At 47.9% G+C, this 52,476-nt stretch overlaps 2 protein-coding genes across 6 annotated transcripts; one reads left to right on the top strand and one right to left on the bottom strand.

Annotated features, from left to right (window-relative positions):
• Positions 1 to 1,676: 1,676 nt before the first annotated feature.
• On the bottom strand, positions 1,677 to 31,862 carry LOC309537131 (B-cell receptor CD22-like). 5 transcript variants are annotated; one of them, XM_082231679.1, is made up of 9 exons: positions 31,790 to 31,862; positions 9,851 to 10,012; positions 9,286 to 9,666; positions 8,110 to 8,403; positions 7,196 to 7,468; positions 6,181 to 6,471; positions 4,802 to 4,901; positions 4,277 to 4,460; positions 1,677 to 2,453 (listed from the first exon to the last, which is right to left on the bottom strand). In XM_082231679.1, the coding sequence occupies exons 2-9, from the start codon at positions 9,891 to 9,893 to the stop codon at positions 2,310 to 2,312; spliced, it is 1,710 nt and encodes a 569-aa protein (XP_082087805.1). In that variant the 5' UTR covers positions 9,894 to 10,012; positions 31,790 to 31,862; the 3' UTR covers positions 1,677 to 2,309. The 5 variants fall into 5 exon arrangements, with proteins under 5 accessions (XP_082087805.1, XP_082087804.1, XP_082087803.1 ...); XM_082231678.1 differs by lacking the exon at positions 31,790 to 31,862 and adding an exon at positions 23,785 to 23,854; XM_082231677.1 differs by lacking the exon at positions 31,790 to 31,862 and adding an exon at positions 22,354 to 22,467.
• Positions 31,863 to 36,972: 5,110 nt separating this feature from the next.
• On the top strand, positions 36,973 to 52,195 carry LOC309537648 (NACHT, LRR and PYD domains-containing protein 12-like). Its single transcript, XM_082232540.1, has 8 exons — positions 36,973 to 37,193; positions 41,705 to 42,136; positions 42,349 to 42,628; positions 44,560 to 44,616; positions 45,669 to 47,436; positions 48,138 to 48,224; positions 49,814 to 49,981; positions 51,257 to 52,195. Exons 1-8 carry the CDS (start codon positions 37,128 to 37,130, stop codon positions 51,582 to 51,584), a joined length of 3,186 nt encoding a protein of 1,061 aa, XP_082088666.1. The 5' UTR covers positions 36,973 to 37,127; the 3' UTR covers positions 51,585 to 52,195.
• The last annotated feature ends 281 nt before the right edge of the window (positions 52,196 to 52,476 follow it).

The following is a 52,476-nucleotide window of genomic DNA, read 5'->3' as shown; positions in this document are numbered from 1 at the left end:
AAGAATCCCTCCTCCAGGTGAAATGTTCTTGAGTCTTTCAAGCTAAGGTTTGGTCTCCTCATGAGGTTTTGGTCTCTGGTATTTCAGCTCAGGACGCACATGTGATGAAGGCTGGCGTTAAACTAATGTGAGATTTCTGTGCCTTTGGATAAAAATATTTATACAACTGGATTCTGCACATTACCCCAATTGCAGTGGACTAGAAGTCTGAACTTATGGGGGGGGGGGGTTGGGGGTTGCATACCCTCCAACATTTCTCCAATGAAAATAGGGACGTCCCATTCCATAACGAAATTTACCCAACATCTTACTGGGTTGTTTCAGCCACTCTGTGCAGCTTTCAACATATATAAAAAACAATAAAACATTAAACATTTAAAAAACACCCTTCTCTATACAGGATTGCCTTCAGACAGCTGGGGGGGGGCCTCCATACCCTCCAACATTTCTCCATTGAAAATAGGGGCATCCTGAGGAAAAGCGGGACATTCCAGGATCAAATCAGAAATTGGGATGGTTTTTCTAAATCAGGGACGTCCTTGGAAAATAGGGGCACTTGGATGGTCTGTGGTGGTATGCGTAGTGCTGCCTTTCTGTATATCCTAGTATTGCTTGTGAAAATGTTTCAACACATTAAAATTTATGAATAGAAGGGAAATGTAAGCATGAAAAACCAAAGTGTGGAAAAGGGGAATTTCATGCATAGAGGCCCAGAATAAGGTGTACTCAGACCAGTGGGGGTTCCAGACTTCCAAACCTAAGGTCACCCTGGAGGAGGTGCACAGAAAGAAGACTGAAGTGGGTGGGGGGTTTCCTGTGTGCTCCAAAGGTAACCATTTAGGAAAACGTTAAACACAAGGTGCTTCGGTCTCAAGAGAACGGTGTGCAACTTTTGTCATGTACATTGCCACTTCGTGGAAAAAACCACTTACCAAAACGTTTGCCCATGTGTACTTGCACAAAAAATAGGGGATCTTGCTGAAAGGCAAGACATGGAGATCTGCACTGATTGTTACAATGCATTCCTTGTTGTTGTTGTTGTTGTTGTATCATTATACAGTAGTACCTCGGGTTAAGAACTTAATTCGTTCTGGAGGTCTGTTCTTAAGCTGAAACTGTTCTTAACCTGAAGCACCTCTTTAGCTACTGGGGCCTCCTGCTGCTGCTGCGCCGCCGGTGCATGATTTCTGTTCTCATCCTGAAGCAAAGTTCTTAACCTGAGGTAATATTTCTGGGTTAGCGGAATCTGTAACCTGAAGCGTATGTAACCTGAAGTATATGTAACCCAAGGTACCACTGTAATATGATTGTATAATCTTAGAAGGGGCGTGGGGGTGATTATCAGAAAGAGACCCCGAACTTCTAAATTTTCCACTACGCTACTGCTGATGAAAGCAGTAGTTTTGGGAAAGTCCTGATGGCTGGTTCTAGAGGGGCCTGGAGGGTGACATTTGACCTGTGCTACGCAGTGGCAGATTTCTGACTGTCATGTAGCTGTTCAGACAGGAGCCTGGTTGGGAAAGGAAACACAGCAACCCCATATCTTCTGTGTGCTCGAAGAAGTCTTCTGTTTAAGGAAGCCTCCTGCCGCCACCCCTGCTGAGAGATCTCCATGGCACCCTCTCTGCCACCCCATTCCCAAATTAATCACAGTAATAAAAGCCACAGATTCATGCTGAAAGTACAAAAATAGAGACATATACTTTGAAAGTCTTGACAGTAAAATCCACTGACACAATGGGCTCAGCACAGCAGGAAAGACCTCAGCCATAGAAAGAAAGATGGGATTAGAACAGCGCAACCCTCCAAACACCCTTCAAATGGCCGTCTTGGAGTGGCTCAGTGCCATTAGCAATCCCTCTCGCAGCAAGAAATCCCAGGGGTGAGGATCAATAATACTTCCTCACAGAAAGGAGCCTCGGGGGGTAAGGTCATAAATATTCCCCCTCATGGACTGGGAACTGGGGTTCTAAACCCAAGAACATATCCCTGGACACACACACAAAGAGCAGGAAGTCCTGAGAGTTAATACTAGTATTTTGTTTTCCCTGCAGCAGGGAGTCCCGAGAGTTTATACTAACAATACTCCCCCAGGGAATTGTAGGAGGTAACCGTTGCATGGAGGGAGCCCCAGAAGATTTATTTGGGCGTACAAATTTGACACCATCCCTCCCTCCCCCCACGGCTCTCCTACTCAATCACCCCCATTGGTCTAGCTAGCATTACTTCTAGTTATTATACAAGCACTTGTTAAATAGAAAAAAAAGGAAAAGGAAAGCATTTGGACCAAAGTTCTCTCCTTCCTCGGGTCAGACGTTGGAGTAAATCTGGTCGGTTCCAGAGGTGGGCTGCCAGTTGCCCAGGTTTCCGTAAAGTCCAGTCAGCTCACCGGCTGATACATTTTCATAATCTTCAGCCACCGCCATGGATTCGTAGGCCTTGGTGCTCAGATCCTAAAAAGAAAAAAGAGAAAGGAAGTTTTAGTCCATTTGAAGCACGTGGCTTCCACTAAAGAAGACTAGGAACTGTGGTTTACCCTTCTCATGGGGCTACAATTCCCAGCACTCATAACAAACTACCTTATATGAACATACCCAGTCCCTTAGATCACCTTTGGAGGCCCTTCTCCAGTTCCCCCATCTGAGGGAGGCTCAGAGGGCGGTGACAAGGAAGAGGGGGCCTTTTTAGTTGTGGCTCCCCATTTGTGGAATGCGCTTTCCCCAGTGAGGGCCACCTGGTGCCTTTGTTGACATATGTTTTGACACCAGGTAAAAATTTATCTCCCCGCCTCCCTGTCCAGAAGAAGAAGAGTTTGGATTTGATATCCTGCCTTTCACTCCCTTTAAGGAGTCTCAAAGCGGCTCACATTCTCCTTTCCCTTCCTCCCCCACAACAATCACTCTGTGAGGTGAGTGGGGCTGAGAGACTTCAAAGAAGTGTGACTGGCCCAAGGTCACCCAGCAGCTGCATGTGGAGGAGTGGAGACGCGAACCCGGTTTCCTAGATTACGAGACTACCGCTCTTAACCACTACACCACACTGGCTCTCAGGCTTTCGATAGACTAAGATGGGCACTGTTTTGTTACTAGTGTGTTGCCCAAGCTTCCTGTGGTAGAGTTGATTTGATCTGTTTCCATGGTATGAGGGTCTCAAATGAAGAAGAAGAAGAAGAAGAAGAAGAAGAAGAAGAAGAAGAAGAAGAAGAAGACGACGACGATTGCTTTGGAGAAGCTGTATGTTGTCAGTGGCAGACCTACACTTGGGGGGCCCTGAACTGCCATGGGGGCCCCTTCGCAACCAGCAACAAAATCTGGGTAACCTCTATCATCACCATCAGTGGGGTTGTTCCACAAAATATCACCAAACCTTTACAACATCTGCACTACTGACTCTCAGACTTCAGGATTGTTGAAATATATACAACAAGTCTTCTCCTTTAACAAGTCTTCTCCTTTAACAAGACTCTTAATCTTAGGGTTGTGGGTTTGAACCCCACATCAGTCATTGCAGAGAGGTCAGACTAGACCCATTCCAACTCTAAAGGTAAGGTAAAGGACCCCTGGACAGTTACGTCCAGTCAAAGGCGACAATGGGGTTGCGGTACTCATCTCACTTTGAGGCTGAGGGATCCAGTGTTTGTCCACAGACAGCTTTCATGTGGCTAGCATGACTAAACAGCTTCTGGCACAACGGAACACCATGATCGAAACCAGAGCGCACGGAAATGTCGTTTACCTTCCCGCCGCAGCTGTACCTATTTATCTACTCGCGCTGGCATGCTTTCAAACTGCTAGGTTGGCAGGAGCTGGGACAGAGCAATGGGAGCTCACCCCATGGCAGGGATTCGAACTGCCAACCTTCCAATTGGCAAGCCCAAGAGACTCAGTGGTTTAGACCGCAGCGCCACCTGCATCCCTAACTCTACAGTTCTATGATTCTATCAAATAATAATAATCAATTTGAGTCATGCAACTCATATGGGGTCTCATAGTTTTTAAGCAACGTGGACGTGGACGAAAGCAAGTTCTGGGGTTCCTCCAGGATTAGGAGCACGAAGCTTAAGTTTCATTATAGAATTACAGAATTGGAAGGGACCCTGTGGATCATTTCATCCAATGCACTGCAATGAAGGAATATGCAGCTGTCCCACACAGGGAGCGAACCGGCAACCTTAGCATTATCAGCCCCACACTCTAACCAACTGAGCTATCAGGGCTGAGCTAGTTTCACAGTAGATCCGCCCCTGAGTATTGTACTGCCCTGAGCCTTCCCCTACATTGTCAGCAGCTGGGCTCCCTCCTCCCTTCGACTTGCTGTACATGTTGAACTGCTCCTCTTTCTTCTTGGACCTGGAGGGCTTCTCTACTTTGAGCGATGTCTTCTGCTCTCCATTTTCATCCGTGACATACAGCGTAGGGTCCTCCTGCTCCTCGTCTTCCTCTTTCTTCTGCCCCTTTTTTCTAGTGGCAGAAAGGGAGGAGGGAAAAGAAAAAACGTGATGTTATAAGTGGGATGTAGGGATAAGGTTGTCAACCGATAGCGGTGGGAGAATCTAGCACCGTTCATGGAAGATTGATGCAGGTGAAGCTTCCCCAGCTGTGGGGATCAACTGCTCATGTCTGCAGATCAGGCTTCTCTGAAAGGCGCAGGAGCGTCAGCCCATAAAAAAAGTTGGCAACCCTCCACAATATCAGAGACAGGGGAGAGGGTGGGGGAAGAGGGTACATAAGCCGGTTTTTGCTAAATAATGAAAGCTAGCATCTACTTGCTAACAGTGCTGTGGATGAAGCCAGCTGCTCACCTGCTTTTCGTCACCTTGTACATCACCGTTCCCAGCAGGGAGAAGAAGAGGAGGCCCCCAACGGCACCCCCAGAGGCCATGAGCAGGAGGGTGGTGTCCCCTGCAAAAAGAGACAGTGAAACCTGGTGGCTGTCCTTTGCAAAGAGGCCGTCCGCATGCAGATGAGATTTAAGGTCCCTTTTAGCAGTCAGCTGACTGGCAGAAATCCAGGTGGTACCTTCTCCATGACAGCTTCACCCGTTGGATGCTAAGCCTGCCAGAAAGGTCAGCATCAGCCCCTAGTATCCTTGGCCATCAGCCAAGCCCCCCCAAGTCACTAGTGGTGCCTGCCTTTGGTCCTCAATCCCTTTTTGGTCCAGAATTCCAAAACGTGTCCCATGGCTTGATTTAGCCATCCTTCTAATTTCCCACAATCCCTCTGGCTTGCTGCCACTCTGAGGCATCATGGGGAATAAAACAAATGTCTAGACCAGGGGCAGTCAACCTTTTTTTACCTACCACTCACTAATGCATCTTTCTTAATGGTCAAATTTCCTTACCGCTCACCAGTGGTCGATGGAAGGAGGATTCAGCTTGTGCCATAGAACCCCCTACCGCCCACCTAGAATCCTGAAACGCCCACTGGTGGACGGTAGGGACCAGGTTGACAACCTCTGGTCTAGACCTAGAGCACAGAGCACCGCCATTTCAGAAGTGCAGGGGTTGGGTGAGGGTGAGGAAAGGTCTAGATCTTGACCGTAGCATGGAGAAAGGGTTTTATAACCCTTCTCTGATATGGATTGTTCCCCACACCCCCAGCTCCTGCGTCTCCCGCTTAGTAAATCAAACAGCTAGCAAGCAAAGGCCCAAACCCATCACATGTAGTTCAGCCCTTACATGTGGTGAATCTACTTAATTCGCACATCTTGGAACCCTGTACTGCAACCCTTTCAAAATTTGCACTCTTCTGACTTTTGCAATGTAGTACTCCAAACAATTAATGCGAGTAAAACTGCATATACTAGTTAAGAGGGGGGAATGCATTGTATGAGGGGAATCTGCTTTCAAAAATGTGCACATTGGGAGAGATTCATACTAATTCACAGTGACGTATCCTCATACCAACTTTTTTTATACAATTGTGAACTGATGTGGAGAACTGAATATTGGAAAAATAAGAAACTGAGAGAGACCCAAAGTGACAGATTTGTCCCCATGTCTCATGGAGATAATTTGTGTTGCATGCAGAAGATGCTCAGCCGGCATCTCCATATAGTGCTGAGAGCTGCTGCCAGCCAGAGCTGACAATATTGAGCCAGATGGACCAATGGTCTCACTTGGTTTTAAGGCAGCTTCCTATGTTCCCAGATACCTCTTATTAGCGCTTAGACCTTACTTACCTGCCTGGATGGTGGGCAGTGTGATTTGGCTTGGCCCGTGTTGGTTGGTAGCTGTGCAAGACACGTTGGTGAGGCTGGAGGTGGGGCCTGTCAATATCCCAATGATGGCCTGTCCCCAGGAGACTGAGGCTGCCTGCAGCTCAGAGCTGTTGAACTCCCCAGGAACGGTACGGTTTGGTAGGCGCCACTCGATTTCGGGTAAGGGGTTTCCCTCGGCTATGCAGTAACATGTTACTATCTCTCCAGTCCTTGACAGGGTGCAGTTCCCTTGAGGCAGGATCACTGGCTTATCTGCAAGGATAGCAGAGGGATATTTTAAAAACTAGAACAACCACACGTCACAGTGTGTGTTCCCATGGTCCAAGCTGCTACACTTCCAAAAGCTTAAAAGGTTTTAAAATGTGCACTTAATGCAGCCTTGCAAATAAGTACTAGCCTGCAAGAGTTTTTTTTACCAGTTTACTCAGGCTAGTAGAGCAGGGAAGAAGACAGAGACGTAAAGGGCTGAAAAAGTGGGTGGGGAAATAGTTTCCCCCATTCCCCTGTCCCATCATTTAAATCTTTACACAATATACCACACACCACACATTTAACACACACAACTTTTCCCCAAAGAATCTTGGGAACTGCAGTTAGGGGTGCTGGGAACTGTAGCCCTGTGAGGGGTAAACTATAGTTCTCAGGATCATTGGGGGAAGTCACATGCTTTAAACTGGAGCCCCCCCCCCCAACGTTGGGTGCATCTCGGTGCCTCTGCTTAACATGCATTATTGGGTTGTGCCTGGTGGGCAGAAATTCATTCGGCAAAGCTTTCACAGGCATGGAGATGCCATAACAGCAGCAACAACAAAAATCACCCGTTGCGTTTTTACAAAGGCATAGGAGCTCCAGGCGAAGGAAAAGGTGGCAACGTGACATCGTAAACATGAACTTGGTGTGACTTTGCCACTAAGCCCCAAGTTGGCCACAGATAAATACAGTGCTAGTGAAACAAGAAATCAAAACCTCTCCTTACACTGCACATTGAGATAGGTGGGCGGCGAGTCTTCCCCCATCCCGACATCATTCTCTGCAACACAGTGGTATGGCCCCGAGTCCCTCCGCACATCTGCCAGGGTCACCTCTGGCCCAACACCTGCTGCCCGCAGTGGTGCTTTGCGAGGCCCGAAGAACCACCGGTAACTGACAGCCGGGGGGTTGCTCTGGCTGCTGCATCGGAGGGTGACGCTGTCTCCTTCTTTCAGGTTGGGGTTCCCCACTACGGAGACGACAGCATTTTTTGGAGAATCTGGAAGAGTCCGTCAGAGTGGGGCAGAGGTCAATGGAAACCCATTTTTGCTGCTAAGGCTGCACACTTCATCCTACGCCTCAGCTATTGATCCCAACGCCTCTGTCTGCACCTGCTGAATTTCTACCTGTTTTCTAGGAATTAAAGGTGCAGGGTCACACAAAAAGGGAGATAACACCATATGGTTGCAAAGGGTGACGGGGGCCACACCATGTATTGAAAGCACACAACTTCCCCCAAAGAATCATGGGCTGCTAGGAATTGTAGCACTGTGATGCTATAGTTCTCAGGATTGTTGGGGGGGGAGCCATCAGCTTTAAACGCACGGTGGGGGTGTGCTAAATTGTGCTATAAACACCTTGTTTCTATGCTTCAAGTGGATTTAGAAAATTATTGTTCAAACCCCCTCCACCCTTTCCCAGACTTTCCTAAACAGCAGGAATCTTTTCACCTTAGATTAAAAAACATGCCCACGTTCATTTATAAAGCTAGCAAGTAACTAGTCCTCATGGTAGCTAGAAGAAACTGTCTTAACAATTTAAAATGAGAGCCGACTTTCAAGGGCAGAGCATCCATTGCTTTGTAGTGAAGGGGGCCTTCTGACCACGTCTCCACCCACAGTACTGTGTCCAGGCACTCACATTTAACCTGCAGGTAGATTCCATTGCTAGACTGTTGCTGGTTTGGGAAGGTGGCTGTGCACTGCAGGTATTTGCCATGATCCTTGTGAGAAGGAACGTAGCTGAGCCCCGATTCCGTCCGCCAGGAACCCCCAGCAAGACGTTCCTGGACTGTGGCAGCCTTGCCTCCCACAAGGTTCCAGGTCAGAGTAGGTGGAGCCAAGGGGCAGGTGTGCAGGGTTGAACAGGTGATCAGGGTGCGGTCGCCTTCAGTCAGTAAGCCTGGGTCACTCATCTCCAGTTGCGACGGAGTGTCTGCAAGCAAAAAGGCTACAAATCTGCCCGAGGACCACATTCCATTGTGAGAAATCTTTCAGGGGGCACGTGCCAGCGGTGGGCGGGGCCAGGCCAGAGGCAAAAGTGGGCGGAGCATTCCTCTCCCACACTCTTCTCAAACTTCCGTCCAGGCATGCAAGAGGCATGATCAGAGTTCAAGGACGTATCCCAGCCAGGCAAAATCTCTCAAGGAAGGTGGGAAGAAAGGGCAGCAAGGGGTGTGGCCTGAGGATGGGGTGTGGCCTGGGAAGAGTTCTGAGGGCCAGAAGGAGATGGCAAATTTGGGGACTGGCCATGAGATTCCTCCATGAACAAGTGAGGGACCGGGATGCAGCAGGGATGGGAAGGGGGTCTTCCGGGAGGAGCGATAGTCACGTGACGCAGGGAGAGGGGAGGCTGAGCTCCCACCTAATCCTCCCCACAGAAAGAGGGTGTCGAGCCCCATGGGTCATGTGACATGAGCAAGGAGAGGTTGGGGGGTCCTGCCAGGTGGGGGTGGAGATTCAGCCAGGTGGCCTGAGATGGGGCAGCTTGTAAGGTGAGGCCCCTATTTCAGGGTGGGGGTGACTGGGGGGAGCTTGCCTCTTAGCAAAGTGGGTGGGGGGCATTGGAGGGCAGCCCATGTGGGGAGAGGCAGTAGCCTTTGGGGGGGTTGAGTTTGAAAGGCAGTTCTGAGGTGGGGAGGAAGAGGCTCAGAGTAGAGCCAGAGGTTCTTGTTTTCGTTTTTACTATGCATTTTGTGTTTTTATGTTGTGAACCTTCCTGAGACCTGCGGGTATAGGGTGGTATGCAAGTTTAAATCATCACCCTCAGCAAATCATCATCACAACTCCCCGGCCTGGATGCATGGGTCCACCTCACCTGCTACGTCCACCCGGACCGTGACGTCGTAGAAGCGGTGTTTAACCGAATCAGGGTTGATCCAGACATAGTAGCTCATGGCATCCTCGCTGCGAACGGGGTTGATGCTAAGGGTGCAGTTGCCCATCTCGAGGTCTCCCAGGACCTCCGTCCGCCCTTGGTACTCCGACAGGACGCTGCCCTGGCTTTTGCTGTTGTAGATTTCAGGGTACCCTCTCGACCGGTACTGGTACCAAGCCACGCTGAACTTGCCACCCCAGGAATCGCGGGAACCAGGGAAGGTGAACGAGCAGGGAATGACCACGCAGGAGCCCTTCAGGGCTTGGATGGAGCTAGGCAGCATGGACGTCCAGGCATCAGACACAGGGCTGTAAAACAGAACTGGAGGAAAAGGTGCGAGGAGCAGGGAGAGAGTCTTTCAGCAGGTCTTTAAGTGGTTGTGGAATACTCAAGAGTACACACCACCAGTACCACTTTTCTTAGAAGGAAAGCATTGCTAAAGACCCAATTCCATACTGTGCGACATGGACTTCCTGAGAAGACCTGCCAGCAACAAGGAACCTACCTAGGAGACATGCCAATGGGAGACCATTGCCGGAGAGTCTCATGTTGTGAAGCACCTCTGGGTTCGCAGCCCTGAGAGAGGCTCAGGGCTGGGGGAATGGGAAATCTGTCTCTTCTCCGTCATGCACAGCGAAGCCCGCGGGTGAGTTGGAAGAAGGAAAAGCTGGAGGAAATTAAAGAGAAGTCAAGAAAATCAGGTGTGCGCCAACTTTGATTCTCCATGGGAGCCTGCGTGGTGTAGTGGTTAGAGTGTTGAATTAGAACCTAGGAGACATGGGGATGGAAGCCCCTTCAGAGCTCTCTGTCCCTCTTTGGTCTGCCTTAAGCTGGGCTAGTAACTTCTTCCTGGGCTAGTAAGCTTATTTGCAAGGCATGACCAAGGAACAGATTTGTTAAATGTTCTGGATTTTCTGAATTGCTGCCAGGATGTTCCGACTGAGAGCTGTGTGTGTAAAGAAGTGTAGAGGGGCATCTTGTCTTTAACGAACGTCCAGGATTTCACAAACCTTTGAAATACACAGTTTGGACTCATACTTTGGCCTCTTTCTTTGGCCAAATTTACATGGCCTTTCCCCATTTTTTCTCCTGACATGATGTGTCGTCCTGCACCGAACACACGTCTCAGCTGTCTTACAATGCAATCCAAGCCATGTCTGCTCAGAAGTAGGGCTGAAGGAGAAATTTAACCCAGTTTGCCTTTACAGGGGAACCTACATAATGCACAGTTCCCAAAACAATATGCAAACTGAAGCAGCCATCCTTCAAAATCTGCCCTTTGAATTTTGCAATGCAGTTCTCCATCAAAGTATTGCATACAAAGATGCATATACTGGGGTAAAGGGTGCATAAAGATACAAACAGTAGCAAAAAGAGCATACAAAATTACAGAAAACTGCTTTGCAGAAATATGCATAATAGGCGAAAATTGCACACAAAAAAGGTCAATATTAGGGAAAATCCGCACTGAAATGAGGGCGAATCCTCATGATAATTTTTAAAAATGAAATTTCCCGACTAATGAGGAAATGTGGGAAACTGGATTTAAAAGTGGGCAAATTAGAAACTGAGAAAAACTAAAATGGACAGACTTGCCCACCCCTACTCATAAGTAAGTCCTATTAACTTCAATGGGGCTTACTCCCAGCCTTAGCTGGATATCCCAGACGTGGAAAAGGCGCAGAGAAGGGCAGTCAAAATGATCAGTTCTTCTATGACTAAAAGATTACAATTGCTGGGGATTTTTAATTTAGAGGGGAAAGTGAGGAATGGGGGAGCTTGACAGAAGTGTATCAAACTAGGCTTGATGTAGAGAAAGCAGACGGAACAAAGATTTGATCATAATGCTAGAAGCTGCAGGCATCCAATTAAGCAGAATGGTAGGAGATTCAGGGCAAGAGAACTGCAACAGAGCATCTCTGTCTTGCAAGGACTCGGACTGTTTTCATGCAAAAACAGAAGCTCTAGCACTGCCCTATGACCCTCACAAAGTAAGATTTAACCGCCAGTCGAATCAACTTTTGTATGTGGATTGGTGATGTGGGGCAGCATCTAATCCTTTGCCTCAGGCAGCATAATATTTTGGGCTGCCCCTAGCCATGAGGGGTGAAGCTCCGTGTTGCTGGATTCCTCCCCATCTCAAGGCTGTTGAAAGCTCATCCAAAAAACCCAGTTAAAGGGTCCCCTTTAACTTCCTTGCTGCAACGTGAAGATGTCGAAACGCCAGGCTCCTGGCAAAAGTCTCCAAGGCCTGGAGAAACTGGAATAAAGAGCCTTGCAAGAGACTAAAATAGCGCAAGAAAACACACCCTTCTGGGCTCCCTCCCTCGCCAGGAATTGCAAATTGATGGAAGGGGAAAGCAGACTATGGCAAATGTGATGTGCAATGGGGCACCTCGACTCCCATCATTGTAGAATGCACAAAAAAGGATACATTTCCTACAAAAGAGACACAAAACTTTTGATTCCTGAATATGCTAAAGCTATCCCATATTAGAAGCGGTGGGAAAGCCAGCTGTATTTTTATTTTATCACAGGTTTTTATGGGCATTTCTTTACTACATATTGTTTCCTCCTTCTTTGTATTCTTGCCCTCGCTTCCCTGTCCCCCACTCCCAATATTTGTACATTTCTAAGAGTAAACACACCTTTTTTCTTTTTCATTTTAGCAGGGGGGATACAGCTTATACCAAGTAAGGACATCTTGGGTGGGTGAGTATAGAAGTTTTTGTTCTGCGGTGCTTCCTCAATGTTACTACTGTCTGGAGCAGCACTCACTATAGCAGAACAACACCCCGCCCCCCTGCAAACACAAACCAGAATATTCGTAGGGCAAAAACTTGCAGTATTTCAGCAGGATGTTATGGAGAATTGGAATCAAAGCAGTATGCTGACCACAAAAAACTTTTGCAGGCACAAACAGTTATTGAACGCAGGACTTTTACACCCTGATGCCATCAATACACGTGGGCTCTGGGCACATTAATACCTTAAAATTCAGTTAGCACCACCTTAAGACCCTCCAAGTGTCCCTATTTTCTAGGGGCGTCCCTGATTTAGAGAAGTCATCCCAGTTTCTGATTTGATCCCAGAATGCCCCACTTTTCCTTAGGATGTCCCTATTTTCATTGGAGAAATGGTGGAGGGTATGGAGTTATCTAGTTAGCTAGTGATGTCTGGAAGTGAGAGCTGGACCATAAAGAAGACTGATCGCCGAAGAATTGATTCTTTTGAATTATGGTGCTGGAGGAGACTCTTGAGAGTCCCATGGACTGCAAGAAGATCAAACCTCTCCATTCTTAAGGAAATCAGCCCTGAGTGCTCACTGGAAGGGCAGATCCTGAAACTGAGGCTCCAAGACTTTGGCCACCTCATGAGAAGAGAAGACTCCCTGGAAAAGACCCTGATGTTGGGAAAGATGGAAGGCACAAGGAGAAGGGGACGACAGAGGGCAAGATGGTTGGATAGTGTTTTCAAAGCTACCAGCATGAGTTTGACCAAACTGCAGGAGGCAGTGGAAGACAGGAGTGCCTGGCATGCTCTGGTCCATGGGGTCACAAAGAGTCAGACACGACTAAATGACTAAACAACAACAGCAACAACATGGAGTTATCTGACCCCCGAGCAGTCTGAAAGAAATCCTGTATTAGGGAAGTTTTTATTTAAAAAATGGTTAATGTTTTATTATGTTTTTATATATGTTGGAAGCTGCTCAGAGCGGCTGGGGCAACCCAGTAAGATGTGTGAGGTATAAATAGTACAATTATCATTATGAAATGGGACGTCCCTATTTTCATTGGAGAAATGTTGGAGCGTATGCACATTCACCACTTTAAACAGTCAAGGCTTCTCCCCCAAAGAATTCTGGGACCTGTAGTTTGTTAAGGGTGCTGAGAGTTGTGACCAGTCCCCTATTCCTCTCACGGAGCTACAATTCACAGAGCAGTTTAACAACCGATCCCTCTTTTTTCAGCGTACTCTGGAAACTGTACATCTGGAAAGAGAATGGGATGTGTGCATCTGTTAACAATTCTCAGCCCCTTTCACAAACTACAGCTCCCAGAATTCTTTGGGGGAATGCCATGACTGTTCAAAGTGGTCTCATATTGCTTTAGAGCAGGCATCCCCAACCTGCGGACCTCGAGATGTTTTGGCCTACAACTCCCATGATCCCTAGCTAACAGGACCAGTGGTCAGGGATGATGGGAATTGTAGTCCAAAACATCTGGAGGGACGAAGGTTGGGGATGCCTGCTTTAGAGGCATGGTGTGAATCAGAGTCACATTTACCAACTTTGGCACAATGTTTTCCCATAATATTTTGTTCTATAGCAGGAGTCAGCAAACCTTTTCAGCAGGGGGCTGGTCCACTGTCCCTCAGACCTTGTGTGGGGCCAGACTATTTTTTTTTTTTGGGGGGGGGGAATGAATGAATTCCTATGCCCCGCAAATAACTCAGAGATGCATTTTAAATAAAAGCACACATTCTACTCATGTAAAAAGACGCTGATTCCCGGACCATCCGCGGGCCGGATTTAGAAGGCGACTGGGCCGAATCCAGCCCCCGGGCCTTAGTTTGCCTACCCATGTTCTATAGGGAAGGAAAACATTCTTTTTATAGATTCGGATTGGAACTGGCATTGGGCAAAATGCATCGAAATGTAGTATTTCAGACAGGATAGATGCTGGCTCTGTGTGCACCACTTCCTAAGCGAGTGGTGGGAGCACACTGGGTGCGGCGAGAGCCACCTCAAACCCCAAGCCGCCTCTGGATAGAACAGGTTTGCTCTGGAGTTCATCCACAGGCTCACTGGGATGCAGCAGGCACACACAGAGAGAGACACACAAAGGCGCATGAGCCAGTGAGCACTTGGCCCCCGAAGGTGCTGGCAGGCGGCCAAGTCCCAGCTCCCAGCCTCTGTGGCGAGCACCAGAACCTCAAACGCCAGGCAGTCACCTCTAGCACGGCTCAGTTAATTGTTGCCTGCAGCTGAGAGCCCCCCAATCCTTTGGGATTTGAGATAGCCCACTCCCCTCCACAGAAAAAAAGCACACAAAAACCACCAGCAGCCCCCTCTTCACTGCTTGTATCCTGGCTGCCAAATGACAGACATCTGCACCCTCCCCTCGCTCAGGCCTGAAGCCCACCACAGAGGCAGGGCTCTGTGTCATCAGCAGCATCACCACCAAGAGCGCACAATGTTCTAGCGATGCATGGAGAGGTGGCCTCAGGGCGATCTAGCTGCTGTCCACACCAATTTGAAGCCGCTGCCTCTCACCCCCCTCCCCTCCCTTGCTTGCACCCCGCCGGCTAAATAGCGCTTAATTTCTAAAGCAAAAGAGGGGGTGGGGAAGAGGCAGTTGCAAAGTTACGCCTTCCCATCTGAAAAAAGGCTGCCCTGATGAGTGGAGGCTGTCTATGACTCATTATGGGCACTGCACATGTTGTGTGTTCTCTCCCTTCCTAAGCGAAGTCCGCCGCTTGTGGCACTCGCATTCTCCGACCCCATCTACATACAGGCCGGGAGCAGCTAGCTGTGGTTTCGCAAAGCACATGCGCTGAGTGGGGGTGAGGTTGCCAACTGACCGGCCTGGCCTATTGTTGCTGTGCTTTTCATGGCAACTTGATGGCCCACAGACTGTCTCGCCAGAGTGGCGCATGCTTTAGTTATCTCCCACTTGGACTACTGCAATATGCTCTACGTGGGGCTACCTTTGAAAGTGAGCCGGAAACTACAATTAATCCAGAATGCGGCAGCTAGACTGGTGACTGGGAGTGGCCATCAAGACCACATAACACTAGTTCTGAAAGACCTACATTGCCTCCTAGAATGCTTCGAAGCACAATTCAAAGTCTTGGTTGTGACCTTTAAAGCCCTAAATGCCCTCGGCCCAGTATACCTAAAGGAGCGTCTCTACCCCCATCATTCAACTGAGGTCCAGCTCCAAGGGCCTTCTGGCAGTTCCCTCCCTGCAAGAAGCGAGGTTACAGGGAACCAGGCAGAGGAAATAAACAACTCTCTGACTTTTAGAAGACATCTGAAGGCAGCCCTGTTTAGGGAAGTTTTTAATGTTTGATGTTTTATCATGTTTTTAATATTCTGTTGGGAGCCGTTCAGAGTGGCTGGGGAAACCCAGCCAGATGGGCGGGGTATAAATAATAAATTATTATTATTATTGTTATTGTTATGGGTCGAACTCCCTTGACCCAGGGCAGCTAGTGGCGCAATGGGTTAGTGTGTTTGGCTATTAACCAGAAGGTTAGTCGTTTGAGCCCACCCAGGGGTGGCTATGGACAGGATTCTTGGATTCCACGGGGTTAGGCTAGATGACCCCTGAGGTCCTTTCAAACTCAACAATTCCGTGAGTTTATTCCTCTCTTTTTTTAACCATCTCCTGCTACTGTCTGAAGATTATCCTGTTCAAAGGCAAAGGGCAAAGAGCTGGGCAGGGAGGTTGGCATCCCTAACACTCTATGCATGATCTTGTGTCCAGAATAGGCATACATACCCAAGGACCACATGTTCTGAATTTTAAATTGCTGTCACCCACCATGGTGAAGAGCAGGTAATAAATTCCAATATAATAATAATTAATATGTTGAGCTGTATGCGGGTTGCAAGCTCATCTTATGCAGTGTGTGCTTTCTGGATAAGAAATGGGTGAGGTGCAAAGTAGCCATAGGGGAGGGGATACTCTGTACATTCTCAGGAGCACCCTGTACTTTAGCATCCTCCCTTGTTCCAGGGATGAGTACGATTCAGTTTAAATCTTGCCACTGAGCTACAACTCCCTACAAGCAATCCTTTATTCAATCAACAAAACCTAGATGCCGCTTGGTTGTAAACAGAACCTCTCGGAGGTTTAGAAAAACAGACGTGAGCATTGCCGATAAAAGACAAATGCTAAAAACAGATATTTTGAAAATTGGAAACATAATTAAAATCAGCAATAAGCTAATACAAAATTAAAATGCATGCCAGCACCCTACACGCCTGGAAACAAAAATGCTTAAAGCAGGTGCCAAAACGAATGCAGGGAAGGCAATGTCAATAGGCAGAGATTTCCGAAATGTAGGTGCTGCTATGCTAAAAGGTTGATTTTTTTGCAAACGCAGAGGAAATATAATGTGGCACCTGTAAGAGGACCAGTCCCACAGACTGAAGCAGCCCTCAGGTAACCTGGTCCCAAGCTGTTAAGGGCTTTATATACCAAGAGTAACACCCTGAACTTTGTTGGGTATCAAATGGGCAGCCAGTGTTCTGCGTGCCCCTTTCTTTATCCATATCTGCCCACTTCCTGTCTGCTTGTTTCTTACTCCTGTCCTCTGCGGCCCTCGATGTGTGCTGGCATTCTAGCCCCAGCCATTTCTTGCACCATGCCTTGCATGTGCATAGGCCCTTTGTGAATAAGAGGCTCATGCAGAGGTTTCTCCCTTGGGATCTAAGCAGCCGGCTCGGTGGCAGGTTTTATCCCCAGCATCTCCAGGTAGGGCTGGGGAAAAAGATCCTGTCTGAGATCCTGCAGAGCTGCTGCTAGTCAAATACTGAGAGATGGACCAAGCTGCCTCCAGAGCAGGGCTGCTGCTTCCTCTGCATCTCCTTGCTTCACCTCAGCCCTCCCTGCTGCCCACTCTTCCCAGCCCCTGAGACTTGACAAGGTTTGGCAGGCTTCCTACCATCAAGCAATATGCAAATTCAAAGAAATATAGGTGGGTGTGCTCTTGCACCCAGTCTTGTATTTAACTACTTGCCTGGTTGCCACAGGTGACCAGGAATTCCATGCAGGCGAGCAAGCAGGCTGGTAGAAGAGGGACCGATTGCTTCAGAGCTGCCATTGAGGGTCAACCTAGTTGGTCATCTGCTTGGAGACCACATCCCAGTTGCAGGCTCACTGACCTGCTGTTTCTCTTCCTCACTGCAAGCTCCTTGTCCACCACCCCTCGTTCTGGCTCAGTCAGTGGTAGATCAGAAAACCAAGGAGGATCAGTAGATGCCTCTGCCTATCTGCTCACTCATTAGCTTTGGTTTTCTGCCTGCGAAGGAGCAGGGTGTGATGATAAGAGCAGGGGAGACCAAGGCTCATAGTGGGAGGGGGCAGGTCAGCTGGTCCCAAGGCGCTAAGGGCTTTATATACTATTTGTAACACCTTGAACAGGGTGTGTGGTGATCTGTCTCTCCTCCACCAGCCCTCTTGTTGGAAGTCGGTTGTTGATGTTGTTATGAACCTGCTCAGTGTGTAGAGCAGGGGTGGGCAACCGGTGGCCTTCTAAGACATTCCCATCAGCCACAGCTAGCATGGCTAATGCTCAGGAAGGATGGGAGTTGGAGTCCAGGAAGAGACATTTTGCTTTGCAACTTCATGGTTGGTTCTTCAGTTCAGATTCTCAGGGCAAATGCTTCTGAATTTAAAGACCTTGCGAGCATTTCGCAGGCTGTTCTCCTTTCTGTCTGGATCCTTGGAGGTTATATACCAACAACATCTGGAAGGCCACAGGTTCCTCTTCCCTGGTCTAAAAGCTCCTGCTCAAGTCCTGCTTGTGTAAACAATAACACGCAACACGATGGCTAATAATTTGTTGTTGTTTAGTCGTTTAGTCGTGTCCGACTCTTCGTGACCCCATGGACCAGAGCATGCCAAGCACACCTGTCTTCCACTGAATCTTTATAACATAATATTCTTTCAAAGTTCATAAACAGAAGAACTATATATATAAAGGAAACCACAAATAATGAGATTCAAATGAATGTTAGGCGCGGTCAGTCTCTAAGGTGGAGGCAAAAAGCCTTTCCAAAGTCAATGTCCTACAACTGTGTGATGGTAGGTGCTCTGGGCGTAGCAGTACGGTACTCCGAGCACAGCAGCAAACAGAACAGTTTTTCCAGATAATAAACTGTTTCAAATATTATTTTTCATCAGCAAATAACTGTCCTAAAAGGTACAACAAATAGCCATGGATCCAGCAATCACCGAAAAGTGTAGCAAGCTGCTGCTGAAGAATCATCTTTGAAACAGTTTATTTATTTGTGGTTTCCTCTGGCCTCGGTGAGAACAGGATGCCGGGCTAGATATGCTCGGCCGCGAAAGTTCTAATAGCACAAGGATGGAAGACTGAAGAAACCCCAACTAAAGAATCATGGCAAGAAAAATTGATGGACTATGCAGAACTGGCAAAACTGGCATACAAGCTATGGGACAAGGATAGCTGTGACTTTAAAGAAGAATGGGAACCCTTTACAAAGTATTTGAAGACGCAACAAAGAGAACTGGACTCCTTCGCTGGCTTTGAATAAACATTCACAAACTTTTTATTGATAATAATCAGCTAAATAGTTTGAGGATCTATACAACTGTGTAACATGCAGAAAACAGCATTCTCAGAGAAATCAAAGACTGGAACTGAGGGAAGATGGGGGTGGGGGTGGGTTTTGTGTGGGAGGGTGGGGTGAGGGAGGAAAAATGGGGGGGATAAGGATGGTATATTTCTGGATAATATGTTTTGTTTTAATTTTGAATTTAAAAAGTTGGGGTGTTTTTTTTTTTAAAAAAAGATATGTTTTTCGTCTTTGGTCCAGCAGGGTTCTCCTTGTTGCAGGAAATTAAAATGTCAGTCACCCAGCTGAAGTGTCCTTCCGGCCTGCCATTCTGACCAACCCCAGGAGGCGGGATGTAGCCACCCTTTTATTTTCCCACAATGCCCTAACTGTAGCACCACTCTGGGGCATTGTGGGAAATTAAATGGGTGACCACTTCCTGCCTCCTTCTGCAGCTTAGGGAGCTGCTACCATAGCCTGGTAAACCTGCCCACTGACTGAGGAGTGGGGACATCAGATGGCATTTCACTCAAGTCCCCCCTCCCCCAAAAACCCCACACCCTGGAAGAGGACCTGCCTAGTATTCTGATTAATGTTAAAATTATTTTTCTGGCTTTTCTGGATGAAGAAGTCGAGGGTAGGTTGGGGCTGCTGGCTTTCAGGAACGGCAACCCATATTTGCTAACGTTGAACATGGATTTGGAAATCTGCCTGGACATTTTCAAATGCACATGAAATTTTCGGTTCAGTATCCCATTGCTGGCAAACCTACTAATGGTCACCCATATGAATTGCAGCACACAGACTAGCACTGAAAAAAACAACAACCGATTGAAAGGCAAAAGGCCACACACAGGCACACTTTCAAAAAAACAAAACAAGTTATCTGTGCAGCTGTAATTACAAGCCCTTCGATCTGTTCTGACACACCCCTCTCTCTTTCTCTGCAAAACTCCCTCTCTCTGTCCCTATGGGCTCCCTCTCCCAAACCATTCCTATCTCCACCCACCCTGACCTTATCTGTTCATCTCTGCTCCTGGCATACATTGCTCTCTGGACATTTAAAACAATCCGTCTCCCTGCTGTGGACATCCATGCACGCCGCATCATAGAGCCTCAAATCCCCATCTCCCTGCTTATTATTCTCTCCCTAACATCTTCCCACCTCAGGCAAGAGGTTGGGCCAAGAACATGGGTAGGCAAACTAAGGCCCGGGGGCCGGATCCAGCCCAATCGCCTTCTAAATCCGGCCAGCGGACAGTCCGGGAATCAGTGTGTTTTTACATGAATAGAATGGGTCCTTTTATTTAAAATGCATCTCTAGGTTATTTGTGGGGCATAGGAATTTATTTCCCCCCCAAAAAAAAATATAGTCCAGCCCCCCACAAGGTCTGAGGGACAGTGGACCAGCCCCCTGCTGAAAAAGTCTGCTGACCCCTGGCCAAGAGGATAACAGTCCAAGGGCCAATATGGCATAGTGGTTAGAGTGTCAGGACTAGGACCTGGGAGACAAGGGTTTGAATCCCCACTCAGCCAGGAATCCCACTGGGTGACCTTGGGCCAGGCTTCCTCAACCTCGGCCCTCCAGATGTTTTTGGCCTACAACTCCCATGATCCCTAGCTAGCAGGACCAGTGTTCAGGGATGATGGGAATTGTAGTCTCAAAACATGGGCCGAGGTTGAGGAAGCCTGCTTTGGGCCAACCACTGCCTCTCAGCCTAACCTTCCTCAGAGGGTTGTTGTGGGGATTAGATGAGGAGAGAGAGAACCACGTTTTGCCACCTTGATCTCCTTAAAGAAAAAATATGGGACGTGAATGCAATAAATACATAACACAACCTGACCAGGGTTGGGCAAACAGGTCTACTTCAGTTTCTCATTTTTCCAAACATCCACATTCCCACATCAGTTTGCAATGTATTTATTTTATTTTTTAATAAAGAAGTCCTCATGGAGGTTGCTCAGCATTTTAGTTGCTCCTAACGTACGCATGCACATATGCAATTTTTGCCTAACGTAACACATTTTCCCAAAGCAGCTTCCACGGCAAAACCAAACTTCCAGTTTGGTGGCAAGCAAACCTGATTATGGGCTTCTCTATGGTGGTTGTTCAATTAAGGCCGAAATCTTACAAATACTTTACCTGAGAGCATGCCCCATCATTGGTGCCAAGTCCAGGGGCCCCTGGGGGCCCAGACACTCAAATCCCCCCCCACAGTACTTTCTGTATCTTGGAAAATATGGCATTGTCACAGTCCAAGACCACATGCTAGCCAGCCAAAAGCACTCAAGAGGGGCCAGAAAAAGGGTGTGGCCTGGGAAGAACTCCAAGGCCCATATAGAGAGACCTTGAGGGCCACATCTGCTCTCCTTAGGCCTGTGGCTCCCCACCCCTGGATTAATCAATGAAATCTGCATACCTTTGCATACTTGAGAGGAGGGGAATCATTCTAAAGAAATGGAGCATAGTGCGAGACCAGGGTTCAAATCCTCACTTAGCTGTGAACCTAACTGGGAGACTGTGGGCTAGTCACTACCTGTCAGCCCTGCCTACCTCAAAGCAGTGGCGTAGCGTGGGTTGTCAGCACCCGGGGCAAGGCAAGTAATTTGCGCCCCCTAACCCGTGGATTTGCGCCCCCTAACCCATGGATTTGCGCCCCCTAACCCTAACCCCCAGATGTTGCGCCCGGTGCGGCCGGGCCACCCCTGCACCCCCCACGCTACGCCACTGCCTCAAAGGGTTGTTGAGAGGATAAAATGAGATGGGGAAGAACCACCTTCAGCTCCTTGGAGAAAAAGGTGGGATATGAATAAAACAAACAGCAAATAACAACATCAACGGCCCACACCCCCTACTTTCTTGTTCATGGGTCAAATACAGCAGGCATCCTCTTAAGAAGAGGCAAAGACCCCTGTTCAAAAAATGTGGGAAATCACCATTTCATTTTAAAGTATTTTCAGCAACCCACAACATTTCTCATCGATCCATCCAACCGATTGACCAGCACAGTATTGCAGCCCTGGAAAACTCCCTGTTTTCGTTTGAAGCATGACTTTCTCCAAATGTCGTGGGCATGGGAGGGAAGTAGTGGCTAGTGGCTAGAGGCTTAGAGCAAAGGGCAGAGTTCTTCTGGGGCCTTTTATCCCTCCGCCTGAGAGGGCAGCAGAGTCTTAGCAGCTTCTCTCCAGTTGTTGTCCTTATCTGTGGGAAGGATCTGGGGGTCTATGCTGGTTTTTCCTTTGAAGGCGGTGGGGGAGGTAATCCAGCTCAGGATTTTCGAAACGGGGTCCTAGAGGGGCGAGTCTCCCTTCTCGGGGCAGGAGAGGGTTCTTTGCAGGCTCGAGCTGGGAGGTTGAGAGAATCTGCTTTCCCTAGCTGTCAAAATCTCCGCAGATTTGCGGGAGAGGAGAAGCCTCTTGGGTTCTGCCTTCAGCTACAGGAGGGGAGCAGCGGTGTGGGTAGGGGGCAAGAGAAGAAGAAGAAGAAGAAGAAGAAGAAGAAGAAGAAGAAGAAGAAGAAGAAGAAGAAGAAGGGCTAGCCGAGGTCCCCACCTCGGACTCCTGGGTTCTTTCCTCTAGTAAACTACTAGTAAACACTTCTCCCTCTCCCAAGCTTTGCTCCCAAGCGACCCCCAACCGAGAAAAGAATGCCCCTTCTCCACCCACTCCAACACACATCCCTCCAAAGGACTCACCTATCACAGACCAGGGGGGTCTCCAGCTGCTGTCCCCCAGCACCTGCAAGCGGGGCAGCTTCCTCCTCACGCTCTATTTCTTCCTCTCTGTGTGTCATTCTCTTTATCATTTCATCCCTCCCTCCCTCCCTCCCTCCCTCTCGTGTCCTCTCCCCGCTCCTGCCAACTATAAATAATCACTTCTCTCTCTCTCTCTCTCCCTCTCTCTCTCATTCTCTCTCTCTGGCCCAGGGCGCTGCAAAGTTTCTGCGCTCCGCTGCTTCCAGCCTTCAGCACCAATTGGCCTTCACTCGCCAACCTGCCTCGCTACCTGCTGGTTTTACCGGCAAAGAGGAATGTTTGGCTATGTGCTCCCGGAGCCGCTGTCCTTTTGAACGCGCACGTCCCCGAACCTTGCACTTTCCCGGTCAAGGAATGTGTACAAAAAAGGCACGCTCTAGGGCGAAAGCGTGCGTAAAAATGCACGCATGGTTGTGACAACGGCGTGCAAGGGTGCAGTATACTGGAGGGATTTCTTGCCGCCAGATATGAGGCAGAAATGGCATGGAAACGTGTGTTTATCGGGAGAGATTTGGGCTAAATCTCTCTCAAAGTTTCATGAGGAAGAGAAAGAGAAAGTGAGAGAGAGATCTGAATTTAGGATTGAGGAAATTAAAAACAGAGAGAAACGGAAATTGACACATTCGCAGATTCCTATCCTTGAAGGCCAATTACTCACTCTTGGCTTAATCTACCTGGTAGGGTTGTTGTTGTGGGGCTAAAAGGGGGAGAGGGAGAACTCTGTATGCCAAGGACAAGTGGAATATAAATGTAAACAAACAAATAATATCCCCTCAGCATTTCTAAAATGTGATTGGAGGCCGTGGCTTCCACCCTTCATGAATCTAGCATCCAGCAAGAGTCTAAATCATAAGACCCTGCCTGGGGAGATGGTGGTCTTTCCTTTACTGGTGGTGTTTAAGCAGAGGCTGTGGGCCATCTGTCAGCGATGCTGTAGGTGCAAGATCCCAGCACTGAGCCAGGAGTCAGGCTGCATGGCCTTCTGGGACCCCTTCCAGCTCTGAAAGGCTATTTATTTCCGTTCTGTTTCTCCTCTCCTCTCTCCTTCCTTCCCCTTTTGCTCCATTCTCATTTTCTGATGCCGTTTCAGCGCATCAGGGACCCTCTGTTAAAGGCCAATGCCAACAGAACTGGGATCAGCCTGGAGTTCAAATCATGTGTTTTTTTGATCCGGGTTGGCATCCCCTGTTCAGGGGAGACTCACTGAAACAGCTAAAGTAGGCCCATTAGTTTCAATGAGCCTACTCTGAGCACGATTTGAGTTGGCCAGAACCCCCATCTGTTTATTTTGCAAAAACCGTATTTATATTAAATGTTTCTTATTGCTCCTTATGGTGGTAGTGATGCTATTGCAGCTCAGGCCCAGCTCACTCATTCAGGGGAATCTGTGGGTCCTCCGAATGCTGCTGGACTGCAACTCCCAGTGTAGGCCCCTGCCTGGTTCCAAAGTATAAGTGCTGCCACATCACTTTTTCACAAAGGCGGAACGAGGATCACGCGGTGCCCATAAGCAGTGCCAGCTCTGCCCATATGACTGTGAGTTCTTACCCACCACAGCTGCAACTTCCTGTGGAACAAAATTTTGGTGCCACTCACATCTTCAGTGTAACAACTTTGATACATCATTTCATTCATGGCCTTTGGAAGGCAAGCATCTGCAGAAGTGCTAAAAAATGGACTGTGCCACTTCAAGTTAGAGTTGAGCACATTTTTTAAAAAATGCTCGTTTACATTTTTTTAAAAAAAACTAACCTCCGTCCAGATCGAAAGGGCTGGCAAAGGGCTATGTTAGTTTTCTCCTTCCAGGGAGTGGGTTTGTTTTTAAAGGCAGGGGAGCATCTAAACTTGTTTTCCCCCACCTCCAGCCTGAAGTGGTACAGTCCATTTCACCCTCCCCACATTTCCTCCTCGGACCAGACCTGAGAGACAAATCATCAAGTGGTCAACACCCATCTGTTCACAAGCATCCCTGGCATGGCTAAGCAAGGCCAGCTGCATATGGGGTTGGGTGGGGGAGAGAACATATGCTTCACATCTAGGAAAAGAGGCGACAGTGCTCAAGAGCGTGATGTCTGATCTGGATACTTTTCTCCCTAATCCACGATGTGAAAATTATCCATAATTATCCTCCACGGTAAGGGAGACGCACTCTGTCCCTGCACAGAGGTGCTGTTGTGTATTCTTACTCCCTGTGTTGCTAGCCTGACTCCTGGCATTGAAGACTGATGCAGGAACCAGCCCCCGGCAACAAGTTAAGGACCAGTGCAGGATGGCGTTGCTGGCAAATGTGGGTTCTGGTTGGCTGCAGGTCCACTAGGTCTAAGATTTGACTCAATGTGCAAAGCCGAGCTAAGAGCCAGGAATTTAACAGGGAATTCCAATGCTGTGTTTATATGGAAGAATCCCTCCTGTATATTGAGTGAGGTTTATTCCACAGACCCTAGTAAGCGTGCCTAGGATGGCATACCCTCCAACATTTTTCCGATGGAAATAGCGATGTCCTATTCAACAATAAATAGTAATAATGATACCCTGATCATCTGACTGGGTGTCCCCAGCCACTCTGGGTGGCTTCCAAAGTATATAAAAGCATAATAAAACATCTAAAAACTTCCCTACATAGGACAGCCTTCAGATATCCTCTAAAGGTTGTCTAGCTACTTATCTACTTGGCTTGGAGGGTAGCAAAGCTCCATACCTGCCAACATTTCTCTGATGAAAATAGGAACGTCTTAAGGAAAAGTGGGATATTCTGGGATCAAATCAGAATCTGGTACGGCTTCTGTAAATCCAGGACTGTCCCTGGAAAATAGGGACACTTGAAGAGTCTGGGATGGCAGCCTTCAATGCCCATGGCATTTTAGTGTGCTTCACTTTGGCTGGCTTATCCCCGCTGCACACAGATGCACAAGAAATGCAAGTGATTTGTGAAATACAGTGGAAATCCCTATACACTTGTTTACAGAATCAGAGTCATCTGGGACTCCCTCTAGTGGTTTTGTTTTTTAAAAAACGAAACAAAAACACTTTGTTGGCATTGATTTCTCTCGGTCTCAGTCTCTCCCCGCCAAACACTCACTCTCGCTTCTCCATACCGAAACTTCCCAATGTCACTATTTTCTAGGGCAAGTCCCTGTTTCCTGATCTGGGGGGAAAACATCCTCTCACTGCTGCTTTTTGGGGGTTGAGGTTAGAGATGCCTTTGGGGGAATAACATACTGTGCCTATATCTGCACTAGAATCAGGCAAAGGCAAACAAACACACACCCTGGAAACTCTAGCTCACTGGTCTGCTGTTGGTGAGTTGGGACCCACTAGTCCACTGTTGGAAGGACAGATCGTGAAGCTGAGGCTCCAATACTTTGGCCACCTCATGAGAAGAGAAGACTCCCTGGAAAAGACCCTGATGTTGGGAAAGAGAAAAGACCCTGATGTTGGGCACAAGGAGAAGGAGACGACAGAGGATGAGATGGTTGGACAGTGTTCTTGAAGCTACCAGCATGAGTTTGACCAAGCTATGGGAGGCCGTGAAAGACAGGAGGGCCTGGCGTGCTCTGGTCCATGGGGTAATGAAGAGTCGGACACGACTAAACAACTAAACAACAACAACAACAACAACAACATGGAGTTATCTGACCCCCGAGCTGTCTGAAAACAATCCTGTATTAGGGAAGTTTTTTTAAAAAAATGTTTAATGTTTTATTATGTTTTTATATATGTTGGAAGCTGCTCAGAGCGGCTGGGGCAACCCAGTAAGATGTGTGGGGTATAAATAGTACAATTATCATTATGAAATGGGACGTCCCTATTTTCATTGGAGAAATTTTGGAGGGTATGCACATTCACGACACAATGATACCACTTTAAACAGTCAAGGCTCCCCCCCAATGAATTCTGGGACCTGTAGTTTGTTAAGGGTGCTGAGAGTTGTTACCAGTCCCCCATTCCTCTCACAGAGCTACAATTCACAGAGCAGTTTAACAACCAAGATGGTTGGACAGTGTTCTCGAACGAACATGAGTTTGACCAAGCTACGGGAGGCAGTGGAAGACAGGAGTGCGTGGCATGCTCTGGTCCATGGGGTCACGAAGAGTCGGACACGACTAAACGACTAAACAACAAGTCCACTGTTTCCCAATCTTGGGTTTCCAGCTGTTTTTGGACTACAATTTCCATCATCCCTGACCTGCTAACTAGGGATGATGGGAGTTCCAGTCCAAAAATAAGCTGGAGACCCGTTTGGGAACCATGGACTAGTGGATCACAGCCTGATCCAAGGTGGGTCGCAACAGGGACACTTCCCACCATGCAAATATATGGTAAAAAGATGAAGAGATGGGTCCCCAAATGCATGTTTAAGTTAAAAGCGGGGCTGGATCTGGAAAGGTAGGAGACTGCAGCTCCAGAAGACAGATCTCTGAGAGAGGGAGTGTGGCAAGAGATGGCGTTTGGACCCATGACTCCTGCCTCTAGACATGCAACCTGCTTTTTTTTAAGCGTGGCTGGTTTGTTGTGGTTGCATTGTTATTGTTTATCATGTGGCCATAGGAAGATGTCGCAAGCAGGCAGGGCCGGCCCTGCTGTTAGGCAGAGCTAGGCCTGGTCCACACTTCCTTTCATCTCGTGATTTCTAGCCACGGGTCCAAGAGATTCTATTTTTTGTCCCACCATCATGTTCCCTGGGAAAACAACAAATGGAGGACTTTAGTGCAGAAGCCCAGGGCCCCATTTAGCAGGGCTGGCTTAGCACCAGTGCTTTTCATCTAGGTAAAATAAAAGTGCTGGTTTTCACTGGCTAGAAGGGCGTTGACTTGCCCCCCCCCCATGGAAGGAGCGCAGTCATGTGATGTGTTTTGGCCCCCTGCCAAAACATATTGGGGGAGCTAAAACCCCCTCTGCCCCCTATACCCAGTGCCGCTGCCAGCAAGCATGTGGAGGAGGGGCGTGGCCTGAAGCTAAGGCTGGGCAGTGAGGTCAGGCTAGCCACTTGATGCTCCTTTGCCCACCCACCCAGGTGAATAGGCCTCCCCATACCGGCTTTGAGAAGGAGGCAGCAGAGCTTCAGGATCCTGCCAGAGCATTGCACCCCTAAGTGAGGCAAATGCTTCCTGGCCTTGGGGAAGGAGACATGATGCTCTGAAGGGGTCAGAGAGTCCTTCCACCTCCTTCCTCCCCCCCCCCCAAGTGGTGGTACTGTGTATTGCTGTATGCAACCAGGAAAAAGCACTGCTTCCCACATTTTGAGGTAAAATAAGCAACGCCCATTAGCTGCTGGTATGCGATTGAATCCCACCGCTTCTAAAGCGGGGGCTTTCCACAAGACTGTGAAGGTCTAAGGGCCTTTCCAGAGCATCGCTAAATTTGTGCAGGATTCAATCACACAGTTTCAGGCCCTGCGATTTAAGTTGTTTTGGTGCTTTTGTGCAACAAACCTGTTTGCATACCCACACACCCCGGGACTTTTTTGCAATAAGGAAATGGAAAATGCACTGGAAAGTGTGAGAGAACAACAACTTGGCACAATGTTGTCTAACCTCCCCGCAAGCAAAATGGAACGAATGCTCAATAAACAGCCATCTAACCTCCCTGCAAAGTTTGTGCAAACTGATCTTGATGAATGCTCAACAAGCAGGTCAACTGGAAGTGAGCTAAGATTACCTAAGTGCACCTCTGCCTTAGAGCCGTTGTAGAGGATCAACAGGGGCAGTTTCATTCCATGGGAGAACAGAGATGTGAGTACCAGGCAGTCTTGCCCTGCACTCCTCAAGCCAGAGTCTGCTAAAGCTCCCATCGTTCCCAGCCAGCATGGCCAATGGGATGGGCGAATCAATTGATTTTGGTTTCTTTCAGTTTCCCAGTTTTCAAGACTTGAGTTCAGCACTCCACATTCCCACATCAGTTTGTGGTTTTTTTAAAAAAGTCCTCATGAAAATCCACCAGCATTTTAGGGCAAATTTATCCTAATAGGCACATTTTTGCATGCAATTTAATAATAATAATTGTGCATGATATACACACTTTTGCAAAGTGCTCCCCCCACAATATAATACATTTTTAATGTCCCTTTCACCAACATATCCATTTTTATGGACACTTTGCCCCAGAATATGCACTCGGCTGGAGGGCTGCATTGCAACATTTGGAGAAACCCTGTGCAGTATTTGGAAATCCACAAACGGCTTGATAAATCTCTGGTGGCCATTAAAACGGGGACATTTTCATCCCCATGAAGAGTACATATTGCTTCAGAAAGTGTGAAATGGGTAGATTTTCCTTTAAATGCAAACCAATAGGTCAGGGATGATGGGAGCTGAAGTCCACAGCATCTGGCTGCTGCCACATTGGCCACTTCTGCCCAATACGGGCTCTCTGCCCTCTGAGTGATTTGAAGTAGGTCACTGAGGCTTGTTTAACAATAGCAAATACACACACACAGACACACCACCACAACCAAAAATGAGGCTGCCAAGATGAAAAAACCAAGCTGGGGGCAGGGACCACAAATGGATTTTGATGTGGAAAAACGAAACAAAACTGCAGGCACTTCCAGACTGGGTGGGATTTAATCAGCAAACTCAGGTTGCACTGCTGAAGTTGATTTGATGCTCTTATGCTAGAAATCCCAGTGTCCCTCTACATCCCTGAAGAATGATGGAGAACTGCACTGGAAAGTGTGGAATGAGAATTTCTTGATGGAACATCTTCTAACATCCCTGCAAACAAACCCAGATCGAACACTGCATCACTGATGTCATCTAACACACCCTGCAAACTTTCGCAGAATCACAGCATTGTAGAAGGGATTCTGAGGGTCATCTAATTCAACACCTGGCAATGAAGGAATCTTGATTAAAGCATCCATGACAGGTAGAACCTCCACTGTCAATCAGTTCTTACAGTCAGAAAGTTCTTCCTGATCTTTAGTTGGTATCTCCTTTCTTGCAACTTGAAGCCATTGGTTTGGGTCCTGGCCTCTTAGAGCAAGAGAAAACAAGCTTGCTCCATCTTTCATGTGACAGCCCTCCAGATATTTGAAGATGGCTATCATATCTCCTCTTAGTCTCCTCTTTTCCATACTCAGTTCCCTCAACCATCCCTCATAAGGCTTGGCTTCCAGACCCCTGGTCATCTTGGCTGCCCTCCTCTGCACACGTCCCAACTTATCAATATCTTTATTGTGGCACCCAGAACTTTGTGCAAAACAATCGTGATGAATGCTGTGCTGGTTAGATCATGCTATTAGAGCTGGTTGGGAGGCCTCATTCGCACAACAAGCAGCTCCTCCAGAAGTCTGGACCTCTTGCAATAAGGAAATGTGCCAGAGAGTGGGGGGGGGGGGTAACAGTGGCTTTGATGCCATGAAATCTGGCCTCCCCTCAACCAAATCAGAATGAATGACCTGGAAGCACCCAGAGATGGACACAACTCTCTCTTCAATTACAAGAATACAAGTGTCCCCATTTTGATCATGACCATTCTGCAAGACATGTGTGCCTAGCAACACAGAGCATGGGAGAAAGAGAGAGAAAGGGGAGGAAGGAGAAAAGGGAGAGGTAGATGGCTCTCTCCTCCTCCTCCTCTTTTATTTCTCCAGAAGCTGACCAATGCCCCCAGGGAACATTCTCCTCTGCTGCATTGGCTAATGCACAAACCAAAGCTTCCAGCTTTTTACTATTCCACACTGGCAGAAGAGGGAGGAGTGGCGGCTGCAGCTGAGGTTGTTAACTCAGTGGCAGCCCCAGCCCCATGGAAGGAAGAGAACTATTCCCCCCTCTCCTCCAAGCACAACTACTCTGGCCTATGAAGTGAAGGGATGTGGTATTAGGAGGTCAAGGGGAGAAGGGCTTATGTCTGGCTGAGCCCACCCCACCTGAACTGGCCAATGGGCTGTAGCCTAAGGAGTGGTGGTGTGTGTGGAGGGAGAGGAAGACACAAGAAAAGCTGGGAGCCCTTAAGAGGACATTCCAGAAAACTCTTCTGTAAATGTTCAGTTTATTTTTTATTATTATTTTAAAAGCCACTTCGTTTTTAGGAATATCACACTATTTCTGGCTGTGGTTCTGGTCAAGAGGTTCCAAGTGCTTAAAAAAAAAATATTAATGCACCTTTGCCACATCTTTCAGGACACATTACTCTCACAAGGTGGCTTACAGGATTATTATTTTTATTTTAAACCATGCAAAATATCAAAACGCTGCAATGAGTTTCCAATACACTGTTTCAGTGTTAAAAACCAGCAGCAGTTAAAAAGTTCACAGCACAGGAAGCAAATTCGCCACAGACCACCGGAATAAAAATAGAAAGCGCAATTCAAAATCGCACTTGCCCAGCTGCCCCCGCAGCAGTTGAAATGCTTTCAGCACAGCTGGTTCATTAAATCCAGCATCCTATTCTCACAGTGGCTTACTAGATGCCTCTGGGAAGCCCGTAAGCAGGACCTGAGCACAAAAGCAACTCTTTCATGTTGGGGTTTCAAGTGAGTGGCCATTCAGAAGCATACTTCGTTTGACAGTGGAGGCAGAGTGCAAGCAGTAGTATTAGTAGCCATTGCTAACCAGGTGATTTTGTGCACTTGCCATGCACTGCAAACTGGCAACTTCAAGGTCTTGCTCCCCCTTGCACCAGCCTCTGATATTTTTGTTTTTAGCACCTGATCACATGCACTTCTGCTGTAGCAAAGGCAGCTACTGGGGTGAGAGTGATTTCCTTGCCTCATTTCTCTCTTTCTCAAAACCCTTTCCTATGGAGCAGAGAGGGAAGTTACGTTCCCTTTCCCCTCCAAATGTTGCGAGCCTACCAGCCCAAGAACACCAGTCAAACAGCATCTGTCACAGGAGCCTGTCAGTCAGTAATCACACAGATCAAAGATGGAGTTGACTCTTCATTAGCACAAACACAACCTCCACAGACTTGGCTGAGTGTTAGGCTTAATGAGCAGAGCAGCTCATTCCCGGTGATCTTCCTCCATGAAAATCAGCTGCTGAGTCTGAAATCCCTCCTCACCAGGGATTTCCCCAAGGAATTGGGGACGCTGCCTGCCTGCAGCCAATGTCTCCTCTGCCCTTTTCATGCCTCTCTGGATCCTGGGAGACCAGTATGGATGGGAGCATGTTGCAGCAGGAGGGGTAGAAACCCATGCTTCTTCACCAGCCTGATTCATCTCTGCCTCTTGGCCTCCCTCCTTTCCTGCTTCAGCTTCTGCCTCTGATTCTGGACTGCTCTCTTCCATAGAGTTTCCCCGCTCACTAAGCAATGTTACCTCTTCACTTTCTGACACCCCATCTTCCCAGTCTTCTCCCTCTTCTCCCTATAACTGCTGTTTCCTCCCACTGCCCCTCTGCATCCAACAAGTCCAGGACAGCATCTTTTTATTTACCTGGCAAGATGTCCCATGGAGTTGAATGGGGATCGCTTCTGAAGAAGCAGAGCGCAGGGGTGGGGAACTTCAGACTCACATGTCTTTATCTGGCCCTTAGGCCACACCCCTTTCACAAGCCACACCCCTCCCTCACCAGCTGTGCTTCACATCCTCCTCGAGTGTCTTTGCCTGGCTGGGAGGCATCCTTGGACTCAGATGGAGACTCCTGCTTGCCTGCATGGAGGATAGTGAGCAGGGAGGGGGGTAGGAGTGTGCTTAGAAACCTGCACCCTGCACAAAGGCAAACTTGTTATTAATTTCTCTGCTCACTTTGGTCTCTGGCCCCGCCCACCTCAGGCATGGTCCCCCCCCCACCTCAGAATGGGATATATCTCTCAAGGGCCCCCCTTTCCTGTGCCTAGGATTGAACTGCGAGCCTCAAATGGCCATCCCTGCAATGTTAGTGGGAAGAGTGGACTGTGTTAGGCGCAAACCTAAAACATCATCACCATCAACATTTCATCTGTATGGCGCCTTTCCATAGTTGAAACTATTCTCAAGGCAGCTTACAACAAGACAAGATTCACATAATTACATACATAACAGAAGTCGTAAACAATAAATACAGCACATCAAAAAGTACACAACCTAACGGAAACAATTTCCACATAAATCGTAAGATCTAAAACTAAAGATACAATAATAATATCAATAAAGGCAACAGCTCTCTCAATACTCCAGCCCAGGAATCTGTTCAACAGCCTCAGCTTTTGTAGCCGGAGTCAGTCAGCACTCCACTCTCCCAGGCCAGATGGGAAAGGGAGCCAGTGTGGTGTAGTGGTTAAGAGCAATAGACTCGTAATCTGGGGAACCGGTAGCCGCTTTGAGACTCCTTCGGGTAGTGATAAAGCGGGATATCAAATCCAAGGGCCAGTCAGGCAGGGTGCAGGTCTTCCAGGGCTCACAGCCAAGATAGTCTCATTTGAAAGAACACAGATAAAAATTAAAAACAACTGAAAAGAGGAGCCCTTGGTGCTAAGCAGCAGCTGCAGTACTTGTGAAGCCTGTCAAGCCCTGCCTCAAGCCAGGTGGAAAGGACCGAGGTGATGCTGAGCAATGTGTGGGCTGTCTATTGCAGAGGCAGCATTTTTAGTTGAGAACGGAAGCAAGGGTTGGAAAGCAGAAATAGCTCCTCTCTGGCTGTTTCCCTTTTCTCCAGCATCCCTCACGTGCTACTGTGCTCAAGTCATCTAAACGCCTCAATATGAGGGCAGGGCGAAGTCTCACAGATGACTAATTACAGTGGATTTCCCCAGTCTGCGGTCACTCCAGATGTTGTCAGGCTCCAGCTTCCATCAGCTTTAGCCAGCGCAGCCAACAAGCCAGGGTTGATGATGATGAGAGGTGGTCCAACAACAAATAGAGGGCGACCCAGACGGCGGCTGTTTGGCGTCAGTTGTAGTTGCAAGGATGAAGACAGGGCAGCATGTATGTGTGTCCAGAAATTCCATGCAAAGAAAAGCTGGATTCTGCAACCTGCATGAATTATCAGGCTAAGCAGATGGATGGATAGTCTCACTGCAGTTTTTATTTGATTTTAAGGATTTATAGGCTACTCTTCAGCTGAAAAAGACACACACGACGGCCTACAAATAATTCAGAATTCTGCGCAAAGAAAACCTGGATCCTGCAACCAGCATAAATTATGAAAATAAGCAAATTTATTTATGTATGAATGCATAGATTATATATTTGTTTTCAAGAATCTATATGCCACTCTTCAATTAAAAAGTACCCTACAAATAAACAAAAAAGAAAATGCTGGGTTTTTTTGGGGGGGGAGGGGGTTATAAGCCATGAGGTTAATTAGGAATGGATCTGTCAGTTTTTGTTTCTCATTTTTCCAAGCCGAAGCACAGCAGTTCACATTTCTCTTTCTATCCTCATGAAAATCCTGTGGCAATTTAGTGCAAATTTCTCCGCATAAACACTTTTTTTTTTGCGGTTTTGATGAACATACAGCTTCCCTGCAAGCAACTTCTTCTGATGCAATTTTGTACACCAATAATATATTATTTATACAGTGGTACCTCGGGTTAAGTACTTAATTCGTTCCGGAGGTCCGTACTTAACCTGAAACTGTTCTTAACCTGAAGCACCACTTTAGCTAATGCTGCTGCTGTGCCGCCGGAGCCAGATTTCTGTTCTTATCCTGAAGCAAAGTTCTTAACCTGAAGCACTATTTCTAGGTTAGCGGAGTGTGTAACCTGAAGCATATGTAACCTGAAGCATATGTAACCTGAAGTACATGCTTTCCCTACTGCATGCATTTCTGCAGCACGCTGTTTGGCTGTTTGTGTATCTGAAGAAGTGTGCGTGCACATGAAAGCTCATACCAGTAACAAACTTAGTTGGTCTCTAAGGTGCTACTGGAAGGAATTTTTTTATTTTGTTTGGCAGGAGAACTGCATCGCAAAATTTGAGGCAGTGCCAATTTTGAAGGCCAGCTGTGTTTCAGTTCACATGCTGACCCGAGAAGAGTGAGGGAAGTAACTGCTCATAAAATGCGAACAAAGATGGAATCCCCCCCCCCCCCCCGCAAATCACTAAGCGTAGTGCACACACAGTTTGCTAAATCTCTCCTGCCTCTGCTTTCAAGCAGTGGGCCAAAATTATACAGTTAGGTTACGCAGACCACTCCAAATCTTTACTGTGCCCCTCCTCTGGCTTAAGAACTTCAGAGTGCTGGTTCAGGTCCTATCAAGTCTAGGATCCTGTTCTTGCATTGGCTACCCTCAAGCCAGACCTGAGCGCTTTCCGCCGCCTATGATTTCCACTGACTGGTATGCAGAAACATTTCTGCCTCTGACCATGGGGGCAGAGTGTAGCCAACCACAAATTAATGTCCTGCTTTGCCCGATACTTAATAAAAGGTAAAGGACCCCTGACTGTTAAGTCCAGTTGCAAACGACTCCGGGGGTTGCAGCACTCATCTTGCTTTACAGGCCGAGGGAGCAGGCGTTTGTCCACAGACAATTTTTCCGGGCCATGCATGGCCAGCATGACTAAGCTACTTCTGGCGCAATGGAACACCGAAACCATAGCAGTACACGGAAATGCTGTTTACCTTTCCGCTGGAGTGGTACCTATTTATCTACTTGCACTGGTATACTTTTGAACTGCTAGGTTGGCAGGAGCTGGGACTGAACAACAGGAGCTCAACCTGTTGTGGGGATTCGAACCGTCGACCTTCTGATCGGCAGGCCCAAGAGGCTCTGTAGTTTAGACCACAGCGCCACCCGCATCCCTTGCCCAATACTTAGGGACCCTCAAAGTCCTCCGAAGCAGAAATCCTGCCATATCCAGATCCTCCAACCACTTCTCTGCCCTGGTATTTTTCGCATCGCCTGTGATGGTGAATGGGACATTGCTACAAATTACCAGTTGTAAATATTTGACTAGAGCCACTCCTTAGTAACTATTGATTGGCAAACGTGCTAAAGATGCCAGTCACACAGAGAAAAAAGCTTGCATATCGCTTTCCCTCGTGTTCGAGGTTGCAAACATTTGGCTGTCCGGCTTTGCCTAACAGGTAAGGACCTCCGTTGTGCTTGCTAGATTCTGGGATGGGGAGGTAGTTTACTGAATAGACATCCATTTCCATTTTTTATGGTTTTAAACTTCTTTCTAGTTGTTGCTTTTCTGCTGTTTTGAAAAGCGTTTTAGCTGCTTGCATTGGGTAACTGGAAATCACCTTGAGACACGTATGTACACAGCAATGTGAAATTAATTGATTAAAACAAAGGTTAGGCTGGGAACGTAGAAAATTTGGGAACCGCTGCCTGATGGGGTGTGCCTCACATTAGTCCTTCAGATGGACTGAACAATGCAATCTGCTGACCACAAGAAGAGCACGAGGGCTTTGAGGCTGAGCTTAGCTTTGCCTTCGCCGCCCCTTACTTAAATCTGAAATTTACTTCTTCATTTTAGAGGGCGTGATTTGTCTGTCAGCTTGCCTGCCTCTCGGGCACACACAAACTGCAGTGTAAGCTACCAAAGAATGTAGAGTCTGCTAAGCAGCTATTCTTCCTGACACAACTTTTATCGTTTTATGATTATTATTAATCAATCCTCTGGCACTTTTTGTGTCCCAACGCGCTTTGTAATTCTTATCTTGTTTATCCTTCCAATAACCCCCTGAGGTAGTTAAGCTGGAGAGATACAGGCCAGTCAAGGTCATCCAATGAGCTCCCCGGATGAAAAGGGATTTGAGCCAGAGGCGCCTGAAGCCCAGATGGCAGCAATTTTCTCTCTCCACCCCCCGCCCTGCCGACCCCGCTGTTGTTTGTGGTGCTAGAATACAGAGGATGCTTCTTTTTGACAGCTCCCTCCATACCCTTTTAAAGGCTGTGTGCTGTTCAACAGGTGCCTCTTATCCACAGGCTTGGTTCACGTCCTTACCATACATTTAAATTACTCTTTAATAAATATATTCTGGGAACTGTAGTTTAAGGGTGCTGGGAATTGTAGCTCTGTGAGAGGTAAACTACAGCTCCTAAGACTCGCTGGGAGGAAATGACTTTTATGTATGCAGCAAAGGATGCAGCGATGTTTGTATGGGATAGCACTGCCCGCCTCTCAAACAACTATTACAAAGGAATGCTCTTTCAGGTCAGGATTCCTATCTGGGCAACTTTCCGGGGGCTGGAGGGCCAGTGAGTTAGGGCCAGAGGCAAAAGCAGGCAGATCAATTGATTCATGTTGTGTACAATAGGCTAGTTGATACACACACCCCTCTCTACCCACCAGCCAAGCAAGCAAGAGGCTTATAATCAGAGTTCAGGGAAACATTTCAGCCACACTCAAGGGATGTGTGGAGCAGGGGCAGTGAGGGGGTGTGGCCTAGTGAGAGGGGGCGTGGCCTGCAAAGAGTTCTGAGGACCAGGTAGAGAGACCGGGGGCGTACACCAATACAGCCTCTGTTGTGGGAGGAAGGACAGCAAGAATGGCAAAATACCTCTAATGGCTAGCAAGTAGGGACATCTCCTTCTGCATGTACCTGTACCCAGAAGTGAAGCTGCAAGGAATATTCAGTGTTATGTTGGAAGGGGATGCCGGGAAACCAGGACTTATGCTCACATGTGGTGGGGGTGTAAATATGTACGGGGAGGAAGGTCGTTTAAGGAGATAACAGAAATCACTGGGTTAAAGCCAACCAAAAGTCCAGAGGTAGCATTATTATCAATTTACAATGGGGTGGTAGGTTTGCAGGCTAGGAGGGACTTGCTCACCAATTTATTGACAGCCGCACAAGTTATTATAGCTAAGGAAGTGGAAGTGGCAAGGTTAATATAAAATGGAAGAATGGTATAAAGAGGTGTGGGATATAGCAACTAATGATAAATTAACATGTGCTATTAAGGTAAGGCGGAAAATATGCAGGAGAAATTATTTTGAGATATGGAAATTGTTTGTAGAACTTGTACTGTTAATAACGGAAAAGGGTTAAACCATCGCAAGAGGTGTTGAAATTTTGGGAGGTTGGATAGTTACAATGGAATGGTCTGGGGGGGTGGGATGCACATTTTTATTCTTATTTATTTATGATTACTGCTTTGTCAAAATAAAAAAAAGAAATAAGGAAGTGAAGCTGAATGATGAAAGTGCTTTTTCACGCAGTGCATGGTTAAAGTATGGAACTCACTGTCATGATGGGCACCAACTTGGATGGCTCTGAAAGGGGATTAGACAATTTCAGGGACGACAAGGCTATTAATAGCTAGTAGCCAGAATGGCTGTGCTCTCCCTCGACTGTCAGAGACAATGTGTCTCTGAATACTAGTTGCTGCGAATTGCAGGTCCGTAGAGCCACTGTTGTGCTGAGGTTCCGCTTGCAGGTTTCCCATGGGCATCTGGCTGGCCCTTTCCAAAAGGATTCTCCATCTGCTCTTGTGCCCTATTGTGTTCAGTGGGGTTCAGTGGTACAAGGCATGACCTCAACTCGCTAATTTACAACAGATTCATATCACGTTCTACACCCTCGCTGAACCTCTGGGCTTGATCAGCAACCAGCTCCCCTTATCACTGACTCTGCCCAAATGAAAGGTCGAGTTCATAGCTTCTGTTATCAGCACCTACCTTTGAGAAACGAGGTAATAGCTATATTCTGTTGCGTTAACAGGTTGTGGCCCTTTCCCCGAGCAGTAGCTATTTATCTGGCCTCTGAAGAACTGGATCCGAGACCAAAAGGATTTTCCCTGGTCCCTGCTAACCCACCGGCATTTTAATCCAAACATAGTAGTAAGGAAGAGAGTTGTTTTCAAAGATGAGAGACGAGGAGATTCTACACTGTAATGCAGATTTTCCAGCTGTGTAAATTTGTTGCAGCAAAAGCACAACAGAGGGCCCTTTCAGATGACCTGTTTTGTTGAGTAGCTATCTGATTTGCTTGCACAAAGGTTACATGGAGGTTGAATTACCTCTGGTGTTTACTGAGCATCCGTTCCGGTTTCTTGGCAGGCAGGTTGAATGACAAGGAGCATTGGCCCTGCATTCCTCCTGATCTGCTTGTAAGGAATTTATTTATACATCTTCCCACTCATCATTTATTCATCCTGTCAGGGAACTGACATCGGAGCAGAGTGGTGAGGCTAGGCTCCCAGATTCTGCCGGAGAGGGAACCAGTAAGGGAAGAGAGAGAACGTCCTCTGGGGAAAGAAATCCAGGTGACACCAGGAAGAAGGGAGAGGCAGAGAGCACTTCGGAGGGGAGGCTCCGAGACTCTTCCAGTGAAGTCAGTGAGGAGAGTGGAGGACCACCACTTGGCACGCCCACTCTGCGCAGAAGGCTTCCACGCAGAGGCGAGGAGGAGGTTGTCCGTTAAGGAATTCTTATGCTGGAGGAAATTTAGGAGACACCCACTGACGGATTCTACCAGCGACTGAGGCAGCCGCGCAAAAGGGCTGCTCAGCCAGGGAAAGACGCAACCACCCCTAAGCAGTTGGAACAGCTGGAGGTTTACACACAAGCAACCCCAATTCCCATGAGACATCCCAACTTTTTAAAGTGCAATTCCCCATTCGTCCTCCATTGCTGCACCTTGGCGCCAATCTCCCCCTCTGCAATTTTGCCTCCATCTTTCTTGCCCTCTGCTTTACAGCTGCCTCTATCCTGCCACACTTTTCTCCTTGTCAGCTTAACCTCCCGGCACCCCCCCCCCGTTTCCCCTCTTCCTTGAAACAGGAATGGGAAGCTTTAGTCCTTCATATGTCACTGAGCTGCAACTCCTTCCACCCTGGCTTGTGATGGCCATGCTGGCTGGGGCTGGGGTGAGTTGCAGCCCTACAGCTTCTGCAGGGCCACAGATTCCTCATTCCCATCTTGGAAGAATATGCTTTCTGGCTTTAGTCACAGCTGTTGCAAGGACACAATCAGTGAGGTGGAGGGGAGAGGGGCTTGGTGTTCCATGATGTTGCAATGCAAACCCTCCAGTAGGTGGCAGCATAGCACATTTGGGAGCGCTGCAAATGTGTCATTCATATGGAGGCAGCAACAACTTTGAGCCAGTAAAGGGACCCCTGACCATTAGGTCCAGTCGCGGATGACCCTGGGGTTGCGGCGCTCATCTCGCTTTACTGGCCGAGGGAGCCGGCGTACAGCTTCTGGGTCATGCGGCCAGCATGACTAAGCCGCTTCTGGCAAACCAGAGCAGCACACGGAAACGCCGTTTACCTTCCCGCCAGAGCGGTACCTATTTATCTACTTGCACTTTAATGTGCTTTCGAACTGCTAGGTGGGCAGGAGCTGGGACCGAACAATGGGAGCTCACCCTGTTGCGGGAATTCGAACCGTCGACCTTCTGATCGGCAAGCCCTAGGCTCTGTGGTTTAGACCACAGCGCCACCCATGTCCCTGTTTGAGCCAGTAGGTGGAAGCAAAAAGGCTCTGGCAGCAAATAACAACAAAGCAGCCCCCTTCTCATTCCATAGCTCCTTCTGGCCTTTGCAGCTTTGGCCAAGCACCAGCAGGACCCCAGATGCTGGTGCGGCTCACAAACCTCCCTTCCTAGCAGTGATTTCCATCAGAGAGGACAGAGCCACCTCGTAGCTCAGTGGTGGAGCATCTGGCTTGCATGCAGGAGGCCTGGGGTTCAATCCCTAGCATCTCCAGATAGGGTTGGGAGAGAACCCTGCCTGAAATCCTGGAGAGCTGCTGTCAGTCTGTGCAGACAGTGCCAAGCTAGATGGACCAATCATCTGCCTCAAAGCAACTGTGCCAAGTGCAATAGCCTCCAGCAATTACGTATGTGGAAATGCACAGAATTGGGACCAACAAGCATCATCTAGTTGAGCCCACCGCAATGCAGAGTCTAGTCATGCTTCTTCCCAATGTTGTTTGGGCAGCTGGTGCCTTTGCAGCAGCGCTGGGTTTACGTATAAGCTAAACAAGCTGTAGCTTAGGGCCCCACTCTTTTGGGGGCCCCAAAAAAAATTAAAGGGAAAAAACTGGATGTACATTTCCAAAATATAAGATAAAAAACAAAATAAAACCTACATACAGCAACAATGTTTTGTGTTGTGTAGGCTCCTATGATGCAAGTAATGGGCCCCGCCTGCTAGCCTGCTCCCTAAAATATCACTGGTTTGCTCATTTCTATATATAGGGTGTGTTATGTACTGAAGTTCTCACCCTGGGCCAGCAGAGGGATACTGTAGATAGTTTTCACTCAGGTCCACATATGCAAATAAGGAATTGAAAGTGACGTTCAGTGATTGGATAGTTACAGAAAGTTGTTACTGTTGCATTCTAGTGGAGCTCTATATAAGCAGGCTGGCTGAACCCTTCAGTTCAGTTCTGTTCTGGCTTGTGAATAAACAAGAGCTGTTTGAAGAATCGCTGTGTCGTCTGATATCTTCACCCACAACTTAACAGGGTGCCTCCATTCTGCATGTGCAAATGGCTTTAGATACCATATGGCATATATTCCACACAAAAAACAGTGACAATTTGTTGTTGACAAAGGACAGCTGGACATATAAAGGGCCCCATTACCTTCAGTAGCTATGGGCCTCTCAAACCTAAATCTGGCCCTGCTTTGCAGTTATGAGCAAGACAGCAGTGGTTGTCTCTCTAGCTGTACATGCAAGCAGTGGCATAGTTCTTAATCCAGCTGTGGCTTATGCCAACAAAAATCTACTGGACTCCAACTCCCAGCAGCCAGAGTGGCCAATGGTCAAGGATGATGGGAGTTGTAGTCCGAAAACAACAGGTGGACTTGTCATGGCGCCCCATCTTCTTTTGCCACAGAAGCAAAGTAATGTACTGCTGAAGGCATTGCTGGGGTTAAACTGCTTGTCTCTGAGAACGTTAAGAGTGAGCTGGCCTGGAGTTGCCCATCTGAGATAAGTTCATGTATATGCATGTTTAGACATGTCGGCAGATATGTAAAGGTTCTTTCTTTCCCTCTAATTATATATCATTAAGTTTCAGCTTTTTTAACATATGCAATCAAAACACAATTTAGTCTTTCCTCTTATTTTTGTCAACTTCCCATATAATAACTTCTGAGCCAAATAACTTCTGTTGCTCATAGTTCAAATCTTGCTCGCGAGTTCATCATACTATAGTATTTTTGAAAAAAGGCACCCAATCTTCCATTCAAACACTCACCATTAGGTGATCTTAATTTTGCTGCTGATTTTTTGCCAGTTCTGCAGAGTCCATTATCAATTCTTCTTTGGTAGGAACTTCTTCCTTCCATTTCTGTGCATAAAGAATCTGAGCTGCTGTTGTTACATACATTAACATTAAATATTTTTTTTGGGGGGGGAGGAATTTCTGCTCCCTATCATCAGGGAACACTCTTCCAACCAAGTGACAAAATGAGATTGTCCTACTGCCCTTCTGTTCACCCTCTTCTTTCCCTCCCTGCAGATGGCTGCTCCCTTGGACTTCACTCGGCTCATCCGGGAGCACAGGGAACTTCTCCTGCGCTGGGTAGAGCCCAACCCAGCTCCTCTGCTCCGCCTACTCCATGACAGAGGGCTCTTGACCCAGCCGGAGTACTTTTCCCTGCTGGAGACCATCCCCAAGAGTAACCAAGTCATTGCGCTTTTGGACAGGGTCTGCAGCAAGCCAGAGAACAGCCGGAAGTTCTTGGACGCATTGTGGGAATTGCAGGAGGCCTACTGTCCTGAGCTCCAGCACTGGCTGGAAAAGAGCTGTCCGGAGAAAGGAAAAGGAGAACCGTCTCCAAGGCAGCCAGGCACGGCAGTGACACAACTAGCCTCAAGGGCAGGAGGGAAGGGCCACATTCCTTTCTTGGCAAGCTTGTGGGGGCCACGTTCTGGTGGTGGATGGGGTCAGGTGTAAATATTTGCCTCTGTATAGTGGGCTAGTTTCCCCACTCCGCACACAAGGCATCCTGGTTTGTAGACCTGCCGGTGGGCATCTACTCTTGCACTGCTTTGCCTTCACAGTGAGAGCCAGTGCGGTGTAGTGGTTAAGAGCGGTAGACTCGTAATCTGGTGAACTGAGTTCGCTTCCCCGTTCCTCCACATGCAGCTGCTGGGTGACCTTGGGCCAGTCACACTTCTCTGAAGTCTCTCAGCTTCACTCACCTCACAGAGTGTTTGTTGTGGGGGAGGAAGGGAAAGGAGAATGTTAGCCACTTTGAGACTCCTTTGGGTAGTGATAAAGCGGGATATCAAATCCAAACTCCTCCTCCTCCTCTTCTTCTTTTTCTTCACAATCCTTCTCTTTCCCGTTTCAATCTAGAGCCTCCTCCCAAAACTCCCAAACGAGCTTTGCTGAAATTCTGGAATTCAAAGAAATACAAGCTCCCAGCAGTGCCTGCAGGCAAGTCATCCCTCCCTTGCTCCATAGGAGGGCTTGCTTCTGTGTATATATTTGTACCTTTGAGCGGACGGTGGGGTAGTTGGGCTCACTTGGCGTCCAGCAAGTTGCTTTGCCGCTGCTTACCAGGTGGCAGGGAGGGAGGGACGAGACCGCGGTGTGGTCAGTATGATATAAACGCATCGGCAAAGCCGATCTGGCACTCCCACTGGTGCATCTGCGCATAGCATGGGCCTTGCCACCATCTTGCTCTTTGCTCCTTTACCTCCTTGTAAGCGGCAATGTTTCAACCAGGAGGTCATGTGAGCATCATCGCCCCACCAAGCTGTCCACTGGGGCTGGCGCCCCACTTTTTTTTGGCCACGATTTCAAAGCTGGTTATCTTTAACATGTGTAAAAGGTTTGATGCCACAAAGGCTCAACATAAGAACAGTTTCTGTTCTCCGACAGGTTGCTGGTTCATAGCCCAAGATGGGTAGTTGAGGCCTCTTGAGGAGAACTAGAATTTGGGATAGGGATAGTCCATGAAATGCCCCACAAATGTTGTTGGGACTACAACTCCCATTGTCCCCAGTCAATGTGGCTTATGATCTGGGATGATGGGAGTTGTAGTCCTGACCGTCTGGAAGGCACCACATTGGCTACTCCTGGTTTGAGAGAAGTTGGTCCAGCTCCCTGAGCATTTTGGAGTAGGAAAACCATCAGAGGATGATGGAGCTGGCAAATTCCCACCTCTGTTAGAGGGAGGGGGCTGATGTAAGAGACGTTTGTGTGTGTGTGCGTGTGTGTGTGTGTGTTTGGAGTGTGAGTTGAGGCGAGAGAGAATATCATGAAGGTTGAAGACATGGTGACATGTATCTCTCTCTGTCTCTGAGGATCTGGTGTGGGGAAGCCTACCTGTTGCTTAACAGCAGTACACATTGCTTGCCTTTCCTGATGCTCTACTGAAATGAACATTGCAAAAAGCATATTGTTCCGACTCTTCAGTAGGGATATTAAGGGGGCAGCAATTTTCATTCTGACCTGCCTTTGTCACAATCTGTGCCGTTTCCTTTCTGCTTCAGTTTGGTTTCTGCCAAATACAATGTTATCTGTTGGCTATCTGCTGTTTACCGTAATTTATGTACTTATTTATGTTAAGTTACAAATTTATCATAATTAATGGCGTAATTATTCCCACAATGTTCACACCAGTGCAAAGGAAACACCACTGTAATGAGGGGGGGAGCCTCCCCAATTGCATATCATTTGCAGGCTGAAAACAACAATGGTGAATGCCAACATATTAAAAGGCGTGTCAGATTTACCGGTACATGCCTGGATAGCTCTGCTTAGACAAAGTTAGTAGCAGGTTCCAAAAACAGTACAGTGAAGACGCCCACCTATTATCAATGGGCTAGGAGTTCCAAAGTGTAGTTACTGCTACATGGAAGCATCAATTCCTTGCATGTGTGGGATGAACATTATGTGGCACTTGTAACGATACTCAGATCTATTGACAGTATGGGGAAAGGGGCTGGGAGAAATGGTTCCAGTTTTATGCACTCTGGGAAATGATTGCAGAAAGAGAAGTGCATCAGTCTGCTGGTTTGTGCTGCTTTGTGACAGGCAGGGCTGGTGCATGTTTGGGGCCTGCCCTGATGTTAGGCAGAGTGAGATGATCGCCTCAGGCAGCCAGTGATGGGAGCTAGGGAACAGTGGCTAAGAGCTGGACACCAGGCTGCCTGTGCCCCCCAATCTCCCCTGCTGCCCTCAGGAGGACACTGTCCAGTCCCCAGTGTCAAAATAAGATTCCCCTGCCAGTTCAATCAGCTTCCGTATGGGAAATGTGGGAGCCATCTTGTCCTTTGCCTCGGGCAGCAAAATCTCTTGGGCTTGGAGGTCTCTACAGGGCGCCTGTTTCCTATGCATTAAATGTTCTCTTGTCGTGGCAGATGAGGAAAAGAGCAACGACCTGACGTTTCGAAGAGCCCTGAGCCGACAACTCAAAGGTAATGGAGGAGGAGGAGAAACAGCAATGAAAGGATGTGCAAGCAGAATCCAGGACAAAGAGGGGCTTCAGTGCAGAAGAGGGTGGGGAATTGTTTTCAGACTGAGGGCCGCATTCCTTTGTGGGCAACCTTTTGGGGGCCAGAGGTAAAACTGGGCCGGGCCACAGAGGCAACTCATAACTTTGCACGGCAGGTTACAGTCCAGCCTTACAGAGATCAGAGATTTACCCCCTCAGCTCCATGCCTTTCCATGCTCTGTCCAGGCAAGCAAGAGACATTGGCATTCTCACACTTGATTAAGCAGTATCTGAATCTTGTTAAATAAGCAGCATAATATAATTAATACATATATGAATGCTAAGGAAGGCAGCGAGGATAAAGACGGATTGCTCAGCACATGAATCTTGCAGCTGCCAAGGAAACTTTAGCTGCAAGTTTCCTACACTGAGCAGGGGTCCCTTCCAGCTTTAAAAATGCTATGTTTTTATGGCCACATCTAAAGCCATAAAATGCTATGTTTTTATGGCCATACATCTAAAGCAGTATCATACCAGTTTAAACTTCCCCCAGGGAATCCTCGGAAGTTTAGTTTGTTCAGGGGTGCTGAGAGTTGTTAGGAGACCCCTACCGCCCTCCCAGAATTACAACTCCCACTGTGGTTTAACATTCAATCCTTCTTCCCAGGAAACTCTGAGAATCATAGCTCTGGGAGAGGGGAATAGGGGTTTCCCTCAGCACCCTTAGCCAACTACAGTTCCCAGGAGTCTTTAACTGTATGGTGCCTAAGATGTCTGCCCATTGCAACAATCCTGCCCATTGCAACAGTCTCTGCGTCTCCAGTAAAGATCCCCAAAGTATGAAATGCATGCAAAAGATGGGTTCACACGGATGTGGGTCTAGAGAGATGGTTTTTTTTCAAACGGGAGCTGCAAACTCAAGGGATGGATCTCCTTGCCCTACCATAGTCAGCTCTGTACATTCCATCAGGATTATCTGCTGTACTTTTCTGGGTGTCCTCCTTACCTTTGCTCCAACTGCTACCCTCCTGCCAGCTGCTTTGCAGAACCACCGCCGCTCCCTGCTGACCCGCACAGAGAAGCTTTGCACCAACGTGGACGACACCGAAACCTGCGGCCACATCGAGATCCGCTACACCGACCTGCTGCTGTCCGACAACCCTCGCTCCGCTTCCAGCAGCCACGACTACTTGCACCTGGCCTCCCGCCGTGCCCGCCTCTACTCCCTCCACGCCCCCCGCTGCCTGGCTCTGAGCCAGCTTTTCTCCCCACTCCCCAAGGAGAGCTCCTCACCTCGCCGGGTGATGCTGAGCGGGGCTGCTGGCATTGGCAAGAGCGTCGCGGCCCAGAAGATCATCCACGACTGGGCGTTGGGCTCAGCCTTCCAAAAGGCCCTTTGCATGCTAGACTTCTCCTTCCGGGAGCTCAGCCTCATCAGGACACCCCAGAGCCTCGAGGACCTGATCCGCAGCAAGCATGTCCACCTAAGCAGGGTTCTCCCCGAGCTGTTAGATCGGCCTGGGGAACTTCTGGTGATTTTAGATGGCCTGGATGAGTTCCGGCACTCCCTCGAGAGCAAGAATCCCTGTTTCCAACCGGACCAGCCGGCTCACATCAAAGATCTGGTGCACGGCCTCCTCTACGGGACTTTGCTACCCGAGGCCACCATTTTGGTCACATCGAGGCCTTCTGCTGTCCTTCCAGAGGACCTCTTTGACCGCCATGTCATTATCCTTGGCTTCCAAGAGCAGCAGGTAAAGGACTACTTCTTCCGCTTCTTCCGTAACCCGGCACGAGCTGCCGATGTGCTTGGTTACGTATCTGCCCACGAGGGCTTAGCCAGCCTCAGCTTCATTCCTCTCTACTGCTTCATTCTCTGCACAGCGCTGGGGGAATTCTTCCCATGGACAGGGGAGATGGAGGCCTCCCCACCAAGCACCATCACCGAGGTCTACCGCCAGTATTTGAGCACCATCCTCCGGCTGCGACAAACAGGGGGAGCCTTGGAAAAAGCCAAAGACTTGGTGCTGCAACTTGGCAAGCTGGCCTATGCTGGTCTGCTGAGGGGGAAGGTTGTCTTCTACGCAGACGAGCTGCGGGGTTTCGGCTTCGACACGGAGAACCTGCCCGGCACTTTCTTGAACCGGATCTTCTTCAAGGAGAAAGATGAGGTTTACGGCTTCTTCCACTTGACCATACAGGAGTTCTTAGCTGCGTTGTACTCGGTGGCTATCTTGGACCCCAGTAGTGAGGAGTTAACTTCTTGCCTGGATCTCTGGTGGGATGGAGAAGCTCCAGAAGGTGGACAGGCCGAGAGACTTCTGCCCCCACCAGACGGACGTGCTGCGGCTGGACTTCTCGGCTACACTAGAGAGTTCCTGAGCGGAGGCCAACAGTGGGACAACCTGCAGATGTTCTCCAGGTTCTTCATGGGGCTCTTGAGCTCCAGGATGCAGGGGAAGCTGGAGAGCTTGGCTGAGGGCCTAACAAAGGATCCCCTTGTGCCTTTGGCAGAGTGGCTGGGGAAGAAAGCTCAGTACGAATCAGACCGGAAGCTGCTCTCCTTGCTGCATTGCCTGGCAGAGCTCCGCCAGGACTGGGTGACGCAGAAGGTAGCTTCCAACCTGGATGAAGTGGATCTGTTCAAGGTGACCTTGAACCCAGCTGACTGTGCAGCCCTGGCCTACGTCTTGGGCTGCTCAGAGCATAAGAGGCTACGGAACCTCAACTTGAGCTACAGCAACATGGGCATCGGGGGGCTGAGGCGACTCCGGGGGCTTCTCCATCGGTGTGAGACTCTCCAGTGAGTACCTGGTTGGCAGTGTCCTAGGCCTTGGCCATATGCTGTAGGCAGTGGCTGCAGGACGCCGGCATCCTATGCCCTGCTATGAATATGGGCAAGCAGTGGCGTTGCATCATGTCTCTCCCAGGAATTCTTGGGATAGTTTGGCAAGGGTACTGTGAATAGCCTGTAAGAGACCCCAAGGCCAAGCCACAGAAGTTCAACTCCCACAGTGCTCTGTATGCAGAGGGAATAATGGTAATAACTAATAATAACAACATATTTATATGCAACCCATCTGCCTGGGTTGCCCCAGCCACTCTGCGTGACTCCCAGCAATTTAAAAATAAAAATAAAAACAGAATACAACATCAAATACTAAACACTTCCCTGAACTGGGCTTGCCTCCAGATGTCTTTTAAAAATCCATTTTAAGTCTGCAACATACATATGCCCTTAGTGTTTAAAGGGGCAGGAACAGATTTGGATGTCGCTGAATTTAGTTATTTAGATAAATCCCATGCACCGCTTGCAAACTCAAAGCAGTTTACAAGAGGAATAAAACAGTAAAATTAGTCTGTACTACGTATTCAGACCTCTGAAGTGTTAGGGGAGGGGTACTACTTCTGGTGGGGGACACCCCATGCTCCTTCTGGGGTAGTTTGTCCACCTTTGGTCTGTACCATGTGCTCAGCTCTCACCTGCAATTTCCTGTTTTCCAGGTTGCGGTACAATTCTCTGGACTGTGAGGCAGCAGCCATAAAAGCTGAAATACTCAGGTCCCCAAGGTGCCAGGTGAAAAGACTTCTGTGAGTCACATTCTGTGTATGTGTGTAATATAACCTATGGAAATCTTGACATCACTCCCAGTGACACAATTACCGTATTTTTCCATGTATAAGACGCCCCCATGCATAAGACAACCCCTATCTTGGGGGACTCAAATGTAAGAAAATGGGGGCAGATGGCACAGAGTTGTTGAACTTTTTTTTTTTTTTTTTGGCAGAGGATTGACCAGAGTTGTTGCAAAATCCGTCTGTCCCATCATCGGCAGAAGCTGCCAATCACCTGCCCAATTGCCACACCGTCAGCGAATCAAACCAGTCGTTGATGCAACAACCAATAACATGCACAATAGCTGTTGACAGCAGCGGCAGCAACAACCAATCATACGTCTTCCCTATGCTCCATTCCATGTAGAAGATGACCCCCACTTTTTACCATAATTTTTAAAGAAAAAAACCTAGTCTTATACACAGAAAAGTATGGTGGTATTATTATTATTATTATTATTATTATTATTATTATTATTATTAAAACTTTGGTGCTTTTTTTTTTAAGTGACTCAAAGTGGCTTAGGATAGGGTTGCCATATTTCAAGCAGTGAAAATCTGGACAAAAACAAATTGTTGACCCTCCTTTTAAAAAAATCCCCAAAGCTGCTTTTTGGGGGAATTATCCCAAGCTGTTGAGTTTTTTGGAAAAACCCCAACAAAATGTCCGGGACGTATGGTAACTCTACTTAAGAACAGCAATGCACCACACTGAAAGAAGGTCACAGATAATTAAAAGCCAAAGACCTGGTGGCAAATAAATGATTTTGCCTGGTACCTAAAGATAAGTAACGATGGTGCCTGGTGAGCCTTCCTGGGGAGAGCATTTCTCAAATAGGGAGCCACCACTGAAAAGGCCCATTGTAGTGTTGCCACCCTCTGGACCTCCCATGGAGGAGGCACATGAAGAAGGGCTTCAGATCACAATTACAGAGTCAGTTCATATGGGATGAAGTGGCCTTGATTTATGGTCATATCCACATCATGCATTTAAAGGAAATGGCCTTCCCCAAAGAGTCCTGGGAAGCATAGTTTGTTTAAGGTGCTGGGAATTGCAGCTCAGTGAGGAGTAAGCTACGGTTCCCAGGATTCTTTGCCGAAAGCTGTGTGCTTCCAATGTATGGCAAAGGTTTCATCTATATCTCTTATCATTGTGGTTCTAGTCCATAGAATCCTAGTAAATTAAGACAGCTCAACTGCAGCATGTGGCTTGGTTTATTTGTTCGAGTTCTCTAAACAGCTTTAGTTCTCTGAAGCTCTTTGCTTTTGTATAATACCCCTGCCACCTCCTTGAGATGGCCCACTGCTTAGATTCCATAGGATTCTGCCTTTAACTGGGAGTTCAGACCTCGTGACCCTCTAGCCAGTTTCATCTCTATGGAAGTAAAATCCTAATTCCCAGGAAGGGTGTGTTTTGATTCATTCATTCTGATGGGATAATTTGGAACTGGGGTTTTCCTGTACAGGAATTCACAATGTGTTCGTTTGAATTCCACTGATTATGGGAGTTCCTCTTTGCTTTAAGTTAAGCTTCTCTCTCTACCCCCACCCCCATTTTTTTAAAGGTTTTGTGGGAACTGCCTGGGCTCTGAAGGGGTGAGGGGTTTATGGGATGCCCTCCAGGAGAACACCACCCTCGAAGAGCTCTATCTGGATATCACAGGAATCACAGATAGTGGCTTGGATAATATTATGGATTCCTTGATGGGCAACAGAACGCTCAGGCTCTTGACGTAAGTATGCTCTGATGATATTGCATTATAATATTTTGCAAACTTCTGGAAATGAAATCACAAGCCTACCAGAATAGAATTTTGGCAGGAGGTATAATTGATTAGAGGCGATCACATTTTTGCAAAGATCCCAACACAGAGGAAATACAACGCAGTGCTATGCAAGAGGAATAAGGAATACTATTGTATACATCTAGGAATTTTCACACACACACACACACACACACACCAGATAATACCTTCATAACTTTCTACAATTTTTATTTTCTTAATCCAACAAGTGCTGCAGTTTCTATAGTGTGTTTTGCAGAATATGTAATCATCAGTATAGTTTTTCCCTCCCCCAAATTTAAATATTTAAAGTGTGCATGCATAGATATACTTATCAGATTTGGTTTTCCTTTCCACTGTATTTGTAAATAAAATAACTATATAATTTTAGATGTGGGGAATGAATTTCCTCAGTTGAGCTGCAGTGTGGAGGATGGGAAAGCCATTAAGTCAGAGGTGGGTGGGACACTTGTGGCCTTCCAGATGTTTGCTGGACTATGACTCAAATAATCCCTGACCACTGGCCATTCTTCCTGAGGGTTTGGATGGGAGTCGAGCTGTTGGAAGTGTAACAGCAGGGATCGTTCAGTTTGGAGCTTAAGGGTTAATTCTGTTAAAGTCAACTATCCAAGAGGGAGACTGGTGGGGGTGTTGCTTTAGCAACCAGTCAGAATGGCATGACCTTTGCTGAGGTAGTACATATTCTGGCTGTGTAGTTCTGAGGGAGTGCTCCCCTTGTGTGTTTCACCCTAAAACCCTCCTCTCTTGTTTCTTGGGCATATGTGTGTGTGTGTGTGTGTGTGTGTGTGTGTGCGCATGTGTGAGAGAGAAATCGATCTGCATGCTCTCCTATTACAAGGTCTATGTCTATCATGGGTTGCATCCTGGCTGAGTTAAATACACTAAATTAGTTGTTAGGAGACCCCAATGCCCTCACAGAGCTACTATTCCCAGAGTTCCCTAGGAAGAAGGATTGATTGTTAATCTCTTCTGGGAATTGTAGCTCTGTGGGAGGAAAGGGGGCACCTAACAACTCTCAGGTCTCTCAACAAACTACAGTTCCCATAATTCTTTGGTGCAGAGGGGAGTCGTGACTGTTTAAAGCGGCATCATAACGCTTTCAGTGTATAGTGCGCATGTCGCCTAACATAGCTTGGACCCAACCCCATGTCTATCCACGTTTTTCCCCAGTGTAGCTTTATAATACCTGTCTTCTTTTCTCAGCATTGTGGGGAACCGGCTGAGCAAAGCCGGGAGAGAAGTCCTCTCCGAGTTGAGTCGCAGGAAGCCGGAGCTCAAGATCATAAGCAGTTTCCTGTCCGACATGGGGCTGCTGCAGGCATATTTGGACTGGGTGGAAGAGATCAAAGCGGACCAGGAACAGATGGAGTCAGTCAAGAACGCTGACGCCTTGCGTTCTGTTCTGGAAGTTCTGGAGGAAACAGAAGATCCGGGAGCCAGCCAGGAAGCTCAGGAAAGAGCGGAGCTACTGAAGAAACAGATCACTGTCCTCCTGGGGGAGGAGAAAGCAAGAGAAAACGGGACCCCGTGATGTCTACTTGGCTTCACCTGTCCTGCAAATGGAGGCATCTACTGGGAGGCCAAAGGACACCATCTCAACGGGTGTATTCTGCAACAGGTTGTGGATGCAATATTAGGGCGTTAGTGGTAGATTTGTACTGGACCGTCCACACATCATTCTGCCGTTGTTCTGTGATGCCTCATTAGTGTTACCTTGGTCTTGCTCTATAGCGCAACATTCCCCCAGGGGTTGTTAGGTATGAAAAGTTACTGAACTTCCAACAGGAAGCTACTACAGGGCGTGTAAGCGATTAGAAATGAAGCCCTGAAATGTTTGAAGGTGCAAACAGTCGTAAGATCAGGATCATGTGCCCCAGCATTAGCACAAATCCTTGTGGGTGCCTTTGTCTGCCCTACCTGCAATAGAACATGTCTCTCCTGTATCTACAGCCACAGCAGCCGCTGTAATTCTCCAACGGTTTGACTTCACCCCTGAAGGCGCAATCTTCCATTGTCTCCCGGAGACAGACGGATACCAACTGCGCATCTGTGGATGCACAATATAAAGGACCTCTGGATGGGCACCTCAGCCTACCCACAGCTTTTTCTGCATGGGGAATCTCCCTACCCTACTCAGCCCCTCGGACAGTAATAGTGCCACTGTATTCTGCTCTGGTCAGACCTCACCTGGAGTACTGTGTCCAGTTCTGGGCACCACAGTTCAAGAAGGACACTGACAAACTGGAACGTGTCCAGAGGAGGGCAACCAAAATGGTCAAAGGCCTGGAAACGATGCCTTATGAGGAACGGCTAAGGGAGCTGGGCATGTTTAGCCTGGAGAAGAGGAGGTTAAGGGGTGATATGATAGCCATGTTCAAATATATAAAAGGATGTCATATAGAGGAGGGAGAAAGGTTGTTTTC

The sequence above is a fragment of the Podarcis vaucheri genome (genome assembly GCF_965113315.1).
Source record: "Podarcis vaucheri genome assembly, chromosome: 7".
Classification (NCBI taxonomy): Eukaryota; Metazoa; Chordata; class Lepidosauria; order Squamata; family Lacertidae; genus Podarcis; species Podarcis vaucheri.
This window is presented reverse-complemented; position numbering and strand designations above follow the sequence as displayed.

Coding starts and splice junctions, on each gene's coding strand:
- LOC309537648 (XM_082232540.1), top strand. CDS start 37,128: ATGGAAGAATGGTATAAAGAGGTGTGGGATATAGCAACTAATGATAAA. Junction 47,437..48,137: donor CATCGGTGTGAGACTCTCCA/GTGAGTACCTGG, acceptor CCTGTTTTCCAG/GTTGCGGTACAATTCTCTGG. Junction 48,225..49,813: donor TGCCAGGTGAAAAGACTTCT/GTGAGTCACATT, acceptor ATTTTTTTAAAG/GTTTTGTGGGAACTGCCTGG.
- LOC309537131 (XM_082231679.1), bottom strand. CDS start 9,893: ATGAGACTCTCCGGCAATGGTCTCCCATTGGCATGTCTCCTAG. Junction 9,667..9,850: donor CCCATTGGCATGTCTCCTAG/GTAGGTTCCTTG, acceptor CTTTTCCTCCAG/TTCTGTTTTACAGCCCTGTG. Junction 4,461..4,801: donor TACAAGGTGACGAAAAGCAG/GTGAGCAGCTGG, acceptor TTCTGCCACTAG/AAAAAAGGGGCAGAAGAAAG.